This window comes from Thamnophis sirtalis, unplaced genomic scaffold, assembly GCF_051295495.1.
Source record: "Thamnophis sirtalis isolate CommonGarterSnake01/CBP01778 unplaced genomic scaffold, rThaSir2_p1.2 scaffold_3, whole genome shotgun sequence".
Classification (NCBI taxonomy): Eukaryota; Metazoa; Chordata; class Lepidosauria; order Squamata; family Natricidae; genus Thamnophis; species Thamnophis sirtalis.
Window position 1 is genome coordinate 94,772,388 of NW_028261383.1, and position 72,089 is coordinate 94,844,476.

General features: G+C 39.4%; 2 protein-coding genes across 2 annotated transcripts; both read left to right on the top strand.

Moving 5' to 3' along the window:
- Window positions 1-11,804: 11,804 nt before the first annotated feature.
- On the top strand, window positions 11,805-36,138 carry VDAC1 (voltage dependent anion channel 1). The gene is made up of 9 exons (XM_014058437.2): window positions 11,805-12,083; window positions 23,221-23,290; window positions 26,231-26,280; window positions 26,701-26,853; window positions 26,949-27,001; window positions 29,782-30,009; window positions 32,730-32,880; window positions 34,671-34,728; window positions 35,214-36,138. Exons 1-9 carry the CDS (start codon window positions 11,961-11,963, stop codon window positions 35,303-35,305), a joined length of 978 nt encoding a protein of 325 aa, XP_013913912.2. The 5' UTR covers window positions 11,805-11,960; the 3' UTR covers window positions 35,306-36,138.
- Window positions 36,139-37,851: 1,713 nt separating this feature from the next.
- On the top strand, window positions 37,852-44,097 carry CUNH5orf15 (chromosome unknown C5orf15 homolog). Its single transcript, XM_014058447.2, has 3 exons — window positions 37,852-38,031; window positions 40,786-41,360; window positions 42,517-44,097. Exons 1-3 carry the CDS (start codon window positions 37,893-37,895, stop codon window positions 42,646-42,648), a joined length of 846 nt encoding a protein of 281 aa, XP_013913922.2. The 5' UTR covers window positions 37,852-37,892; the 3' UTR covers window positions 42,649-44,097.
- Window positions 44,098-72,089: the final 27,992 nt, after the last annotated feature.

The following is a 72,089-nucleotide window of genomic DNA, read 5'->3' on the forward strand; positions in this document are numbered from 1 at the left end:
AAGTAAACAAGCACCACAGAAATAAAAGTAAGAAAATAAGACAGGGTCTTATTTTCTTTTGACCCCCGAAATAAACACTTGGCCTTATTTTCGGGGAGGTCTTACTATTTTTGAAGTGCAGGAGGAGGCGAGCGTGCTCACCTCATGGCTGCTGCTGTGTTGCAATATTTTCGGGGAGGGCTTATTTTCGGGGGAAGGCTTATTTTAGCATATGCGCTCAAAAGTCTGATTGGGCTTATTATCTGGGGAGAGCTTATTTTCAGGGAAACAGGGTATATCTGAAAGCTGCTTTACCCACAATCTTGGCCTGCAGAAAGAAAGCGGCATAAGATAATATAGTAATTAAGTTTTTTTAAAAAAACCTTAAAGCAACTAACACAAATAAGAATCGGTTTGTTGTACTAGTTAAGGCACTAGATTAGAAACTGGGAGACTGGGAGGTCCAGTCCCACTTTAGCCACAAAGCTGGGTGACCTCAGGGCAGTTATTGTCTCTTAGTCATAGGAAGGAATCAATAGCAAAACCACTTCTGAAATCTTGCCTGCAAAACTGCAGGGACGACCTTGAAGCTCTCCCCCATCACTGCAACCTTAACAAACCAGTGGTGAATCAGACAGTAAAAGAAAGAAGCTACCAAAGAGAACTGAAGCAGTACACTATGAGTATGTGAGACTGTAACAGGGAATGACATCTGCTGTTTGTTTATATTATTTACAGATCATCAGATTTATAAGGACTCCCAGTTCTTTCTTTACACTGTATTCATAAAATCATAAAATAGAGAAAGACACAAAAATGTCAGCTCTGCCTCAGCATCCAAGTTCCAGCAACTTCACAGACTAAGCTTTAGAACATAATTCTGTTTTCACTACTTTCCTAAGACTGTCAGGAAGGGGTTTATAAGGACCTCCAATAGTAAGCTTTCAAACTGTTCCCCGGGGAATGCAGGTGGAACTGAAAAACATTGTTCTCCTCCTTTCCTACATCTCAAATGGGGGGTGCGGGTGGGGAGATCCTCAACATCACAATTTGGGACTCAGACACCAAATGGATGGATAAGCTTGAAGCAGGTAATTGGCAGGTTCTTAAATTCAAAACAAGGTAAGGCTTGATAGATAACAACAAGGACTTTGCACTGTATTTGGATAACCAGTGAGTCTATGATCCTGCCAGCTCTCATTCAGCAATGGACAGACTGTTGCATTCTGTTCTCATTTTACTTTATTTCCATATGCCAGTAAATGCAAAACAAACGCCAGAGCAAATATAAGGTGGACAGTGGTATGATTTGGTATATCATTGGCTGGGAATTGGGGGAGTAATTGGGCAGAGATTACTTGAGACCTGCCTTGAAACTTGAGGGAGCAATCAACAATCAATTATCAGGAGCAAGGAGAGGTAGAGATATGAGTATTTCTTGTAACACTCCAGTTTTCTGGTGTCAGAGAATTCTATGAGTTGCTTCTGATGGATCACAAGGAGTTTGTGAGCAACAGGAATGCATATCCAGAGTTAGATAGTTAACTCTAATAGCTGGAAAAGGACCTGGGGGCTGCTCTTATCTATAGTCTCAGATACTGCTCCCTTTCCTCTCAGATATGTGTTTTACCTTTGTTTTGCCATCTGTAGTGCTGGCATGCTCTTGGGCTAGGCCTCTTTATCTCAACTGGCCCCCATTTGCAGAAGCTCATTATCTCCAAGAGCTGCTTCAGGGGATTTGGTTGCCTGCCAGGTCTTCAGGCTGACAGTTTGGAAGGTCTGCCTTCTTCTGCCTCTGACTCAGACAAGTCCGCAACACTTCTGGGTAGTCTTCGGGAATTACTTCTGCTCTGCTCTATTCTAGCATCCAAAGAAAGTAACATCCCCACTAAAAATGTTATTAAGTTATTGGCCATCATGAATGAAATACATGGGATTCAATTTTTTTACTACTGGTTCTGTGGGCGTGGCTTGGTGGGCATGGCAGGGGAAGGATACTGTAAAATCTGATTGATTGATTTGATTTATTACATTTATATGCCGCCCTTTTCCCCAAAGGGGACTCAGTAAATCTCCATTCCCTCCCCACTCCAGGGGAAGGTTACTGCAAAATCCCCATTTCCTCCCAATCAGCTGGGACTTGGGAGGCGGAGAATAGATGGGGGTGGGGGCAGTCAGAGGTGTTCTCCAAACTACTCAAAATTTCGGCTACCGGTTCTCCAGAACTGGTCAGAATCTGCTGAATACCACCTCTGAAATACACCAATGATAGCATCTAAGCTGACTTTGGTTGATCTTGAGAAAATTAAGCAGAGTTGAATCTACTTATAATCTGAATAAGAGATCGAGACGGTAACTGGGACATTTAAAAAATCTTATTACAAGGCAATGTAAATCCATTTCCATACTATTACCAAATATATCCATGGGACTGCAAGGAATAAATCCTGACTCAAGAGAAAATTGGCATTATGTATCTTGTCAGAGTTGATGGCATGCCATGTGCTGAATTGCATTGTCTGCACAGCCACATTATTTAATCCGATGACATGAATGAAACGAGTCTGAGAAGAAGCACTACCTCTACACAGAAATTATCAAAGGCCATTATTCTCAAAGAAATAGATTATTAACTTCCCAAAGTAATAGATTATTGGCCTATAATGCAAATAGCCAGGGGGAAAGAAATTCAAAAGCTTCAAAGATGAAGATGCTAATAAAAGAAGGCTGCCTTAGTTGTCACAAGCCTGGACTCCCATCCATAATTCTTGGCATTAAAACTAATGTAAGAAGCTCATGTGCATTTTGCTTCCTTACTGCTCTTTGGTTACCAATTTTGACAGGTACTGAAGGTTTTATAATCAAGCCTCAGAGAGAATATAGTATGAATATGAATATAATATGAAGTCTTAAAACCTAAAGGGAAGCCATTGAGTTGCATCAGAAGGTGCATCAAAGTCACAAAAACTGAAGTAGAGCAATAATTGTAATTGGCCCTGAGAACGTTACAAGTTCTTCATCATCTGAGTGCAGCAAGTTGGTTTAGGCAGCTCAAGGCAGGTTAAATTGTTATTCGTGCCCTAATCACTTCTAGGATAACTCCCATGGATTGATGTATCTTGTGGGAGCTTTCTGGGGCCACTTGGAAGGAGATTTGCTAAAAGGGGTGTGCCCCTATTGTATCTTTTATGGGTGGCAACCTGATTGTTAGTTGGTCTGGCATGGGTCCTAGCAGCGTTTTTGTTTCTGGCACCAATGTGAAACTTTCCCAATTATGATTTGCAACATCATCTAGTCACTGCTTTGCAATGTCATTTAGTGATGACATTTATAGGTGCTTTTTTTTTTTTTGAGAACTCAGTGTGATGAATCAATCTGTCCCAGGGAGAGAAGGCAGCATGTCACAAGGCTTCATGGCCTTTGGATTAAGAAGCTATATACAGAATTCTGCAAATGACTCAGAAGACTATCTGGTTCTCCCTTTTGGAGGAACTGGAAGGTTGTGACCAGCTGAGTTTTGAGGGTCAGTCACAGCAGAAAGCAGATGCCTCAGTACTGTCATGTATCATATGTAGCAAAAGCTATTTTATTTCTGGCTTTCAAGAGAAGGGAAAACTAGATTGCCCCTGGAGATCAATGAAAGGTGAATTCGACTGAACGTGGGTAATAGTTAACATTTAAGATTTATCTTATTGTAGTAAGAACAGTAGTGAGAATGCATCTCTGCCTTATTGTATCTACAGATTGCCATTCAGTGGTCTTGTTTCAGGTGTCCTGATCTTTCTGGGCAAAGGCAACCCAGAAAATACTTGAAGGGCTCTCACAGAGAAGGGGGTGAGTCAATGCAGGGAGATAGGACTTATCTGGAGACCTAAGGGCAGGGCAAGAAGCAGTAGAGGGAATCTTGTCAGAGGAAGATACAACCTGGAACTAAGGAGAAATTTCCTGACAGTAAGAACAATTAGTCAATAGAACAGCTTGCCTCCCTAAGTTGTGTGACATCCATTGCTGAAGGTTTTCAAGAAAAGTCTGGACAACCATTTATTCAGGATAGAATAAGAATTTTTGCCCTGTACTGGAGGTTGGACTAGAAGATCTCCAAGGTCCCTTCCAGCCTTATGATTCTATGATTCATCTGCAAGATTGAGCAGAAGAATTTTCACAGCAACTGTTGGACAAAATCACTTAAAATTTGTTCCCAGTTGGAGGCTAGCCTTAGTATAGATCCAGTGAGGTACTGCTGGGTTTGAAGAATTGGATAAGATCATTGGACCATGGGCACAGCTATCTGCTCCTTAGACCCATGTTCCTGCAGGATGACTAAGGCTGGATCCCATGATATTGGACAATTTCCAGTCATTGTCCAACCTTCCTTTTCTAATGATCATGCAGCAGTGTTGTGGCCTATTGGCCACAGGCCCCTCCAGCAGCCAAATCAGAGGAGGAGGCAGCATGGGAGTCAGGGTCAGCATCAAGCCAATCTGAGAGCTCCAAGGGGGAAGAAGGAATGGTGTTGGCAGAGAAAGACACAGATGCAGAGCCTGGGCCATCCGTCAGCCCTCAGATGGAGATTCAACAGTCCCCAGGTTTGGAGCTGGCTGATGAGGAAGAGGAGGAACAGCTGGGTCCAGTACCTGATGCACAGATACACAGAAGGCAGAGAAGAGGAGAGCAGTGGAAATCTGTGGGCCGGTCCTTGGGAAAGCAGAACCACCTAGCAAAGCCCCACCCTAGCTCTGGAGATAAAAGACAGGGGGTGGAGATGAATAGATGTAGCAGTCAACTATTCATCTTCTGTCCAGCCGGACTTGTTCTCCTGCACTGAGAGATAAACTTTTTGCCAGGGCTTCTGGCACTCCTAATAATGAACCTTTGAGTTCAGAAGGTTTGTCATATTTGGGAAGCTGGGTCAGAACAAGTAGCTTCAGTGGATCCTGGATGAAGCAGATTATCTGGACTATTTTCTGTCAGGATCCAGGCTTGGCTTGAAATGAACATGGTATTGATCATGCTTTTGGGTGATTTCTGGTGGGTGTGAGATGAGGTACGCATCCATATGAGAGAGTCTCCTTGTGCGAGACCCGGATGGCTGCCTGGCTTCTCGTTCCATAGAAGCCGGTGCTAAATTTTAAAGATTTCCAGAGCCTCCGGAGTCCACCAACAATATCAGCAAAGCCCCCTGGAAGGGCTTGGTCCCAGGAATTCTGTAAGGGCCAGCATTTCGTCGGCAGCTGCCTGTGGCTGTCCCTTGGAGCAGCGGAACCACGGCGGCTCGGATCAGCGATTTACGGCGTGAGAAGAAGATGGCGGCGCCGCGCTGCCGATCTCAGCGTTTTGCAACTTTGTAACTTCTCGCCGCTCTCTCTTTCTCTCCGCCGGCTTTGACGGACTCGGAGTGGTGTGGTGAGCTCGGGGGGCTCAGTTCTTTGTCATCTGAACAGCGGGGTTTTTTTAGAACTGCCGGAAATCGTTGGGAGCTGTGGGATGGGCGGCTGGCTGTATTTGCCACCGCTGTAGCCCCCCCCCTTCGGACTTCCCCCCCCGTCCTACTCTGTCCGTCCTACGCTGTTGTTCTACTGCCAGCTGCCTGCTTATCCTGTGGTCCTGCGATCCTCTGGGACGCTATCTGTTCGGCTGGGGATTGAATGGAGGATGGAAAACGGAGCCTTGAGTGGTTCTATTATTATTCTACGTTTGATCTGAAGAGAAAAGAGGCCTGGGCACTCCTCCTCCCCCCCCATCCTTTAGACCTTGCCGGTGAGCGCAGCGGCCGTAGCGGCAGCGGCCACATGGACATGGTGGAAGCGGAGGCGACGGAGGGCGTCCCGCGGCGGCTTCGGCGGCCTCGGCAGCGGCTGGGCACCCTTGGCGGCGAGTACAGCGGTCTCACGGTGGCACAGGGAGCGGAGACAGTTGAAGGTGTTTCGCGGCGGCTTCAGCAACGGTGGGGCTTTTCGGCCCCTTTTTTACAAGCTCTGAAGCCTGACGAACAGCTTGGCGGACAGTTTGGAGAGTTTGGGGAATTTATGGTGATTCTGACTGGGCTGACTATTTATCATCGTTGTTTAGAGTTGGGGAATTCAAACGGAGGCCTGGTCCGGCCTTGGCGAAGCGGGCGGCTGATTGGGTGTGCCGCAGCTGGAGCCTTTTCCGGATGCCTCCCCCCCTCCCCCATACTGATCTCAGCCTTACAGCGACACCATTGCTTTCAACAACATTGCTCCCCTTACCAATACTGTCCCTTCTACCAATGCTGTTACTGGTACTGTTACTACTCTTTCCAGCAATATAACCCCTTGTTCCAGCATTGCTCCCTTTACCAACGCTGCCTTATCTTTTTGACGCTGCTCTTTCCATCAACGCTGCCTTTTTACCAACATTGGTTCCCTGCCGCCTCGGACTCTGCTTACCAGATTTTCCTCACTTATAGACCTAGGCCCTATGTGCCTGCCTGCCTTAGCCCTGACTATTACCATCATTACTACTGGTGCCTATCCCCAGAAGGAAACTTTGGTCTGGGCTGTGGATGGATAGTCGATGGCAACAAACTGAACTCGCACTTAAAAACTTTTTAATCAATTGCGCAACTATTTTAACTCTCACTCTCTCTTTGCTCTCATCTTTTTCTTCTTTCTTTGTATGGGCTATGCATCTGGTACGTATGAGATGAATGAATGTCCCACTTTTATGATTATATTGTTGTAAATTTTTGTGTTTTAACTATTACGTGGGGTCTGTTCGGGGGAGTGTATGAGTATGTGTGATTCGGAGGACCTGCCGGGAGCTGCGGGGGCTATGGGGGTGGTTGAGGGGACCAGAGACACGGGAGAGGGTCGGGGTATTGCAGTCGTAACAGGGAGGGGCAGATACGGCGGGGACTTCAGGGCAGGCCATTACCGGGGAAGGAGGGTTCGCTACATTACAGAGATCCCTCCTTCCGGCCCTGGGAGTCCCACTCCGAGACCAGATGGCGTAAGTAGTCAGGACCCTGGTCTCAGGCTGTTGTTGCTAAATGCCAGGTCTGTTGTCCATAAAGCTCCTCTCGTCCGGGACTTAATTTTAGACGAGAGGGCAGACCTGGCATGTATTACTGAAACCTGGCTGGGCCCAGAGGGAGGAGTCCCCCTTGTAGAGCTGTGCCCAGAAGGATTTCAGGTGCTGCATCAGCCGAGAGCCCAGGGAAGGGGTGGAGGTGTGGCCGCCGTTATCCGGGAGTCGCTAGTTCCTCGTAGGGTCCCTGCTCCGGAGATTGTCGGGTGTGAGTCTTTGCTGTTAAAGTTGGACCTCAAGGGTCAAGTGGGGTTGCTGCTAACGTACCTGCCTCCCAACAGCGTTGCAGCAGCCCTCCCCTCGCTCCTCGAGTCGGTAGCCGAGCTGGCAGTTGAATTCCCTAGGCTGATGGTCCTGGGGGACTTTAACTTGCCATCGCTCGGTGAAAACTCTGATGGGGCGCAGGAGTTCATGGCTTCCATGACAGCCATGGGCTTGACCCAAGTAATTCGAGGCCCAACCCACTCAGCGGGACACATGCTTGACCTTGTATTTCTCTCGGAGCAGTGGATTTATGATCTTGGTCTGAGGGGGAGCGACATCATACCCCTGTCGTGGTCAGACCATTGCCTACTGAGGCTCGACTTCCGGAGGCCAAACCCCCACTGTAGGGAGGAGGAACCGACCAGGTGGTTCCGCCCCAGGCGTCTTATGGAGCCATCAAGGTTCCAGACAGAGCTTGGGGTTATTCCTGACACTTTCGCCCACAGTCCGGTGGAGACTCTGGCTGCTGCGTGGCACTTGGCAGCGTCAGAGGCCCTCGACCGGATTGCGCCACTGCGGCTCCTCCGAGGCGGCGGATCCCGGAGACCTCCTTGGTTTACCGAGGAGCTCCGGGAGATGAAGCGCCGGAGGAGATGCCTAGAGCACCGTTGGAGGTCCGATAAGTCCGAATCGAACCGAGCAATGGTAACCACCTGCACCAGGGAATATACTAGGGCACTTAGGGCTGCAAAAAGATCGCACATAGCCACCCTGGTCGCATCCGCTGAGTCCCGCCCAGCCGCCCTGTTCAGGATAACCCGCTCCCTACTGAACAAAAGGGAGACGGGGGAACCCCTGCAGGGCAGAGCTGAAGAATATGCCCAATTCTTAGCGGACAAAATTGCTCGGTTTCGGTCGGACTTGGACTCCACACCTGCAGTTCCAGCCGAGGCACAGGGGGATCAAGGAGAACAGCTCTGGGTTGAGTTTCAGGACGTTACCCCCAGGGATGTGGACAAGGCCATGAGAGCTGTAAGCTCCTCCACCTGTGTTCTGGATCCGTGTCCCTCATGGCTGGTTGTTAACTGCAGTGAGGTGACACGAGGCTGGATCCAGGCGGTTGTAACCGCCTCCCTTCGGGAGGGGAACTTCCCCGCCGCACTGAAAGCGGCGGTGGTGAGACCCCTCCTGAAGAAACCATCCTTGGATCCAGCTGTCCTCAACAGTTATCGTCCGGTCTCCAACCTTCCCTTTCTGGGGAAGGTTGTTGAGAAGGTGGTGGCCTTCCAGCTCCAACGGTCCTTGGAGGAAGCAAACTATCTAGACCCCTTCCAGTCAGGCTTCAGACCCGGTTACAGCACAGAAACCGCTTTGGTCGCATTGATGGATGATCTTTGGAGAGCCAGAGATGAAGGACATTCCTCCATCCTGGTCCTTCTTGACCTCTCAGCGGCTTTCGATACCATCGACCATGGTATCCTTCTGCGACGACTGCGGGAGGTGGGAGTGGGAGGCACCGTGCTACGGTGGTTCTCCTCCTACCTCTCGGACAGGTCGCAGTCGGTGTTAGTGGGTGGGGAGAGATCGTCCCCAAGGCCCCTAAATTATGGGGTGCCGCAGGGCTCGGTCTTATCCCCCCTACTATTTAACATCTACATGAAACCGCTGGGAGAGATCATCCGCAGGCACGGGATTAGATACCATCAATATGCGGACGATACTCAACTGTATCTGTCCGCCCCGTGCCAAATCAATGAAGCGGTTGACGTGATGGGCCGGGGTCTTGAAGCCGTTATGGACTGGATGAGGGTTAACAAGCTTGTGCTCAACCCAGAAAAGACCGAGTGGCTGTTGTGTTTCCCTCCCAAAGATTTGGCCAATATTCCAACACTCAGGCTGGGGGGTCAAATTTTACACCCCTCAGAGAGGGTCCGCAACTTGGGAGTCCTCCTGGATCCACAGCTGTCATTTGACCACCATTTAACGGCTGTGACCAGGGGGGCATTCGCCCAGGTACGCCTGGTGCGCCAGTTGCGACCCTACCTGAACCGGGAGGCACTCACAACAGTCACTCGGGCCCTTGTCCTCTCTAGGCTGGAATACTGCAATGTGCTCTACATGGGGCTGCCCTTGAGGAGCATCCGGCGACTTCAGTTAGTGCAGAACGCGGCCGCGCGAGTGATCGCGGGTGCACCCCGATTCACCCGCATAACACCTATCCTCCGCGAGCTGCGCTGGCTACCTGTCGATCTCCGGATGCCCTTCAAGGTGCTTTTACTCACCCATAAAGCCCTACATGGCAGTGGATCTGGATACTTGAGAGACCGCCTTCTGCCGATTACCTCCCTACGACCTATAAGATCGCATAGACTGGGCCTCCTCCGCATTCCATCGGCCAGCCAGTGTCGGCTGGCAACTACAAGGAGGAGGGCCTTTTCAGCAGTCGCCCCGACCCTTTGGAACGAGCTCCCCGTGGAGATTCGTACCCTCTCCACCGTCCAAGCCTTCCGCACAGCCTTGAAGAACTGGCTCGCCCGTCAGGCCTGGGGATAAGGACCGTTACCCCGCCCGAATATTGAATGCATGGTGTTGATTTTATTATATGTTGTCGTCTTAATGTTGTATTCCCCCTCCCTTGGTTTTCTGTGAGCCGCCCTGAGTCCCCTCAGGGAAAAGGGCGGCCTACAAATGTCAATAAAACCTAAACCTAAACCTAAACCATATAACATTCTCCTGCTTGTGGTTTTTTAAACCTTTACTTAGTTTAGTAAAAAAAATAATTTGCTTTAATTACTTGTAATTACTTGTAATCAATTTTGAACATATTTTTTTTTAAAAAAATAGGTATCATTGTATGCTGCTCAGAGTCACTTTCTGTGAGATGGCAGTCATATGTAAAGGTGACAAATACATAAATGAGAATATTTGTAGCTCAGGGTTGAATAAAGAGGTGCTTGGTGCTATCTAAGCTTGGCTGTTTTCTTGGAGACATTTTCTTATCAAAATGAGGTATTTTTTTTGCTTTATACCAGCATTATACATGACTTAATGTTTTTATGACTTCAAATGCCCACACCGTGATCTTGGTAATTGTAACCTGAAGAACAGTTGCAACATATTTCTAAATTTCAGCAAAGTATTACTCCAGAGTTTCACCATAAGAAATATTTCTTTAAAAGCCAAATCAAAGTAAAAGGGAAGAAAGAGGAGGCAGAAAATAAGAGTTCTAGAATGGCCAATTGACATATAAATAAGAATTTTGTCTATGGAAATGAGCATCTGTTTTAAAGTGTTATTTACCAATATATATATATTTACAAAAGTATGCCTTTAAAAATATGTATATATTCCACATTGTTTTCACATAATGCTCAGTGCAGTCAGGAAAACAAACCAAGGGATCATCAAACAAATCAACCCAGAATTCTTACTTGAGACATTAATGACCAGGCTCAAATTATCCTACTTTGGACAAATTATGCAAAGACTAAGCTCCCTAGAGAAGGATCTAAGGGAAAAGTAGAAGGAAAGAGGACCAGCAACATTGGTGGGGGGGGTAGATTTAGTTACAGAGGGAATGAATACACTATTGGAAGACCTGAAATACCTGGTTAAGAACAAATTACCATGGAGAAAATTTATCAATATTATCACTAAGTCCACAAATAATTGATGGCACACAGTCAGTCAGTCATAACTCAAAGGATATTTTACATTTTTCCTGCAAAATTAGCATTTGCAAATAAAGATGTTTGGAAAGGAACATTAGTAGTGTAAGTTGAACTGAAGTTCTTGAAAGAATACAAATGTACCTATAGTGATATCTAATTGACAAGTAAAGTCTGTAAAAGTTGTACATGTATAATGTACATGTTACTTTTAGGAATTCAGAGTCATAAAGAATTTAACAAATTCCTTTGCATGCTGACCTCAAAAGTTATTTTTGAGCAGGAAGCTATCCCACATATGGCTTAGCTTTATGTGAGAACATAAGCCATGAACACAGTTAAAGCAAACAATGAGAGCACCTGGACCTGTCCATCACATTATGCCACAATTGGATCAGTAAGGCTTAGCAAGTGAATCCATATCTTGTGATTCAGAATCTATGCTGCTTGAATCTTGCCAATTGTGTCTTCTTCAATAAACCCTGGTTAAATATATTCTGGCTTAGGGCACGTAGCAATAGCATCTCATTGCTAGCTCCCATCTCTTTCCCCTTCAATGTGCTTAACGGAGTTTGCTCACTTCTTCATGGAGCTAAACCAACAGGTCCAGAATTAGGATGAACTGCTCATCCTAATTCAGTTCATCTCCTCCCCCAAGATGTTGACCTGCACGGATTTGGGTGAGGGCTAACCAGGCCCTTCCCCCCTTCTTTTCACCACCTCTGTAGATACAGTACCAAAGGCAACGGCGGATCCCGCGCCTTGCAGCTAAGAGCCGCCGCCACCCCCGCCTCCTCCGGACATCTGGCATCTTGGCGCACTCCCGGATGCGTAAAAGACGCAAGAGACGACGCCCTTGGATTGGCGGAGTCGCTGCCTTGGCACGGAAAGTCCTGCCTCGCTTTTCGCTACCCCTCCAGCTCTCAGCCTATCCGCAGCCTGGGGGCAGGCGAGCGTGTGCGACGCCGGGGCAGGCACGTCCTTCTGCGAGCCGGGTGGTTCCATCTGTTCGCTTGCCAGAGCCACTAACGCTGCGTGCCGGGTTTCCTCGTTTTAGCAATGCTGGGCTCAGCGCAGGGGAAGCCCGCCCCGTTCCATTCCTCCTCCGTCGCCGCTTCTGTCTCGCCAGCTGTCTCGCCTCCGAAGCCTTGCTGCAGTCACGAAAAGGAGCGGGAGCACGCGGTAAGGCAGGCGAGGCCGCTTTGGGCATACGGCGTCATGGTGGACCAGCCGCGGGAATCGGGAAGAAGAAACGGAACAGTGGGAGCTTGGGGGGGGGGGGAATTCGCTGGAGGCGGAAGGCGAGCTAGCGCGGCTTTGCTTCTGCCGCCATTCGCAGCGGTAGAAAAAGATGCAGGGAGAAGGAGGAGGGAGGGAAAGGCTGCGAGTCACGACGGGCCTCCGGAGACCTTCATTCGGAACGTTCGGGGACAACTTTCTCGCCTTCCAGCGGTGATCCGTGATTGCCCTACCTACAGCATTTCAAGGCCGAGGGCGCCCCCCGAAGCCCCGCATCTCACGCCGGTTTTTTTGGCGCGTTGCAGACGAAAGGGGCATCCGTTCCAATTCCCTTAAGGCTAAGTTCGGGCCCGGCTGCTTCGGGAAGTTTTGCAATTCCGTCCCCGCCAACCTCTCTTTTTCTCGCCCGTCGTTCCTGCTTCTCCTCCCATCTCAATCCCCAGACGGCGGCTCGGCTGTCTCCCCTTCTCAGAAGAGTCTTTTTTGCCTATTCGCTCCTATTTTAAGCAGCGGCGGAGGATGCGTTTGCCTGCCTGGCCTTGAGTTTAACAGCTCTGGGAACGAGGAGGAGGGACAGAGAGAAAGAAAGAAAGGGTCGTAGGGGGGAATTGTGGTCGCTTTTCTTCGCTCTTTATGCGCGCGCCGAGTTTCTGGGTGACCTTCCCGAAGCGTTTCCTTTCCTTCGGCGCTCGTCATTTGACTCCATGTGCGCGCCTTCTCTCTCGGGCACTCTAGAGGCCTCGGGCGGAATGCGAACTGCGCTCGTTGGTAAAAAAAAAAAAAAAAGTGGCGGACGGCACTGAAAGGAGGAGGAGATCAAGGTCGGGCAGCCATGTCGTTGGCCACAGGCAGCAGCTCCTTCGCAAGGACTCGATTCCAAGGGATCCCTTCCTTAGCAGCCCTTGCTGATTACTTTTCAGCCTCTTTCCTCTGGCCAGCTCCCTTCGCTTCAGCGCCTCAAGTGCCCTCCAAGTGCCCTTCGTGTCCTTCCCTGACCTTACCCCTGTAGGAAGAAAGCGAGTGATGATGAAGTGAATTCCCGAGGTTTTGTTGAGGATAGTTATTTGTCTTTTTGACTGAATTTCCCACCCTTTTCCAGTACAATGGAAGGCATAGAATGAATGAATGAATGGCATGTCTTCAAGGGTGTCTGGAGGCAGAGAGCAACCAGATTTGCAAATAATATCTATCTATCTATCTATCTATCTATCTATCTATCTATCTATCTATCTATCTATCTATCTATCTATCTATCATCTATCTACCTACCTACCTACCTACCTACCTACCTACCTACCTACCTACCTACCTATCTTGTTCTGATTTTATCTTCCCTCTTCCCCCACCCAAGAAAGCCAAACTGAACCAGATGCTTAAAAATAATTTCATTGATTAGAATAATGTAATCCAACCGCATTTTGCTTTTCCAGTGGATACCAGTTTAATATACAGTAAAAAGGATCACATCTGAAATCCCTTGATAATGAATTATGTCTAGATTTTTGGAAGGCTACCAGTGTTGCAGTGGTAATAATTGATAGATAACATTTATGGCTGGATGGGTATCACTGGGTGGTAGCTCCTCAGGGAACTTGCATGGGCTCTGAAATAATATGGGTAAAGCCTGGTTGATTTTTGGATGAGAGAAATATCAGGAAAAACCAGAGCTGGCATTAAGTATGCCTTCATTTCCAAAAATTCCTACGGATCCCATAAGCTTCTTTAGAACATCAAAATAATGGGGGCTGCTACCGGATAGTTTCTTTTGCAGTATGTTTACCTGCCTAGGAGAAGGAGTGCCATCTATGGGAGAGAGACCAGAGTATCTTTGTAACTAGATATGCCTCCTCAGCAACTGAACTAGCCCTTTTAGCAAAACTTAAAACAGTGTTCAACATATGCATGCCACCTTTTCAAAGCCTTGCCTTATTCAGTCAAACAGGTATTCCTTTTATGTTTGTTTAAAGATAAGGGCAAAAGACTCTGATTCAGTACTTTATTTAACAGACTCTTAAAAATACAGATATGGGTAGTAAATTGCCCAAAACTTCATTCAAATCACAGCTATTATTTTTGGGAGTGTATGTACTTTAAGAATACAAGCTTTATTTATTTGCTAAATAAGTTGCAGAAATCTACCCACTGTTTATTTGATAAATAACATTTCAATGATTTCTATCCATTCCATATCTTCATCTTCTTTGCCAACTTGGCAATGTGCTTACAATGTTTCATCCCGAGTTTGTCAATATGTATCAGTATGGTAGATGAGTTTCACAGTGATTACACTAGCATGAACAACAAGTTTCAATATGGAAACAGAAGATGAACAACCTACTTTTACTTGTTTTATCAGCTACAGAAAAGTGCAAATTAATCTTTATGGTTGATCTATGGTTGAATGTTGGACGAGAGTCAAGCATAATTAAACCCAATAAAATGCAATAAATATCTTTGGCAAAAGATATTTATTGGCAAAAGGGTTTTCTATTTCCTCATACAAAGTAGCAATATAATTCATGCAATTGTGTAACCTCTAAAGGCTAGTTGTGCAGAAATGGAGGTACTTATGATACAGGAAGTCAGGGCAAAAATTAATCTCCCAATTTCCCCATTTTCAAAAATAGACCTGTGCATTTTGACATGCAGGCTGATCACATAACTGTCTGCTAAAGTTCTAACTTCCACTGCCTTCTTTATATTTTCAAATAATATAACAGGGCAGAATAAGGAATGTGTTGCAGCATGGAGCATTTTCTAATGAAAACTTGAAATAAAGTTAGGAGTAGCATTGGTGTTGCTTAGAGAGAAAATTACTTGATTGAGAGTTATGCTGACCCTGTTCTACATTGCCATAAACCTCTACAGAAGCAGGGTGCGCACATTTTTGCTGTACTGATAAGGAACAACAAAAATATAGAGGAATTTTTTTGGGAGGATGTGTGGTTTTGCTTGCTCATACCTTAATATAATGAAATAGCTCAGGAAGACTTCCTTTCTTCTTTCCTTCTTGTCTGTGTTCTGCAAGCAGTCTTCAGAAAGCACAAAATATTGCACTTTAAAATAAAAGATATTTGATCCATCTTTTAAAGCTACTTTTAAAAAAGAAGGAAAAAGAGGCCAGCATTTGCACTTCTTTCCAACAAGAAAACATCACTGAATTTCTCCTGTCATTTTTCTAGGGCTGTTTCTTTTGACCTTTCCTACGTCTATGGCTAAAAATAATTTCTAGTCAGGGCACTGCTTGTGGCAGCTGCAATTCATTACATTCTCTCTGCTGTTAACCAAAAGAAAAGCTAAACTCTGTAAAATCTTAACATGATTTAGCAAACACCTGCAATACTAATTTGTTGCCTTCACAGCATTTTGCTTGCCATATTTGGATTGCTTGATCAACATCAGTATCAGTATCAACCTTTTTATTTTGTGGTTGCTGGTTAGCTAGAATTCTGTATCAGCTATCAGACACTGGAAAAAAATATTATGTTACTTAAACGTTTCATTAGGTATATAATGTAGAGCTGGGGTGGGGAAACTGGTTCATTACCAAGATGACTTTTCTGGCTGCTTTGTTGCCCTTTTTTATTATCAGATGCAACTTTGAAAGCTTTTGCTTTTCCACTTTTATTTTTTGTGAAAACATGGAAAAGTGCAGAAGGGATGCAGGGATTTCCTTGGAGAAGGAACAATGCAGTCTTGCAGCACTCTACATTGTGCCTACCATTGGAAATAGCTTTGACCACCATTTAGTCTAGATATGTAATTATGTAATTCTCCATAATTTATTCTCCATCAAACTAATAGATATTTCCCATGGGTAATGACCCTTTATGTGCAAAAAAAAGTTTGTGATGGATTATTCTCATCTTGTTACATGTGTGACAATTTTATACATATTTTCCCTGAAGAAAGTGAGAGAAATAATGTCTACTAGTGTTTCAGTCCTTGCCGTTGTATAAGCTAAGTCAAAACATTAGAAAATATTTAAATTGTGAAAGGTTGCTGCATGCTCACAAGGATCAAAAGTGAAACATTTTTTTAAAGGGAGTGAAATCACTTTTCTGAAAATATGATTCAGGTACACAGGCATTTCGGGAATTTCAACTTTAACTTTTCATTCATCAGTGCCAAGATAGGTAAGAATGGACTGTGATTGAGCAAGCTCTGAGCCAATCCTTCTATAATTTATGAAGCAAGCAGTGTAATAAAATAATAGTTCAGGTGGTGGAAAACAATAGCTATAAACATTTATCTGGATGTAGGTTTGTTAAGAAGCAGAATTCTACTAAAAGCAAAGACCTGAGTTTTAGTTTGAACTGCTAATAATATATTTTATATATTCAGCTTTGGCACTTGCTTTCATACATTATATTATATTTTCCTATGGTGTTTTGGTTTGGTTTTGGCTTAGCCAAAGAGTGAACTGAGCTTTGGTGGCTTAGGATGGTAGGAGTTTTGATGTTTGAAAGACTTCCAGGAAAAACCATTCTGGTAGTTTTACTCATAGTTTAAACCAGGGGTTTCCAAACTACTATGTAATTTTAAAGATTTGTGAACTACAACTCCCAGAATTCTTCAACAGTCATGAATGGTTGAGGCATGAGGAATTCTGTAAGTTAAAGTCCACAAGTCTTAAAAGTTGCCACGTTTGGACGCCGCCTAGTTTAAACTGTTTTTTTTTCCAAACAAGAAGAGCCTCCTAAGATTATCAAGACTATTTTTCATACATTGTGTGGTTTCAAATCTAGGTTTCATAACAATTGCAGGCTCTGATGAAATTTGTAGCACCTATAATAAACTGCAATGTAGGAAGATGCTGGAGGCAGATGTCATTTTAGTGACAATGGCAAAGCATTAATTCATACAGTGCAGGAGAAAGCAGTGGTAAATCACTTCTGTATTTTTACCAGGAAAGCTATATGGATTGAAAAAATAAAATGATTGATGATATTATGCTGAATAAAGGACCTTTCAGCTTGGATAGCACTCAACATACTACTGAAAGAAAATGATAATCCTTCTAAATACTAATCAAGTTTATGACATGGTTGGATTAAAGTCTTCATCTAGTTGCTAATGTTGTCATATAGGTGAAAAAAGTCCTGAGCCTTGAAGGACAGTATTACAGTAGGAGCATGAAGATGTGAAATCTTAACACAGTGAAAATATTAAATGAAACAGCTATAAATTGACATCTTAGACAAAATGAGATGGACTGGGATTGGACATTTTCAGTCATAAGATCACAGTTTTTGTTCCTCAGGCCATGAAAAACAAAAGGAATGGTTCTATTTTATAGTTATGAAAGGTATAGCAAGACTGGTAGAGTCATTGGCTATAGTGTAGTCAATGGCTGAATAATATTGATTGGACAATCCTTTAAATATGAGTTTATGCTTTGCTTAACTACTGCTGCAGAAGAAGAGTAAATTAATAAGTTTTATGACCAAGTTGTATTTGAAATCAACAGAACATGCATGCAAGTTTGTTGTGAATCACTGAGAGTTCTTTAAGATGAGCAGCTATATATATATATAAATAAATAGTGTGCTGTTTGTAATTGGAGACTGAAATACCAAAGCTGAAACCATGAAAGAGGAAAATGTAGTCAGACTTATGGCTTAGGAAACAGGAGACTGATTATAGGTAATCCTCAACTTACAACAGCTTATTTAGTGATTGTTCAAAGTTACAACGGCATTGAAAAAATTGACTTACGACTATTTTTTATCAGCATGGCTACATGATCAAAATTCAGATGCTTGGCAACTGGCTCATATTTATGGCAGAAGCAATGTCATGTGATCAGCTTTTGCGACGACCTCACAAGCAAAGTCAATGGAGAAGCCAGATTAACTTAACAACGATGTTTCTGACTTAACAAATGCAATGATTCAGTTAATAACCATGGCTAGAAAAGTCATAAAATGGGGCAAACTCACTTAACAAATGTTTCACTTAGCAACATAAATTTTGGGCTCAATTGTGGTCGTAACTTGAGGACTATCTGTAATAAATTTCTGCCACTCTAATATCTTCATAGCTAAAACCATTCAAAGCACTAAAAAGACAACTCTGCATGTGGACATCACCAAATAGAATATTGGAGGAGAAACTCAATTACAGAAAGATGTGCAAGTTTCAAGTTATGTTAAAGAAGAAGAAAGCCAATTAGTTTTATTCTAATCATTAACAAGTTGGAAGGCTACAGAAACTGTTAGAATACCCACTGAAATATGGCAAACAGCAGCAAAAAAAATAGCAAAGTTTCTAACTGAGCTATACCAATTAACCTGAAGAATAACATAGTGGCCAACAGATTGGAAGATTGGAATCATTACAGTATAAAAAAAGGAGAGTTAACAAAGTGTGCAAACTATTAATACAATAGCCTTAATTTCATATCATAGCAAAATAATCCATAGGATCTTTCAATACAGATTGGAGACATATATGGAAGAAAAAATGGCAGATATTCAAGACGGCTTTAGAAAAGGCCAAGGGACATAAGACATTATTGCTTATGTATTCTAAGGAACAAGACATTATTGCTGATGTATAATAGAGAAAGCCAATTATAGACTTTAATATCTGTTTTTCTGGTGGGTAGTAGAATAGAATAGAATAACAGAGTTGGAAGGGACCTTGGAGGTCTTCTAGTCCAAACCCTTGCTCAGGCGGGAAACCTACACCATTTCAGACAAATGGTTGTCCAATCTCTTCTTTAAAACTTCCAGTATTGGAGCACTCACAACTTCTGGAGGCAAGATATTCCACTAATTACGGTAATTGTTCTGTCAGGAAACGTCTTAGTTCTGGGTTGCTTTTCATCTTGATTAGTTTCCATCCATTGTTTCTTGTCCTGCCCTTGGGTGCTTTGGAGAATAGCTTGACTCCCTCTTTGTGACAATTCCTGACATATTGGAACATTGCTATCATGTCATCCTAGTCCTTCTTTTCATTAAACTAGACATACCCAATATAAAGTATTCTTATAGCACTTATATTAAAGACTCTTAGTATAATTTGTGGGGATCAGAGGTGGGTTTCAGATCCTGTTCCAACCGGTATGGTTGGAATGGGCCCAGTGGCGTCCACATGGACGTGCACAATGTGCGCATCCATCTTATCGCCTCCACGAGCCTCTGCGGCGCTCCAGCTGCTCAGTGGAGTGTCGTGCAGGTGGTGTACGGGCCATGCTCGGAAGCGCCGAAGACTTAAAAGACCGGTAAGAAGCTTGGGTGGGTGGGACGTCTGGAGCACCATACTGAAACGGTATCCGGTGCTCCAGGCAGGCTCCGGTACACCCGTACTGAGGCGTACTGCCTGCAAACCACCATTGGTGGGGATGTAAAAGTTAATGATATTTAGTAGATAAATGGCAGATTGGAAAAAAGATGCAATGTTTAAAATTCATTTCATTATATTATACATTATTTTCCAAAATGGCTGAGCCACCAAATGAGAGAATAATGATTCAAGTTGATTATTACATTTCCAACAATTTAAAGAACTTAAAAGATGTATATAACTTCTGCCCTTGATACTCATTAATATTTGCCCAAGCCTATCCTGCCACACTTTAAGGAGGATGGATGGTGGTGATTTTCTCTGTTATCTAATGATATTGTTTGGGAGAAAAAACAAAATTGTTCTGCAGATGTCCCTCCTTAAATGTCTTAACAATAAATATGCATAGACAGGAGACTAACTTTGCCACCGAGGAAGATTAGGGCTTGGCCTTAGTGTATGCCAGTGCAAAGTATCCTGGTATATTTTACATAAAAGGTTTGGATGGCCCTGACCCCGTTAGCTTTTCCCAAGGCACTGAACAGCTGGCTGTTTCCTCAGTAGGTTGGATCAGCTTTGCTTTTGATGATGTGCTTTCTTTTTCTTTAGCACTACGGTTAAATATAATGGGTATTTTTCCATGTTTTAAACCTTCTACATCTAGAGCAGCGATGGCGAACCTTTTCAGCACTAAGTGCCCAAGCTGGAATGCACGTGCAGATGCATGCACAGGAGCACCAGAAATCTGAAGACCAGCTGGGGGGGGCATTTTCAAGCTGTTTGGGGGGCATTTTTCAGGCTGTTTTCAGGCCATTTTTTGGGTTGTTTTCTGGCACCTGCAAAGAAAAGCTGGTGATGGCATGCATGTCCACAGAGAGGGCTCTGTGTGCTACCTCTGGCATGTGTGCCATAGGTTTGCCATCAGGGACCTAGAGTCACTCTGAAATGTCATATCAATCCATATCAATCAGTCAATCAATCAATCAATTTCAGCAACTTCCATTGTTCTTACATATTTATATAAATCTGAATTTTGAATAGATATGCTAACTTTTTGAGGAGGAGAGACACTGCAACTGGAAGCATCATTTGTGAACTCATAATTTACTTCTGTTTGTTTAAACGGTATCCTAGGTTTACTGCTAGGTTTACTGAAGAAGGGGAGAAGATGGGAAGAACATCAATGGGGATTGGAAGATGTGCTCCCAAAATAGAGCTACCACATATCCAAAAAGGCAAAGGATGACACAACCAATTGAAAAGAAATGGGAGGGGAAGGGAGAGAACACACTAAATGTTTAGCTTTCTTGACACTTGGAACAAAAATTACAAAAAAGTATTTAGGCCTACATGTATATATTGCATCAGGAAGACCCTTTCTTCATGGCAGAAATGTACTAAACTGAGTTTAGTACAATAGCTTGTAACTGATTTAAGGTCTTGTCAATTTCAGGCAGCAGCTGCAAAGGGAGGGAGAGTACTAATCAACTAATTGAGTCACAGAGCTAAGCTTGTTAACTTGCAGTTACCACTAATTAGGAAAGTGCTACATTGTGCAAAAACCTATTTAGGAAGATGTAGTTTGTTAGATCCTGAAAAAGACAGACAATATTTGATTTCAAAGCTATGCCTGCTAGATAGAGAGTGTGAAGACAAAAAAAAAGAGGAGGACATGTCCTCTTTTTGCCCCAACTTCTGCTAACCCCACCCAAAGTACTCAGTTGCTCCCTTATTTAGCTAGGCATCTTTACAACAAACCTCCTAGGTATAGTTAGGATAGTAATTCCACTGAGCTCAAATTGGCAAAGAAAATTTCTTAACTTATCCAGCAACAATATTCTGTTCTGGCACTTAATGCTTCATGCTGGAAGTAGCTATTAAAATACTTAGGAAGCATCACTGCATTTGTAATACTCTTATAACATAAATTGGTTCTCCCAGGGAGCCAAAATGAGCAATAATTCAAACCCTGATGTTTCTAACTAAGTGATTTAGGGACCCATGCCAATTGAGAATGCTTACCATCTATATCTATTGCAGATTCTTAGTTTTAATTTATTTTCTGCTTGAACAAAATTAAGATAATGCAAACTGTAAATGACAAAATATTTGCCAAACAGTAGGCTTCCTTAGCTGCTGCTTAGGAAGGCCAAGAGGTAGTGGTGAGTGCAAAATAAATTAACCTATGCAGTTTAAAGTCTCATGAATCTTCTGCTTCATTAAAGAACTGAGAGTGAAACCTTTACAATGAACCATTTTACATTATGCATAAGTGAGATAACGTGGTTCTTTTTCACAGATAAGTTAAATCACCAGGGTCTCATGTATTGAATCCTTCTTGGCTATGCCATTGAAGCTTATATTATGGCTTTTGTAAGGGGAAGATTAAACAACTTAAATTAGACAGTGTTTTTCTTTGGTGGGAATATTTGAAAAAAAAAAGGTAATGTAAAACATGAACTTTTAACTGGAAGAAGAGAGGTACTGTTATAGTGCAATGGAATGTGTGAATGATCTGAAGGGAAAAGATGCTGCCTAGGAAACATTCAGCCAAGAGAGGCAAGAACCTCCAGATGCTTAACATCTAGGGAAAGAAAGGATGTCCTTTAGAAAGGACCTGCCCTAATGAGTCAAGTAATTAAAAGTGATGATGGAAAGTTTGTACCTTCAGATTTGCAAGATTCTGTTAATGTAGCCCAGGGGTGTCAAACTTGATTTCATTGAGGGCGGCATCGGGGTTGTGTTTGATCCCTGCAGGCCAGAGTGGGTGTGGCCATCTTAATGTCATTTCTCTTGGTGCCTGAGGTGGCCCAAGTGCTCTGCCTGTGAAAAGGGGTTCCCGAGCTCCGTTGTTGGCTGCGACGGCCTCCCGCATCCCTTCCGAGTTCCATTTTCACTGGCAGAGGTTTGCAGGAGGCCGTTGCAGTCGACAATGGAGCTCGGGAGTCCATTTTCACTGATAGAGGCACTGCGGGCTGCTCCTTCACCATTTCTAGGACAGTCCTGCGAGCCCCCCATGGGCTTTCAATTTGACACCCCTGATGTAGCCTGACAGTAAAGTAGATTTAGTTCATCTAGTGATGTTTCCTGTCTGGTTTACCTGAGACAGCTGACAAATATCCAAAACATTTTCTGGGTAATATAATAAGCTAAGCTAGAGTTTGTTGTCCAGGCAAGTCAGGTTTGCATATTGCAAAATTAATAGTTACTTGAAAATTTCTAGTTTGTTTCACCTCTGTTTTTAGTTGCTTTTATCTTGTCCATGGTTAGGAGCTTGGGCAGGGCCCAAGTACAAATGAAGAACTAGGAAAGTATAAATCATGGTTTTTCAATGCTGGCTAGGCAACTTTGGGAGTTCACAAAGTTGCCAAGTTTGAAAAACACTGTTATAAATCAACCATGTATTTCTACCAGCTCTCTATGAATTCAAAGCCTGAGTGTGAATCAGCCATAGGGAATTCTTGCAGTATATCACATGGACTCAAAGCTTAGTTTTTGGTAGCACCTGGTACAGAGAACTTTGCATGAATCAAAATAGCTAAAGCAATTAAATATTTAATCTTGTTTTAACTTTTTTTTATAACAAAAACTGATCAAGTGTGTTCAAGTCCTCTGAATTCCTCACAGAGCTAAAGTCTGGAATTTGGGATGCAAAAGGAAACTTATTTGCTATAGGTAACTTCAGCTTGTTTCTTTTACCAAGATTCTAAAATTATAATTTTAGAATCATAAATACAGTGCAGATCTTTGGGCTGATAGAAACATAATTGTGACATCTTTATTTTAACAGAAAATGGCGGTGCCTCCTCCATATGCTGATTTAGGGAAAGCTGCTCGAGACATCTTCACCAAGGGATATGGTAAATATTGCCAAGTGAAACTTTTACTTTCTATCACTTTCATCCAAATGAAATTACAACATTTTAACATTTTCCACTTATAATTGGCACACAATGTGGGGAATCAAATTTACTATACTAAATGGCATTTTGGTGGTCAACGTTAGGCTCAAAGAAGAATTTATATTGCACTGTCATTATATAGCTAATTAATCTGCTGAGCCATGGCTTGTTTTATAAACTATATATCTTGGTGTATTAAAAACAAGTAAACCACAGTATGGCTTAGTCCAGTGTATGAATTCATATTGCTATTATATTCTGTATTTTAAATTAATGTTATTTTGTTAAACTTTAGGATATTATATTGTATGTAGTGAATTAACTTCTCTATGATTTCCTGAGTGATAGGGAAGCTATATAACAATAAGATTGATAGATAAATAATAAATGAATATAATTCGAATATTGAATTTATTGCACTTATATGCCGCCCTTTTCCCCGGAGGGGACTCATATCCAAATATTCTTTTGTATATACTCTATTGCTTTCAATTGGTTTAAAAACAAAATGAACTTGTGGTATTGTCAGTTAGCAAATCAATGTGTTCTCATTCTCATTTTTATCCAGATTTAATAGCCTGTTTGACAGCTTATGTAATCATGTATGTGCTTTACTTCTTATCTGAGATCTAGCAACATTTGATTTTTGAGTCTGAGAGTTTTATATTGCATTTGGGTTTATTCTAGAAAGTGGCAGCTCTAGTTGTCTTTATATAATTCTGGGGGGAAAAACATGTTTGGTTAGTACTTACAGGTAGATGGAAGAAAACAAAAAATCCCAAGGATGTGGCTTAGAAAAGCATCCCAGAAGGCTATGGCAAATTTGTTGTCAAGGCTTGTCCTTGTAGTTACCAGAAACTAAGCTTATAATATTTTCCTTAGCAATGCATTTCCTACTCTTATCAATGTATAACTATATACTAGGCTATTTGAACCCAATTGCATTATTGATCCAGAATCCAGTTGTTATTTATGGATGGCCTGTAACTTAACCTAGTTATGTCTTTATTATGCAATCAGAATACATAATGCCTCTCCTTAACATTCATTGTTTTCATTCTCCAATAAATAAGTAGAAAATTGCAAATCTAACTGTTAAAGGACAAGCTGGTGGAACAAGTAATTTAACAATTTTTATATGATAGAAGTTTCCAGCCTTCTTTTCTCTTTCCTCTAATTTTCTTAGTTCAAGAAAATGGGTTATTAGTTCAAGCAATGGGTTATTCCAGGGGTGTCAAACTCGTGTTGTCAAATGACAACAGTTTGTCACACACTGGGTTACTCCCTGAGTAAAGAAGGGCCAATGTCATTTTGAAAGTTCAAGTCATACAAACTAAAACCTAGTTTTTAATTGAAGGGGCTTTGGAGCCTTAGTGTTGAAAAATCCAGTTCACTTAATAATTAAGTGGCTGTATCTTTTCTGCTACTGAAGAAAGAACCTATTATGGAGTCTTTTCTATTCTATTTTAGATTGAGCACATACAGGCCAGCTTGATTTACAAATGGTGAATGATGAATAGCAAGGAGCCAAATGCAAAGGTAGATAGCGCATGTGTGTAGCAAGTACACAAATTATATATAGCAGAATAGGCGGCTGTTTCAGAACCAGGCAATTAGTTTAGTCTAAAACCAAATCTTGATGTAGAGCCACAAGTGTGGTCCCAGACAGTCCAGGGGTCCAAATGCCAAATACTTGAGTCAACTGATCTGGTTCGAAGAGCCGAGATGTAGGAAACAGAGCAGGAAACAAGGACACAAGGCTGAACATGCGAGGATGGCATTTATTCTCAGCCAAGAGGCCAGCCCCTAGTGGTTTCCCTGAAATAAATGCAGGCATGACTCAGTTATGGGTATTTGAGCCTTTATTTCTAAAATAACTGAGCAGAACAGTTCTGCTTATTCCTGAAAAGTTACTGAGGGCATTCCTTAGACTTGATACTCTGCCGAGATGGGGCCTACCAGCCTCAGGATCACTTGAGTCTCCTGCCCACCCATTGGATCAGCCTTTAGCACCCTGAGACCTTAACAGAGCCTCAGGGACTGTTCTGCAGTTTGTTTTTCACAGGCTGAAGCTTGAATGACTTTGTCCAAGCTGTCCTTTGGTTGTCCTTGACTTACAACCATTTTTTTACTGACCATTCAAAGTTACAGCGGCACTGAAAAAAGTGGATTATAACTGTTTTTCACACTTAAGACCATTGCAGCATCGTCATGGTCACAGGATAAAAATTTGGATGCTTGGCGACCAACTCATATTTATGACCTTTGCTGGGTCATGTGTTCACCTTTTGCAACCTTCTCTGACAAGCAAAGCCAATGGGGAAGCCAGATTAACTTAGCGACCATGCTATTAACTTAACAATTGATTCACTAAATGAACGTGGCAAGAAAGGTCGTAAAATGGGACAAAATTCACTCCTCTGTTTTAGCAAGAAGCAGGAGGAAATTCTGGGTTAAGTTGTGGTCATAAGTCGAAGACTATTTATGCTTCAATTTACTTTTCAGCACTGCAAAAAGCAGGGGGTGCTGAAACTGCCAGGGCATAGTTTAAATATATTTTTTTCTTTTTCTTTAGAAAGGGCTTTATTTTAAATATTTTTTCAAAGTATTGAAAAAATAATGGGAAAATAAGTTCCAAAGAGATGATGCATTCCCGGTAAAATTCCATAAATAGGGCTGACTAGATTGCAAAGCATTATTTGGAAACACCCGAAATATTTTCAGTAGTCTTATGGGCAATATTCAGTGTGACTAAAAGAAGCCAAACAAAACAAAATAAACTTGATTTCTTAAATGTTCTTCTTCCTGCATAGGAAGCTCAAATTTTATAATGAGATATATTGTGTATTTTCTCTGGACCTGTGTGTTATTAATACTTGCCTACTTGTACTTGTTTAGGATTTGGTTTAATAAAACTGGATTTGAAAACAAAATCTGGAAATGGACTGGTGAGTAGGAAAAGCTGAGCATTCATTTTGTTATTTAAATATAAGCTTGAATTTTATCTCTTGACCATTTTGGATTTTAACTTGCATTTCACCTTGTTACAACATTTTGGGTTGTTTTTTTTTTTGTAATTATTCAACTGCCACAGAAACATGAATCGGGATTATTCGAGATTTTGCCCTTTACGTCATTATTGTACATGTTGCAGTACATGGGTTTGGTAGGTGAGGGATATTGATCATTACTTACCTCAAATGACAAATGCTTATCATTTCCAGTGGTGTCCGAATTAGCGCAACTGACATAAAAATGAAAATGAGAATTTTTTTCCCAATGGATTATAACATGCTTCATAGCAGAGAACATGAATATCTCATCTAAGGTATCTTTGTGAATAAAAAAATATTATATTTTGATCTCAGGAATTTACAAGTTCGGGTTCTGCAAATACAGAAACAAGCAAAGTTACTGGAAGTTTGGAAACTAAGTACAGATGGAAAGAATATGGCTTGACATTTACAGAGAAGTGGAACACAGACAATACATTAGGAACAGAAATAACTTTAGAAGACCAGGTGAGTGACCATTCACTTGCAAAACACCTTAATTGATCAAATATTTAAACAAACTTCTTTCAAACTATATATTCAACTACTGGATTTCTTTTCAGCTGGCACATGGACTGAAATTGACTTTTGACTCCTCATTCTCACCTAACACTGGGTAAGTAATAAGTACATTTCAACAATATTATATCATTTAATATTGATTACCTAGCTTGTGGAAAATCTGGATTACCACATCTGTGTGTGTGTTTGCCTTCAAGACAATGTTGATTTCTGACAACTGCCTGGAAAAATCCCTGAATTTTTCTTGGGAATATTTCAGAAATGATCTGCAATTGCTTCCTTAGGGCTGAGAGATTGTGATACGCCAAAGGTCATCCATCTGGCTTTGTGCCTAAGGCAGAAGTAGAACTCACAATCTCCTAATTTCTGGCCTGTGTCTTAACCATTACTTCAAACTGGTACATATCTTTACTTGTTGTTCTTTTATTAAATACTGTAAACATTGTTTTGAAGGGAGCCAGGCGCATTGCTAGTAATACAAAACTTTATGAGGTGTACAGTCTTTTTTTTGAGAATTCTTAAGTAGGAATTTCTGCAAAATGACCAGTTTTGACCAGGAAACCTCATACAGTTTGGAAGTGTTCTGAATATAAAAGCAGAGTGTTAGAAAAGCAGTTCTGCAAGCTTGACACGTTTCCAAAATTCTTAGTATTGTGCATTTTGCATTTGAGGTGGGATATTCCATGAAGTTTATTGCTAAAAACTTGAATGAAATGTTTTGCATACCTACACTACCTATATATAGCTATAACATAGCAGATTAGAATCATGTAGGATGAACACATTTGGGAATGGGTGTTATGTAAATGTCTTTTATTTACAAAGTAAAAATTGTACTATTTCAGACAAGAACTGACTCCGTCCATCTTCTTCTAACACAAAACATATTCAAGCTCTGAATTGTTATGATATTTAAAAATATTTAATATTTGAGCTTATTGCCCTAATTATTGCTAATTTCTGCCTATAATAAATAGATGTGTCAGAAGTTGGCAGTGCAAGATTTCATTGGTGCTATTGAGCTGTTAGCTGACTCCTTTCTGTATTATCAGCCATACTATTTTGGAGGCTTATTTTCTTCAGGCTGGATTTTTTTTCCTATTGTTTTTGCCTTTTTAAAGAAAGTGTATGGCTTTTCATAAAGTTTGTTAGCCATACAAGCTTCTACTGGCCCGCTGTTGTGTTTTTTTTTGTTTTTTTTTGGTTAGGAAATTTCTGTCACTTCCTTTTTGGGTTTTTTGGACCTCTATTAAGAGTTTGGAAGTGGGAAGAATGAATTAGAATAGGGCACAGAGAAGTGACCAAATGCTGTGGCCTGCCGGCAGCCAGCAGAGCTGGCAACAGAGTTGTGAGGAAGTTGAGGAGGAACATGGGCCAGTCCTGGGGACTGAGGAAAGCTCAGATGAGAGCTCTGTGTCAGAGGCAGAGAGGGAGCTAGACAGCAGTGAGTCAGAGGAACAGCTGGAGCCTGTTCCCAGTGTGCGCATGCGCAGAGCTGTCAAAAGGCAAGAACAACTAAGAAAGCAGGTTGACTTGGGAGTAAAGTCATACCTTGGAGGTGATTAGCCCCTCCCTAAGGAAACAAAAGAGGAGTGAACAGGGAGTGGGCTTTTGCAGGAAACAGTTTGTTCCTTTGGTCATTTCAAGAGTGGAAAGTTCTGTTTGTGACTATAAGAGACTCCGTGCCAAGTGTTGCCTTGCCCTGTATTTGGAAACCAGTTATCTGGCAGATCACCAAGTGAGATAAGCTTCGTGTTGATAAATATTCTTCTGAAAGACTGTTTGCCAAGCCTTGCTGACTGTGAATGAAATGAATTCAGTCGTGTAAATAAAAGTGGTTTTGCCAGGACCAAAACCCTGCTTCATGCTTTTTAAGGAGGCCTAAGTCAGAACATCAAATAGCTAGTAGCAGGAATCGTAGGGAGGAGAAGAGTGACAAGTAGCTGTCCTTAACCTTTTTTCTCTACCAGTGCAATATCACTCTGCTTTTAGAGCAGGAAGAGTCTCTCAGTGACACACTCTAGCATGCAAAAGTATTCCATCCCAGCTTCTGCCCAATATTCTGAAGGAATGTCCAGATTTTGTAGTACCTCAAGGACAGGAACCTGAAACCTTTGAATTGTTTTGGATCATAAGAACTCCCTCTACAGTGCTGATGGCATCCTCTCTCAACCTGCCATTTTCCCCTCATTATTCTGCCTTTACCAATTCATCTGCTCTGCTCAGTTCTCAGGTTCATCTACTACTTGCCTGGCCCCTTGGTTTCTTTTCCTCCACTTCTTTCTTCATTTCTATCCATGATTACACAATGCTTTGTTTTATGCTAAACTGTTTGAAGATCCACTATATCAAACACTTATCAAACCATCCCAGCCTCAGATTAACCACTACTCTGCCTTCTTACTCTCTGTGGTTCATTAGTATAGCTCTCTCATCTAAATTAGAGTAATAAGTCAATTGGGTTACACAATAATGTGCTACTTTATTGCTAGTAGTGGCATATATATTCAGCTGGAGGGCACAGACTTTCCTGAAACCCCAGTATAGTTAAATAAAGATGTTGTGGGTTGACCATTCATATCTTGCCTTACTAAGCCAAAATATGCAAAACATGTGAAAGCCAAGAATGGGTTATAAAAAATTCCCTGGTATTATGGAAAGCAAAGTCTGTCAGTCAGTGAACTTTATAGCATGTTGATGCCAGCTGGTAAGTAGATTACTATACATTTTTAAATGGTTTATTTCATATGCTTTTTGTTTGCTATGTTCTTGAGAGCAGAATCAAAATGTGTGTCTCCTCCTCCTTTGCAGCTAATAAGAGATTCCCCGAACATTTAAAAAAGCAGCAATATAAAACTTTGTTTTCCCATCTAGAAAGAAGAATGCTAAGATCAAGTCTGGATACAAGCGGGAAAATATCAATCTGGGCTGTGATATGGATTTTGATATTGCGGGTTCTTCAGTACATGGTGCCTTTGTTTTTGGCTATGAAGGCTGGCTGGCTGGCTACCAAATGACGTTTGAGACAGCTAAAACCAGAGTAACTCAGAGTAACTTTGCTGTTGGCTATAAGACTGATGAGTTTCAGCTTCATACTAATGTGTAAGTACTGATGATATTATGCTGGGTGAAAATTTATAATCAAAAGGAAAAAAAACTGGGTGAAAATGAAGAAACTATTTTCAGTATTTTTTCCATTAAAAAAAAAATTCTGAGAAAAAGCGAAATGTATTTTGGGTACCCTAAATACAAGCTTTGAAAGGATGAATTTTGCATATGTGTGTGCGCTTGTAGAATTTTCCTTATGAGGAACAGTTTTGGAGATGGGGATGGAAAACCCTCCCCCCCAACCAATATTGCTGAATTATAACTTCCAGAGTCCCATACTATTGTCTTGGTAGAACTATCGGTATCTGAACTTTAGGTAACAGCTAGAGGGTCACATTCTGTGCCCCCTGCTTTATGATCTTACTTTGCCTTTTTGAATTAGTACTAGTACCTTCTGAATGCATCGTAATAGTATATACAATCTAATATCCATATATGATAGACTAGGAATAAACAATATTTTAGACCATAATGTGGTCCCTTGCCACTGGATATATGCCTCCTGGGTTTTATAGAAAACAAAATCTAAAAGATTTGGGGGATGTACTGTAGGTTCCTGTCTCAGGCAGTAGAGCAGTAGTTTTAAAACATTTTGTGGTTGAAGGTAACCTGAACATTGTTTTCAGTCTCAGTAAGACATTGAGTTAAGAAACCGCTTTTGATTCAATGTTAACATTCTTATCAAAACCAAAACCATGTTGTGAAAATCATCCCAAAAAAGGTCTTGCTGACATAATTAGAACTCTGCTAATGGATTTCTATTGTCAGGAAATTCATGTAAGGTAAAGTACAGATAATTCTTTGCTGTCCCACAGCTCTCTATCAGAATGAAGCTGTACTATATGAATAAAGTCATACTATAGCACAGATGGAAGGAGAAGATCTAAAAATAAAGCTCATTGGCAATGAGTGTAATATTGTTGTTCTACTCTTTCACTTTAGGAACAAGAATCTGACTACCATAAAATAATGTATAGTATCAGAGTAACCATTAAAAAGTACCCGATCACTGCAGCTGATGCATGAGATAGGTGCTTCATGAAGGGATAACAGTACATACATTTTGTATTTATCTGTATTAAGATTTTTTTAAATCCCTAAAATCATCTGGAGTTCATAAGCATGGGACTGTAAGCTGATCAGCTGTTTTATTTTTAAAAATAATAGCTCAAATGATTTTCTTCTTTAAGAAGCTTTCAGGCTATTAGGTAAGGATTTTCAATAGTTTTGCTGAATTTTGATGATTTTATGAATTGTTTGCTACCTTACTGACCAACAACCTGACCAACTAAAAGTAAGCAGAGTCAGGCCATTTCGTATTTTATTAAGAAATGCCATGGTTTTAAGGTTCATATGGGAAATCAACAAAATGTCTGGGAAAAAAGGCAAGTTGTTGCCAAGAAAACATAGACATAATCCTATGAAATCACCAGGAGTCAAGCTGAACTGATGGTGGAGAAATTATTAGGCTAAATGTACAGTTTTTTTGTTTATGGTTTAACCTAAACGTGTATTGCATTGCGAAAGTAGAATCTACTTTTTAGAATAAACAGAAAACCAAATAATTAAACAAAATGAAATAGAGTTAAGTTTGGATCATGATCCATTTAAATTGATCCACAAAGGCCAGTAATCCCTGGAAAGGTATAAAATAAACAAACTTGGGAGAACATCAAATCTTATCAGATTTTGGCTTTCTTATCCATAGCCTGCAAGGTTTGATAGGAACGTATCCTGAGATTTTGGTAATCAATTAAATGAATTTCATTTGGTGTTTGGCACTTGCTATGGAATCTTTAGGCAATTATGTGCCACATGTGGTCATGGTAAAAAATCTGGTGTAGTGACCTGCATAAGCAAAAAGGTTGAAAAAGAATTGATAGAAAAGCAGGATGGATGATATCCAGGGAGATTTAGTTCTACATCAGTTTTCTGTACCCAGATCACTTTTATTTCTAGAGTTAGCACCCTAAATGTACTTAAAAAAGTAATAATGTGAAAGCCACTGAAGAACATGAATATGTTCCATTCTCCATGGAAAGCTAATAGATTCCAAAATATACAAGCAAAGGAATTAATCCAAATGATATTATTTTTGCTTTACAAGTAGTTCTCAACTTAGTACCACAATTGAGCACAAAATTTATGTTGCTAAGCAAGACAGTTAATGGATTTTTGTCCCATTTTATGACCTTTCTTACCACAGCTGTTAAATTAACCATTGCAGTTGTTAAGTTCCCCACTGACTTTGCTAGTCAGAAGGTCACGATCACATGACCCCGATATACCACAACAGTCATAAATACATGCCAGTTGCCAAGAGTCTGAATTTTGATCACAAGACCATGAGTTGCAACAGTCATATGTGTGAAAAATGATCATGTCAAATTTTCAGTGCTGTTGTAACTTCGAATGGTCAATAAACGTATGGTTGTAAGTCGAGGACTACCTGTACTCATATTGAAGCACTCATCTGCTTTTACTCACATGTTGGCATTAGCTATAAACATGCAGAAAATACATATAATTGTTACTGCATTGGGGATGTGAGTTGGTTGGGCCCTAGGGATATTTTTCTTTACATTGGGAAGGATTGTGTAAATCTTTCTGTAACTTGAAGTAAGTTTTACAAGTGTTTTAAAATATCTTTCAAAACTAATCTATATTTTCATGAATAAGATTCTCATGGCATATAACATTTGAATGTATTATAGAAATGATGGCACGGAATTTGGAGGCTCCATTTATCAGAAGGTGAATGATAAATTAGAAACTGCTGTCAATCTTGCTTGGACAGCTGGGAACAGCAACACTCGCTTTGGAATAGCAGCTAAATATCAGATGGATTCAGATGCATCTTTTTCTGTAAGTAGAATTTGATTCCATGACAATAATGGACTAGAGCAGTGTTTTTCAACCACTGTGCCGCGGCACACTAGTGTGCCGTGACATAGTGTAAGGTGTGCCGTGGGAAAAACACTTTATATATAGTCAATATAGGCACAGAGTTAAAATTTTTTAAACATTTTCTAATGGTGGTGTGCCTCGTGATTTTTTTCATGAAAAAAGTGTGCCTTTGCACAAAAAAGGTTGAAAAACACTGGACTAGAGAGCCTTCCATTCCAAAGGCAATTGTTGTTTGAACAAATGGTTTCACTACAATATTTAGTCAATACTCCCTTTTCTTGTTTCACAGAATTGTTTCTTTATCAAATGAGGTACAAGCAAGTAAAGAAGCATTGGGAGAAAAGAGAAACTTGTACTATATGCTTTGTCATAAATTCAGGTTCTTAAAATGCTGCTTTCCACTCAGTGGCATGGTCTTAAAATCATTTCACCTTTTTCTGGTTACCTTTAGATAAGTTTGGTGTATGCAACTTATCTCTCACTGAATTTCCCATATCAGTATATTAACACTGCCTGATTGTGTACTTTGAGTAACTGACACTTCTGGATTATCACATGCACCCTGATAATAATTGGGTGGAAGTATGTATGAACTACCATATTTTTGTTCTGTTAACAATAAGCCACATGCAAATTGTTATTATTTTTCTAAATCTCAAGATTATAACAGGAAAGTTTCAAAAGAAGTATCTGGTTTTCTTGTTTTTAAATAGAGGCTGCAGTGAGTGCTTCTTATTTAATGGATTCATTAATAGATTATGATTTAGTTTTGATGTAAAAAGGAGAAAACCTATTCAGGTTTCAATTATTTATTACATTATTTACTGGAAGACAGGGTTTTTTTGGCTGTTCACTAAATCTAACTTAATTTGTGCCATTTGAAAGTCAATGAAATATTCTACTCAGATAATCTTTTTGGTTTAGCATTCAAATCAATTTGTCCAAATTGTCATAAATACTGTCACCAATTTTTTTGAGGATTGATTCTACAGAGTTGGGAATCAATGGCTTATAGGAGACAGAACCCTTCTGCAAATATGTAGCACATGTCCATTATTGGCTGAGAAAAAAAAATCTCAGTTCCTTCCTTCCCTCCCTCCCCTTTTTAACAAGTTAAAAGGTACTAATATTATAAAGGACTATAGAAAGCTGTGTACATCTGGTCTGAAAGAAAGGCTGTGTTTAATATTTATACTTGCTGTCTTCTGCATATAGATACAATCCTCACTACATATTTTTTCGTACTCTGCTTTAAATCTATAGTTATGTGCTCTTTTGAATTAAACATATTTGAATGCAAAAAATCAGTTTTGCAACAGTAATAAATGTCATAAACATAACTCTCAGTGTATTATTATTCATTTCTATATAATTGAAAAACTTAGCTACAAATTTCATCTCATTCTTATTAAAACAAAAATGTTATAGAGGCTTCTGTTTTTTCCCCATCCTAAAATAGAGTCAATATGCAATGCAAATTGTAGACAGATGTAGGTATCAAATCATACTGAACTATTTTAGTTGAACAGTTTTAGTTGAACAACTTCAAACTAAAATATGATCTCTGCACATCTCTAGTTGTTATAAAGTTTACACATGAACTTAGTTGAACTTTCACTGAATTTAGTAAAATAATAAAATATTATTTGACATACTCACTTTCTTGTATCTGATCTGATGGATTGTTTATGAGCTATGTAGCAAACACTTTGAAATAATACTGTTACATGATTGACTTTGTTTTGCAGGCTAAAGTGAACAATTCCAGTCTGATTGGTTTAGGATATACTCAGATTCTGAAGCCAGGTATGTAAAGATAAAATGTGTTTGATATGACTGACATTTTTTTTAATGTATTTTTTTTGCCAATAATTAAATTGTTGTGTGTCATTTATATGAATCCTAATCATATAAATGTAATGAAAACTAATCAGTTCTTTCAGGCTCTGAATATTCATTTAATTGAAGAAATATTATCTGCTACTACTTTTGCCAAAGAAAAGCCAGCAAATGCTTTCCTTCTGTGAATTCATAAAACTAAGTCCTGATGTATCTATGGTTTATCATCAAACTAAATCTAAATAGATAAGAATCATAGATATTATTCTGATCAATCATTTACTATTTGGTAATGCAGCAATTGAGTTGGATTGCATATCAGGAAAGGTAAATGTGTCTCCATAAGTTCCTTTTTATAGAACTTCCAACATTTTTCCTAATTAGGTTCTTTGAAATATCCTTGCAATGCTAACAAATAAATTCTAATAACTTTTCTCTTATTTCCTGCCTAGGTATCAAATTGACATTGTCTGCTTTACTGGATGGGAAGAATATTAATGCAGGTGGCCACAAGCTGGGTCTAGGACTGGAATTCGAAGCATAAAAGAAAGGATTTTACCATCACTAATTCTGAAACACTATACAGCATAGCTACCTTCTGGATTTAGTGTACTTTTCAATGTTTTACGTCTGGGATGCAATTATTGCTGTGTGTCAGTCATATTAAATCTGGTTAAAGGCTAAACCTCAGAGCATGTATTTTCAGAGAAAGATGGAATTACTTTCTCCAGTTCCGGGCATTTGGGGTATATTGTTGGTTGGAGCTACGTGCTTATCAACTCTTGTATGAAGGAATGATGATGATTGTAGTGGAAGACACATCTGAAATTCATGCTGTGAAAATGCTTGTTCATCACAGGGTGCAGAAAACACAATCTCTGCTATCTAAGTCATCAGGCTTTCATTCTCTAATGGAGCATTCATGTTTATTTAAGAGGCTGTCAAGGCAGGTACATCACACCCATTTAATTCCCACTTTTCCCTCCTACAGCTCTCTTTTACACCCAACAGCTTTAGAGTGCTTTAGAATGTTCACATTGTACTATTTTGGTGTGTAGAAAGTTTGATGTAAATCAGCCAATCCAACTTAAAATTTCACATCTTTTCCCTTGCGCTGATTATTGAAAAGCTTGTACAATGGAGCAATGAACCGAAAAAAACCTGTTGTTATTGTAACCCCTTAGTGGCACTGCATTAAAGAAAATGGACTTTTTGTTTTATCACTTTTTTTAAAGCAGTTTTAATGGATACATCTTCAGTCTTCCATTTTTGTGTGTGTGGAACTAGACCCTAAATGCTGTACTGGACACCACTTAAAATTAAAGATAAACAAAGTACATCTTCCTTCCAACATAAATAAAACACCTTCACCTCTAATTGTGTCTGTCTTATTAAATAGTTTTAACATTTCTATCTGGAGTTTATGAAACACTCTTAGCTTTTTTGTTTATAACTAGTGAAACAGCATTATGACCTCTGTGAAACAGTTCTGCTCATTATGATAGAACAAACAGTTCTGGTTATTTTGATAGAATATCTTTTCAAAAACCATTGCTTTCCCATGTGCATTTCAACATCCTTAATTAGCAATGGAATTGCACAAAAAAGCAATATGTGAGGATTTTTATCTTCTCATAGATATAGCTGTGCATGCGCACTTCTGTTTCTAGAATCAAAGCAAGTGAGGATATAGTGTGAAGTGCAAACTGAGTTTTTGGGTTATTTCGGTCAGATCACTGTGAATCTGCAATAATTGTCTCAGGTGGACATGAAGTAACATGATATTCTTGATCTTGCCTTTATCTCTAAATTAATAAATTGTAGATTTTTCTTCACCACTGTAGACTGCTATAAATCTTTCTAATCCTTCCTTCCAAACAGTGAATCCCTAGTTCTAATATGTGAGATACGGCACTAGGTATTTTTCTCAACAAAGAAAAACAAGCATTGAGCAAAATGGGCTTACCTGTCCCTTTGTAACATTCCGTGAATAATACAAGTTGATATAAGCACCTTGGCAGGAAATAATTTCAGTCTAAGCCAGTGGAAAAATATTAGAGAATAATTGAGTAAAGGATTTGAATGTAGTAGGCTTTTTAGAAATATAGCATAATAAAAGAAAGTTGTGACAGGCCAGTTAAAAACAGTCATTGTCAAGTCAAAGATATGATCCTTTGGGCTTGTCAATATGGTAATTAAGAAATATGCTTAGAGAAACTATTACTTCATCCTGAACATAGGATAAGATCCACGAATCAAATGCTAAGTTATAGCTATACCTTTGAATATTCTGTGAAAGAATATAATCACGTGTTTTGCATATGTACAAAAGGAAAAGCTGTAGGTGCCATATCTCCATGATAAGAGTACTATCCACCTTGCTAGTAGCAAATGGAATTTCTTTTTTTGTAGTGTAGATATTAGATTATGCTACAGAATAAATGTGAATTATAGTCCTGCCTTAGGCATGTAAGCCTGGGTGACTGGACTGGTGACTCTCAGCCCAAACCCACTTCACAGGGTGGTGGTTGTGGGTAAAACGTGAGGCCAGGATTACAGGTAATCCTCGCTTAACAACTGTTACCGCAGATTTCAAGAAAACAAGTTAAGTTACAGTAAACAGCCGAAACAAAAACAAAAAGACCATTGGGCAAGGCAATGGTCTGAGCAAACCCCATTCCTTACTACCACTGATGATGTTACCTAGTTTGGGTAATGAAGTTTCTGCAAGAAAACAAGCCCAGGGAACCTCACATTTTATTTTCCAATACAAATTACATAAGAATTCGTACAGTATTATACCATCAAAGCCGGAAAAAAATATGCCTGGCGCCTTTTAGGTGATTTCGCATTTTTATTAGACTCCGTGAGAGATGGAAACGTGAAGAGTGACATACACAGAGCATATATAGGAAACCCGGAAGTGTCGAATTCAGACGAAGCGCCCCTCTACAAATGATATCGCACATATATCTTCGTAGGAAGTTATATTCCTGAGCTGGTCAGGAAGCCTGACCAGCTCAGGGGAGGAGAGGCTCGTTTCGTCAGAGGCTTCCCCCCTCCTGCCGAACGCAGTTGCCTAGCAGCGCGGGTGGGCGGGTCTGGACGAAGCCACCTCCCCCAGCGAAGGTATGGCGGCAGCCATGGCGGCCACCGAGCAGAGTCCGAAGTGTATCGCCATGGGGGAGGCGCCGTCGCTGGCGTCCTTGGCGCGGACGTCGCTCTTCCTTCTGCTCTTGGCCTTGCCGCTTCGCGGCCAGCTTACAGACGGTAAGGCGGGAAAGGTGCCTAAGCGGCGTGCGCCAAGTGGCGGCGGAGAAAGCGGCGAGTCCGGGGTCGGCTGGAGGAGGAAAGTCACGCAGCCGGCGCCGCTGTCCCATCTGCTCCCCCACCCCTTTTACCAGTCTTGGGCGACCTGCTTCTTTCTGCCCTCTGCGTAGACGGCGTAGACCACGCACCTATTGTCCACAGCCGGGCAGAGTGGCCGTTCTGGTTAGGGACGATGGGGTTTGTTGCCTCAATACATCGGGACGGTTTCCACCTTTTTTGTTCCGCCTCACCCGGTGAATCTCGGCAATGCCGAGAAAGGAAGGGAGCCTCTCGGGCATAGGAAGGGGTTCCTGGGGAGGAAAGTGGCGCTTTCTTTCTTTTTGTTGGTTCGGTCGGGTCTGCCTGGGTTGCCCCTAAACCTGGTTCCCGCCTAATTAACAAGTTCTCTATCAATATTAATATTATAAAGGGATGTACAGAACTGTATACGATGGCTCTAAAAGAAAGGCAGTTTTTAACCTTTCTGTCTTTCTCAAACACACTACGTAGCTACACACTTTCTGCTTCCTCTTTTGGTTCAATTGCTCCTAGTTGTGCAATGGAGGGAATTGCATGACTAACCGTTCTTTTGAGAGGTGTGTTTGTGTGTGTATACATACATACATACATACATACATACATACATACACACACACACACACACACACACACACACCTAAAATACTGTTTAGTTTTGAGGCAAGTTAAAGCATAGAGTAAAGAGTAGTTCATAGAATAATTATACAATTTATGAATAGTTCTTGGATTGATTTATGCATTTTTGGGCATTGGGAACTTGGTTAGTGAAAGAACCCATTTCAAGTAAAAGGCTTGACAATCCTGTTTGATAACTTCATTCATTTCTTAGCTACCTTTCAAGAAGAGGCACTTCTCAAAGCAATTTATAGAGTAACATGAAAAAGAAACATAATATTATTAAATATAAGAACAGATTGCAGTACAATTTAAGTACCCATTAAGAAAAAAATCTTTTAAACTACAAATCGGAAAATAGAATAGCTAATTTCTAAAAGCAGTCATCATGTTGTCCTTAGGCAATTTAGTAGAGTAATGCCATCACTAGAAAAACTCTTATTCCTAATGCATTTGTACTGATCATAGTGGTAGCCTCATGAGCCGTCTATATTCATAATTGATGTTAAACTCAAACAGGCTCATGAATGTAAGCAATTTTTCAAATAGTTTTATAAAAATAAATAAATCCCATCTTTATTATTCTTATAAATAACTCAAGGCAGTGACTGTACCTAATACTGTACTTCCTGCTATCTTCCCCAAAACATCAATTCTGATATGAGTTGATCGGAGAGTGAATGACGGGCTCAAAATCATGCAGCCTGTTTTCATGCTTGAGGCAGGACTAGAACTCACAGTTTCCTGGCTTCTAGCTTGATGCTTTAACTACTAGCCCAACCTTTTGGGCTTGTCAAAAATTATTAAATTAAATTCCAGTTTGCATTCTATCATTGATGTAAAAACCATATCCAAACATCTGTTCAAGACTTTCACAGTCTCTCTGATGCTAATAGATTAAAAAATATTTGTATATATTTGAGATGCTACATACTTGAATTCCAGTAGTCATAAAGCATTCATGTCTATACACAAGGCAGATCAGATCTGTTCATTTTTCCTCTTGTAGTGTGCACTTGTACTGTATTTTAACAAAATTTAATAAAAGTATCCCCCGAAATTGTTTAATTTATATTGATGTAGCCCAACATAGTGTGAAGGAAGACTCATTTTTAAGATACTGTATAATGCATATTTTTAGATTAATAATCTGTAGGAACAGTTTTCTTCTAGTCTTCATATGTGCCATTTAAATGCCTTCTTTTCTGATACATTATTCTAATACTTATCTCAGTTCTTAACTAGAATCTTCTAAGTGCGTAGTTATATAAAATGTTAGGGGTTCACCAAGAGTTACAACCTCAACATTTCATGGTAAATGGAAAGCAAGTTCATTGGTTTTGGAGCTTATTTCTTAATTTCTTTTTCACAAAGCTTTTCTTCTTAGATGACCATGTCGAAACAACGAAAAGATGGTATTTTGTTTCCCATTTATCATGAAATGTATGCAAATAAATTTGTTCATTTTAATTAAATATGAATCAAATAGCTTCTGATCCCATTGATTTCTGTGGTTCTATTTTAAATACAGTTCTGGAGCCAATTCATTATCTAACATAAATCATAATAGGTGGGGTCATATACCAAGCTAAGCAAAAAACAAACCAATGAATTACGTGTGGATCAGGGTTTAATCAATTTAACTAGAAGCAATGTTAATAGTAATATAGATCCAACCTATGTCATATGAATCATGAGATAGTGTTGATATGGAAAATGCCTTGTGCAGCTGTATCTCGTTTTCACAAATTTCTATGTTGCTTGATTGTTATACATGTGTATATTTCTGCTTAAAACAGGCACAACTCTGTTTTGCTAAAGACTTCAATACTTAAAATAGTAACTATTTTAAGCAAATTTTTCAAAAAAAATTCAGTTTTTTGTTTTTGATATGCTAATACTAGTTTTTACTCTTCTGTGTTTTATTTGCTATAAATTTTTTATGTATGTTTGTCAGCTGAGATATGGCTAATCCTCAAACCATATCAATTTGTGTATCCTTGTGCACTGTAAAGTTATTTGTTAAAAATTTCAAATTATTCTTATCTTTCCCTCTTCAAGACACTACACCTAATGCAGAAATAACTCAGAACTTTAACTCAATTCATAAGGATGAAAAAGATAATTTATCCTCAATTATTTCTGCAACCAATGAGAACAGTATGAGGAATAAAACAAATGAAGATATGATCCCAACTTCTTTGAAAGTTGATGCTTCTGTTGTACATGCACCCATTCTAGCAGAAGAGAAAGTAGTCCAACCTCCTGTATCACCTTCAGAAACTGTTAGCATTAATCAACAAAATATTGATGTTTCAGAAGATGCAGATAGTAAAGAATATGACATGACGGACAGAAATATATTTACTAGTTCCCTACCAACAGCAAAAGAACCTAAATATTATGTCATCTATGATCTAGCTTCTAACTCTCAAAATAATCAAGATGATCAAGATGTATCAGAATTTGCAGAAGAGTCAAGTATGAGGAACTTCGAGACTAAGAAGTCATTTGCTCATAACGTGAAGGATGCTACAGTCTCGGGATTGGAAGATGACAGCCATTTCTTTTTTCATCTCGTTATTTTTGCCTTTTTGGTTGCAGTAGTTTATATCACATATCACAATAAAAGAAAGGTAAGATGGGCTTTTTAACAATTTTCAGTTTGATATTAATATTAGAATATTGTTATTTTGAAATAAATTTAGAGGCAGTTAATTAGTTTATTGGTAAATTTTATAAACTGAAAATCTTAATACTCCAATATCAAATCTTTTTTTAATTTTCTTGATTATTCTGGAAAATAAGAGCTAAGCAAAGTTGAATACTATAAATTATAAAATGCAAAGTTGCAAACTTCAGAAAATATCAGAAAATCATAAATTTTAAATTTGTTTTTCTGAGACATACATTTGTTTAAGTATCATTGGTATTCATGGCTTCTTTCATTTATTGTGGATTTCTAATCAAACATGATGAATTGATGACAAAAGTACTTATTCAAAGTGGCAGAGTAGACTTTGTCCATAAACCTATTTAAATCTGAGATTTGTCTTCTTAGTCAGTAGTTATATTTTCTATAATATCTGATATAGAAAGCTTCTTTGTTACAAGCTTTTAAGGACAGACAATTTTTCCATTGAAGCTTTTTTAAAATTTTAATCCAAAACATTGATTTTTATAGTTTAAAGACTTGCTATTGGTAATGTATTTTAACTGAGTTTTAGATTCACAAATGCAACCTAGACTAGGGCAAATTAAAAAATACATCCAACATCCATGGAAGTAAAAATCCTTTCTCTTAAATCTTCACTCAGTTTCACTAATAGGACATTGGGTTTTCTATTGCAGTTTATCCATTGTTATAATCTAAGTATAACTGGGGTCTTGTTGAATGGCATAAGGATGTGTATCAGAGTTTATCATTCATTTCAGCTTTTTCTTTAATTGCAGCATATCAGGTTTGTCCTAGTGTAAAGCTGGCATTGATTTATAAGAAAAATGTTTGATAGTAAATCATTTTTAGCTCAGTCATAAATAACAAAAATCAACCAAAATGTATTTTATGTAATTAATGCTATGAAACCTATCAGTCAAGGATAAGGTAGGCAGTTTGCTTATTAAACACAAATAATCTTGTTATTACAAACCTAAAAGATTTGACATGAATATGAAGATTTCATGAAAAGTATATAAAATTTGCAAAAAAATAATCTGAAAATATTGTTGTAAATCTTTTTAAACATGCAGAGATTTAATTTAATATGATCTAATTAGTTCTTTTCTTTTCAGATAATTTTATTGGTTCAGAATAGAAGATGGCGAGATGGCTTATGTTCCAGAACAGTTGGATATCAACGTTTAGATCAAAATGTGAATGAAGCTATGCCTTCATTAAAAATTACCAACGAATATATTTTTTAAAAGTAGCGTGACTCAAATTTGCAGAATTAGGAATTTTCATTGCCTCTCAAAATATAATATGAATGATTGCCATAAGCAGTGATGTGTGTGCTCTCTTTTTACTTTGAAGGTTTTAGCCTTATATGAGGGTATGCAAAATGTTTATTTTGGTGAAAGTTGGACTTTATTATTTTTATACATACAGCTTATTGTTTATCAGTTGATTTATTTTTCTTTCATTCTCTGCCTGGAGCAGTTAATAGTCCTAGCCACAACCTTTCCAATTGATCAATATTCAGTATATTAAAGAATGTACCAGATTCCCTATTTGGATAATTGACCTTATTTCTCTCTTAATTCAAGCTGCTAAATAATACATAGAGTGTATTAATTTAATTCTAGCCAAATGATTTCTTAGAAGATCATGCTAATATTCCTTCTCTGGAACATTTGCATAAACACATTTTTAAAAAGAATATGATTTCTTTTTCACAAATTGCCTATTCATTGATCTTACACAATGTAGAAATAGGATGTCTGATGATTCTGATCTTAGTTTTTTTTAGCAAGAAGAAGAACAGAAGAAGGCACCATTCAGAATGAAGACAACATTTTTTCTGGCTAGAAAGTGCCAAAAACCATTTACTCATTTGCTTTTTCCATGTTAAATAAGGTTTATGAAGGCACATCTTTGTAGTAGGTAAATCTGAATGTTGAAGAGAGGTAAATCTGAAAAACAAATATTACATCCAATGGTGGCATTCTGCCGACAAGTGCAAGATGAACATAGATGGCAGAACTGATTCCTTTTTCCTCTTTATTCCATCTCTATGCCTCCCCAAAGTTCTGGAGAAAATTTAATATAGTGCAATGTATGGATATAAAAAGAATAGAAAATTCCCCTGTATTAGTTGACTATTATGGATGTTGATGTGAACAATTTAAATTGTTTAGGTATAAATACAGTATAATATTAATTGCATGTAGTTAAAAAAAAACTCCAGGATTTGAAGCTAGGATTTGATGCCCATTTGATGCATCATTTTCTTTATCTTTGAAAATTTCTTCTACTTGAAAAGGGTGACAAATTACTGGTATGATTGCAATTTTTTTGAATGCATATTTTGCTATTTATATTAATTGACATAAATTATAAAATATTTGCTAGCAGTTTTACTTACTGTACAAATACTGTTTGTGAACTGTAATCACCATAGGGCTGAAAAACATGTAAATACTAATGACCTTATTTTCAAGTGATGCAATGTTATGAAAACTTTGATCTGAGAAAAATTTACAATGAGCATGGTATTCTTTCTTTTAGTAAATTAAGCTTTTTAATTTACTTTTCTTAAATGTGAATAAGTGAAATACAGAAATACATGTAGGACTGTTTCCTTTCAGAATTCTTATGAACTTGAATCATTTTTAATAGAATCTTTCAAATAAACTCTATAATGTTGTAACTAGCTTGATTTGTATATCCTTGCAAAAATACTTTTTTGGCCCTGACATGCATATGACATTTAACAGTACAGTTTCAATCAGGTGAAGGCCAGCTATTTGTCACTTTTTATTTTTGAAATATATGGCTTATTTTGTCCCAAAGTTCACCGAGATTAAAAAAAAAATCATTCCTTCTTTGATGGAATCTGGAAAAACTTTAAAGTGTTGTACCATTTTTGGAGGATAAAACTCTCAAATTACAAAATAATATTTGGAAGACTTTTATGTGAAACCACTTCAATTTGAAGGAATACTTAAAAAGATTTGATAATTTTTAAGAGAAATAAGTGTGTGTGTATACATATTTGTATAAATAAATAAATAGCTACCATGTAGAGACATGGGTTAATTTCAGGTTGATACAAAGTTGTATCTTTTTTAACTAGTCAGGAAACCATAGCTCTGTAAATAACATGGATTAATGTACTACTTGGCATTAATTATTCCTTAGATATGGATCTAATAGTTCATAACATAGCAAGAAAATCCTTATATTTTTAGATGTCCCTAGTTTTTATATACAAATAGTGATCTTTATTTGGATTGTCATATAGATACTGTCTACAGATCAAGATCTAGAAGCTGTCATATAATTAAACCAAGATTTGCATATTATCTAATTAAAGATGCCTGTCTTTGCATATCACCAGGATCACCACTGATTAGCAAATATCTACTAATAATAGATGGATATACATCTCCTTTCAATCTCATGGCTCACTAAGTTCTTGTCTGAGCAAATAGTGTACAAGACCCATGTTTTAATAATTACAGAATTGTTAAAACTAGGCTTCTAGGCTGAATGCTGTTAGGGGTACTCAAAAGTTGTGACATGCCTTGGGGACTGTAAAGATATTTTGGTTACTTTAATATAATTTAGATATGATAGTTAAATAACTACATAAATATCACTTTTTAATGTTTGTTTCATTTCACAAGTTCAGCTGTCTTTCTCTTTGTTAATGTTCTTTTGTCTTGAGTTTTAATACTTCTGGCTTTGTTTCCTGTGAGTTTGATAACTGATCTGTAATGGCTTCTAAAAAAGTGTTCCCAAGACTGGGAAAATTCACTCATATGAACAACCTAATTGGGACTGGCAGAGATTTGTTGCTGTCTGAACTCCCAACACTGAGAGACACTGTCAGGTATGGCCTACTGCTAAGAGAGCAAAGTAGTGATGATGCTAATAACTATCCAGCAGCCAGTCGTGCAAGAGACCATGGGAGCGGTGAGTGCCTTCACCTGTATACTGGACCCGTGCCCCTCCTGGCTGGTCTCGACCAGCAGAGAGGTGACACGTGGCTGGATCCAGAGGATAGTCAACACCTCTCTTTGGGAGGGATCCTTCCCGCTCCTCCTAAAGGATGCGGTGGTGAGACCCCTCCTGAAGAAGCCTTCTCTGGACCCAGCCATTTTAAGTAACTATCATCCAGTCTCCAACCTCCACTTTGTAGGGAAGGTTGTTGAGAAAGTGGTGGCCTTTCAACTCCGGCGGTCCTTGGATGAAACCGATTATCTGGATTCCTTTCAGTCCGGTTTCAGGCCTGGTTACAGCACGGAAACTGCTTTGGTTGCGCTGATCGATGATCTCTGGTGAGTCAGGGATAGGGGTCACTCCTCTATCCTAGTGCTCCTTGACCTCTCAGCGGCCTTCGATACCATCGACCAGGTATCCTTCTGCGACGGTTACAGGAGGTGGGAGTGGGAGGCACCGTTCTTCGGTGGTTCTCCTCCTACCTCTCGGACAGGTCGCAGTCGGTGTTGGTCGGAGGGCAGAGGTCGACCCCTAGGCCCCTCAATTATGGGGTGCCACAGGGTTCGGTCCTGTCCCCCCTCCTATTTAACATCTACATGAAGCCCCTGGGTGAGATCATACGACGGCACGGGATTAAATACCACCGATATGCGGACGACACGCAACTATATGTGTCTGCCCCGTGCCAACTCAGTGAAGCGGTAGAAGTGATATGCCAGTGCCTGGAGGCTGTTAGGGTCTGGATGGGAACGAACAAGCTTGCACTCAATCCTGACAAGACCGAGTGGCTATTGATGCTGCCTCCCACAAATGGTCCAGCTATTCCATCCCTTAGCCTGGGGGGTGAAATCATACGCCCCTCAGAGAGGGTTCGCAATTTGGGAGTCCTTCTGGATCCACAGCTGACGTTAGAACATCACTTGTCGGCTGTGACTGGGGGGGCCTTTGCCCAGGTTCGCCTGGTGCACCAATTGCGACCCTACCTGGACCGGGAGGCCCTTCAGATAGTCACCCACGCCCTCGTCACCTCAAGACTGGATTACTGTAACACGCTCTACATGGGGCTGCCCTTGAAGAGTGTTTGAAGACTTCAGTTAGTCCAGAATGCAGCCGCGCGAGCGATTGTGGGTGTCCCTCGGTACACCCACGTTACACCTATCCTCTGCGAGCTGCATTGGCTGCCTATTGGACTCCGGACGCGCTTCAAGGTGCTAGTCATTACTTTTAAAGCCCTACATGGTATCGGACCTGGGTACTTGAGAGACCGTCTTCTGCCTCCCAAAGACCGATTCGATCGCACAGACTAGGCCTTCTCCAGATACCATCTGCCACCCAATGTCAGCTGGCGACCCCCTGGGGGAGGGCCTTCTCTGTTGCAGCCCCGGCCCTCTGGAACGACCTCCCCGTCAAGATCCGGACCCTTACCACCCTCCCGGCCTTCCGTAAAGCTACTAAGTCCTGGCTGTTCCGGCAGGCCTGGGGCTGTTGAAGTAATCCAGCCCCACTTTAACTATGAATGTTGTTGTAATTTTAAATTGTTGTATTGTCTTACATACCCCCTCCCTTTTTTATTGTAAGTCCTTCAGGAGTGGGCAGCATACAAAACCAATAAATGAAATGAAATGAAGAGACATATATCCAAAAGTGCTTGAAAAGTGGGAATGAGCAAACATATCTTTTGTGACTCCTGTTGTAAGTTCATGAGTGGCAATCTTGAACAAGATCCAAGAGAGCTGGAAACAAGCCAAAAACATACCTTGGTAGAGAAAAGCTAGATGTCAAAGAGACTTTCACTGTGAAACTTGACAAACTGTTTGACATCCTCATCTCCAAGTATCAAATTGTGTGTGCCGAATTCGGTTTCCCTGCTGGCTGCAAAAAAGCTCACATTAAGTCTATGTGCCCTAAGGGGAGGAAGATACCATTGAAGGAACTTACTTTTGTTAAAGCTCAGAGGGACAAGATTGGTTCTTTTGGATCACACTAGATTGGTTTGCCAGGTGTGCCCAAGCAGAAATGCCATTGTCAAAAGGCAAAAGTGGCAAGATGTTGGAAGTCAAAGGCTCACTAAATATAAACAGAAGTATTCCAGACATTTTGATACTGACAAATGAAATAATTATGCTGAAGATGAAGAATAGATGACTGATGAAAATGTTATGGAAGTTATGAAGAGACTTTAGACCAAACACGTGCCCCGCTATTTCAAAGAAAAGACAGAATACAATAGATTAGAAATAACAAATGTCACTACGCAGAGCATAAGATGTGGTGTTAATGCTGCTATTACCACAGCTGCCTTCATGGATGCTGACGTGATCATCAAAGAAGACTAGAAACTTGTAATTGACTACAATAAAGTCAAGGGAGCCCAGGAATATGAAGTCCCTATATCAAGAATTTGATGAGCTTTGTAAAAGAAGGGGAAAATAGAACACATCTTGTTTGACGGTCGTATAAATGCAACTAAAGTTATGCTGAAAGCAAACAATCCAGACCAGCAATTCATCAGTACCATCAAAGAAGAACATTATTCTCTGTGCAGTGAGCCGGGTGGACGATATCTTTATCATTTCACTCCAGATAAAGGCTGAAAAACAGGAAGACCTGCTCAAGTGATTGCAGATAATTTGGTGTATATGATGAAGAAGAATGGCGTTGACAAAAGTTTGAAGGCCATTGGAGGAGATTCTACAAATTAATACTGGCTGTGAAGGTGGTACCATGCACTGGATAGAAGTCAAGCTTGACTGGAAGTTGAACTGGTTGGTGTGTGCGCTCCACATAAACGAGTTACTCCTATGACACATAATCACAAAATTGGATGGGAAGTCCTTGTCTAACAACAAATAGGCCGGTAAAATTGGCTACGTTCTAGACACTATAACAGAACTTGACATTGATTCTTCATTCCCCAGAGTTTCAGTTGGTCAGCCTCTCATTTCACTAAGCGACAGTGTTGTAAAGGATCTCTCTACCGAGCAAGTGTATGGATATAGGATCACACAGGCAATAAGGACAGTAGAACGTCCCACAGATCTGCCTCTTCTGGAAATTCACCCCGTAAGCCATTTACACTGGTTGACAACTGCAAATAGGCTTTGTTGAATATGGGTTTCAAAATATGGGTTTAAAGGCAAAAGTCTCCAAAACTTAAGAATGATAATGGAATACATTGTTAGTGTGTATTACCCTTGCTGGTTTAACATCAAAGCAAAACATTCCTGAATTGTAGGCACGTGTTGTGTTCCAGCTGCAGCAAGTCAGACTGCAAAATAAATCTGTAGTAGATGTTGTTTTGCCAGCTATTCAGTGAGCAACATGGTATGCTTTCAGTTAAATGATAATCCAGACACTCTTGTGTTCAGATGGTATTCAAGAGAGGAGAGCTGGTATGCAAAAGATCATTGACTTGAGGGGTGCAGACGTGCTGGGAAATTTTTCTGTATGTGCAAGAAAAACATATTTAACACCAGAGCACCCACTCTACTGGTCTCAAGGTGTATATGAGCCACCTGCAAACTGACTATAGCGGAAATAAAGAAGTTGGCCCTGTCATGACTAATCAATAGAGAGACTTGTGAAACAGGTCACAGGCAGCAAGCACAGAGTGCATACACATGAGAAATGTGAGGGTTATATCAGAGGCAAAGAAGGAAGTTGGTAGCTGATGTCAAATAACAAATCAAAACAACTTGATGAAACTGACTTAAATGCTTTTGTAACTCAGCTAATTGCTTTCTGATGTTTGTTTATGATTACAGTGATTTTTTGCTTACCTAGATAAAATTCATAACACTAATTTTTGTAGCACAGTGCAATTTTGAGAGGATGAACTTAACAGTATTTGGGTTACAAGAGACTTGTGGGCTATATGATCAGATGTGGATTTACCATACCAAGCTAAACGTGCAAATGCACAAATAACAGCAAATTTAAATTCTTGATGTAAAGACACATTTTTAGAATCCTTCACTGAACAAAATGGCAAAGATTAATTTTCAGCCCATTGATTGACACACCCTAAATTATATATGCGTGTGTAATTAATTTATAGTATAAAATACAAAAGCAAATAGGAAATATAGGGAAGGGAAAAAGAAAGAAAAGGCATTGATTTCTGACTCCCTTTGGTGCAGTAGAATAAGATAATATCAAACCTCAGCTTTTCACTTTTAAATAACAATATAATCTAGCCATTTCTATAAGAACAAATGTAATTGGTAAACCCTAAAACCAAAACTTCATTTTTTCCACCTCAAATACAAAGTTCAGAAGCCGTTTCCAAATAGAACTAAATGGATGAATTTTTAAAATGACTCTTATAAAAGGTGAATTGTTAATTGGTTAATTTGTAATGAGGTAAGCAGAATTGTGATTTTTAGCAACATTTTAGCTCATAAGTTTCAAAAAGAAAAATGGTGACTAGGAAAATCAATTGATACCCATATCTTCACCCTCCAAAGCTAAATGTTAATGCTTTGCCAAGCATTTGAGAAGGCGCTTTTCAAAAGTATGGACATGCACATTAGATATGTTGCTTGAAGCATCGAGGGAGTTGCAGTTCTGAAAGGCACAATCTTGGTAGAACCTTTACATTGGTAGGAATCCTGGTAGATATGGTTCTTTTGTCTGCTTCTAAAGGCCAGAACAGGGTTCAGAGTAGCTATTCTAAACTTAGAGACAATACTATTATCATAATGTTATTGTAAATGTAAGCTAATTTAAATTTATGTAAATTTGAGGCAATTTGGGATGACTTTATGATGCACCATCCACTGGCAAAGCTTTTCTGCCCTGCCTTCTGAGAAGATGCCCTTTGCTGGTAATTACTCATGGTATCTTAAGTATACTCCCATGCCTACCTAATGTATACTGTTTACGGCTTGTACACTCTTGGCTGGGAACCCTATAATCAATGCAGTCTTCACATATTTAATAAAGAGACTTGTGGCAGATCTCCATTTGGTTTGGTTACTTATAAAAGTAGTCCAAATTTTCCACAATGGTTTGTAAACAAAGGTTTATAATATAGCATGAAGTGTGATAAACCAGTTTAGTCAGCAACCCATGGCTGCACTAACAATGCTATTCTGTTATGGGTAAAGATCAGTGGTGGGTTGCAGGCGGTTAGCCCCGGTATGGGCATACCGGTGCCTGCCAGGAGCACTGGGTTCCGGTACGGTGCTCCAGGGGGGCCACCCGCCCGCCATCCTTAACCTGTATTTGAGCTCTTTGGCGCTTCCACACACGGAGCGTACGGCCCCTGCGTGATGCTCTGCTGAGCAGCTGGAGTGTCGCAGAGGCATCACGGAATGTCGCAGCTGGTAAGGAAACATGAGTTGCAACGGGATCTGGAACCCACCACTGGTAGAGATGTAAAATTTCTGGAAATTTTGAAGCCATGAGGGGAAAAAATGCCCTTCCCTGTTTTTTTCTGTGAAAAATAGAAATTTTGGAAAAATAGAATTGTGTGGAGTAGTTTTAACAGTTTTGTAAAATGCAGTATATATAAAAGTATTATGCTTGCAATAAAACATGTAACCCCTCCTTTCCTCAAAACCAACAAAAACAAGAAACCAACGTAATCAGACTTGTCCTTTAGCACCAATAGCAAATAAAGTTAAAATTCACGTCAATATTTAAGCTCCATGGAAGCTTTATCTTTTGAGTGAAAAAAAGAACAACACATACATGCAGTTTTTTCTATTTCATTTTCTGAACTCTCATTTTCCATTTCTTCTTCCTCTTTCATTTTTCTCATGAACTTCTAAAAACTAGGTTTGCATAGGTTGAAATAAGATTTTCTACCATTTCACAGGTCAGTTAGTTTATTGATTTGGTATGAATGTTACCAAACAGACCAGATTCTTCCACGTGCAGCAGAAGATGCAGGAATCTGCAGTAAGCGAGACGCAAGGGGTGTCAGAGATTGTGTGGTGCAGAGACCTTGCCACCACGCTACAAGAGGGGTATGTTTTGAAGAATCCCAGAATGCATTCCTGGCCCAAATCCCTGAAGATGTTCTATATTCCGAAACATTTGAAAGTACTTTTCCAACATCAAGTCCTAAGGGCATAGCTTGTTTTGTAATCCAGTAAAATGCAGCAGCTGTAGTTCAGATGCAGGATTGCTGAAACAAAAATGGTGTTAAAATCTGTTGGGAGTTCTGCAGCTGAACCCAAAACACCTCATCAAGGACATCCTTATAATTATCCTCAATTATTTCTGTTGCTTGAAGAGCTTTGTTTTTTAAAGTAAACTTTCAAAGGAGATCACCATTCCACCCCAAACGTGTTTTACTACTGGGGTTCCGTGACCCGACAAAAGCGTGAATGTCATAAGCGCGCCGACAACACCGCAGCGCTAAAACCGCGATGTCAAAAGCGCGCCGACAACAGCGCGCCGACAACAGCACGCCGACAGAAGCGCGATTTAATTTAAGGTAAGGTTTAGGGTTAGGTTTAGGGTTAGGTTTAGGGTTAGGTTTAGGGTTAGGTTTAGGGTTAGGTTTAGGGTTAGGTTTAGGGTTAGGTTTAGGGTTAGGTTTAGGGTTAGGTTTAGGGTTAGGTTTAGGGTAAGGTTTAGGGTTAGGTTTAGGATTCCGTTACAGCACGCTTCTGTCGGCGCGCTTTTGTCGGCACGCTTTAGGGCTAATTAGTCGCTCATTCGTCGCGCGGTTTTGTCACCGCGCTTTAGTCACCGCAGTTTAGTCAGGCGCGCTTTTGTTGTGCGCGCATTTGTGGTGGAACCCTGGGGTTCAGTATCACTATTTTATTCTGTGCATTTTTTTTCTTGCTTGTTGAAGACTGGTGACAACATGAGTAGCTTTTACAGATTTGATAACTTCTTTAGCTCTTCTACAAATCCTTTGAAGGGTGTCCAGTTTCATTAAGTCACTAAGAAGTAAGTTTAGGCCCTGAGATGCACATCCTATGTGGATATTTGTCCATTATGATTTCCCATGCAGCTTTCATATTATTTGTACTGTCGGTCAGCAAAGAAAGTACTTTACCACTCTCAATTTTCTCTAAAACCACACATATTTCATTGCTGATATACTCTGCAGTATGTCTGTTCTCTCCAGTTTTGATGCTCCTATAAAAGACTGGTTGAGGTGTTATCACAAAGTTGATTCTTTCTCCCCAAACATTTGTTTGTCCTTCTGTAAGACATAGTGCTTCACTGATTTTTCCTTGTATAAATTCCATCACACTCATATTATGAATCCCAAAGAGGCTTGCTGAAGGAATGTCTGCTTGGCAAATGGTACGGTGGTCATAATAATTTAAAAGCTTCCTGCCACTACGCATTTTCAGTTATCGACAATACTGATCCAGAAGCATATATTGCTCTTGCAAGATCAATGTGATCAATTTTCTCCTGATTTTCAGGTGCCATTTAAACTATAACAAAGGTATTGTGTATTTTTGTGAGGCATTGGTTTGCAACATTTCCATGCTTGAAGATGCCGCTAGTGAAGAAATACTTGTGATGATCCAGAAGCAGCAAAAAGAGTGTTTCTGGAATTAGAACTCTGGAAGGAAAAGCTACTTGCACTTTCATTCTGGTCCTCATCGTTTAATTCCACAAAGGATTTTTTTTAACGCCATTAGGGCACCTCTGGCATGCAAGGATGTGTTTTATCATCCTTGTAGCATTTGGAAAAGAAAATTTCTTCTTACAATATTTGCAAATTGCAGCTTTGCAAAAGCAGCAGAAATTGCACCGTGGAAATGTTTCTAAACTCTAGATGTTGGAGTTTGGATTTTACTGAGAGGAGGAAAAGAAAAAAAAAACAATTTACTGACCAGACTATAGGTAAACATTACACTGTGATGGTGGTGAACAATAATATGAACCATTTAAGGTTTATAAAAGATAAACTAATTTGTCAGTTAAATTTACCCTCTTACCTGTCAATTAAAGTCTGGGAGGAGGACAGAAACTGTCATCTACCATATAACAACAATTACTCAATTGTAGGAGATTGGAGGTACAAAAGCAAACTAAACTGGAGTCTTTTTCCTGCAGTGCCCCCTAGTGACAAAAATGCATATTTCTCTTGTTTGAGAACTGTATTGAGAAGTATAGAAGTAAAAAAAATACTTGAATTGTATTCCAGGATTTGCTTGTCTTCAGCTGAGAGAACTTGCAATAATTTAAGACTTTACAAAACATCTCAGAAATCTTTCATTAATCTTTCATGTTATATAGGTTGTCATAGATATATTATTTATCATGGAAAAAAAACATATCCCATACCCTTTTTTTTTTCCAATTTTTCCAGACAAAAAAAATGGCTTTGGAAAAAAAAATGGAAAAAAGCCTGTTTTTTCTTAAATTTTTCTGTTCCCCCCCCCCCCAGGCCTCCCCATCTTTAGTTGTGGGTGAGTCAGTGAACAGTGCAGGATCCCGAGATGCATATATTTTGCCTTCATCAATGAATAGTGTTTAATTTTGCTCTTTTTTGTCTTTAGGTAAAATTGGTGTAGGTATCTGTGTTAAATGAAACACCCACTTATTTCTTTACATCAAAAGAGATCTGCTGACTATGCAGCAGAGGGCAGTGTGACTATATATTATAACTTTTAAAACCTGAAAAAAACCTGTTAAATCTGAAAAGAGGAATTAAGTTTCCAAAGAGACACTGAAAGGTGTTCTTGTTTTATGTTTGTCTAGGTAAGATGGAACAATTCTGGCAAGCAAGATGAAAAGTTTTGAATGCCTCTTCTCATTGGCATTGATCACTTTCCCCACTGAACTCCCCTGTTTTGCATGATTTTCATCTGTCATCTCCAATTAACTACGATCAGCTGGAAACATTGTATTACCACTAGAACTCAATCTTACTATGTGACACAATATTCACAGTTAAGAAAGAAAGAAAAGTCAGTTTTCTTCTTCTCATGAAATAAGAGCAAAACACTTTGCCAAGGTTAAGAATTGTATTTGAAGGATGAAGGACATAATTAAATCCAAGAGTAAATTGGAACTTTCTTATTGGACTTACAATCCATATGTGTATTTTTGGTTTCAACTCTTGCTTGATTGCTGCAATACATTTCTTGTGATATCTTTCTGTAACCTGAAAATGAATGTTAGTTTAAAATTAGTTTTTAATTTGAACTTGTTAAACAATTGTATGAATTCTGATATGATCCCATGAGATTAGCAACTTACTACTATTATCAGATATTTGTAAATATTATTTAAAATAGACTTTATAGTACTGAGCCTACTAAATAAAGATTTTGATGGTCTAAAACATTTGGAAGGTACCAGATTGCCAATTGTGGTAGAAACAATGATATCAGAGCAATCCATATATCAGCAGACAAAGGGATGGTCTGTGACTGACCTTTACCTATTTTTCATAGTTTCAGCTGACCGTGAAAACTTTTGCTATGATTTTCATAATGAATGTTGGGTATCCTTTTTAAAGTTTATTCTTAAAATGCAATCATCATTGTTTTATATTTGATCCCTTGTAAGATTTCTGCTAGACTGGCTCAAGGCATTCTGCTGTCAGTACCTTTCCTACTCTGTCTACAGAAGCTGACTGGGCTGCCATCCTTCATCAAACTCATGAAAGAAAACTAGTATAAAGGGCCATAGATAGATTAGCATATTTAGGGGAAAATCTTGAGGGGACCTCAAGAATCTGCCATTACTGTGCCTCAGCTTCTGCCACCAGCAATAAACTCTTGGCTGCCTGATGGTTGTCTCCTTTTGCTGATCTAAGCATGGAAAGAAGGTCACCCAAATTAAGAGGAGAACAAACACTGTGGAGGCTGCATAACCTTCTTACAAATAACAGATTTGAATTTTGAAAGATGATTCAGTACTATTTAGAGAATTAAGCTGATCCTCTTCCCTTTCTATTTTTGGTTTGCAAGCTTCATTCTTGTAGGAGGCCACCTGTTCTCCAAGCCAATTTTAGCTGCCCATATTTGTATTCACTAGTGAGGTAACATTACTTCAGTCAATCTTCTGTCAAATTCTCGATTACCTCATATGACAGATCTAAAATCAATTGAGGATAGGATATTGTGTGAAATGAGATTATAGTAAGATGAATCTTGTGCAATAACACTCAACATATTCCGGAGCAACACTTTATTTATCTAATAAAAGGCTGAGTTTTTTTTCCCCTTGAGGTAATTATCCAGAAGTACTGATTGTTATGGTGAGGAGATGGTCTTGTTTGATGCAATAAGAATAGAAGATTCCCTTGAAGATAAATGGATGGCAGATGAAACATGCTACTGAAAAGTGTGATGACTCTGATTGTCACCACTCTGTGGAAAGATCGTTGCCCTGGCTGTCTAACTTTGGCATCTTTAAGACTTGTGGACTTCAAGTCCCAGAATTCTGGGATTTGAAGTTCACAAACTTTAAAATTGCCAAGGTTGGACACCCCTGTCTTACTCCTTATTGGAAGCCTGCTTCCCTGTGATTTTTAACTCTTCCTGTGTGATGCCTCAACGTGACTTCCCTTCCCTTCGCTTCTTTCTATCCCATTTTTTCATTCATTGTCTCTTCACCTCTTCTTTTTCATGGGGATATCTATTCATCTGACCCATCTCCACCCTGTTTTCTTCCTCTTGTGGTTTCTACTTAAAGGAGGCAGGGGAATGTATGACCCCGGGTCCCTATAAACTTTGCATGGAAATAGTTCATAAATAGAACAATAACTAGTTATGATATGCATTTACAATCATGAATTATCAATTCAATTTCTTTTTCCCCCAAATCTTTGCTCTATCTTTAGTTTTGATTGTAACTTCCAGGAGGCAGGCAAATGTATTTATAAACAAATAGGCACACATACATAAATGTACATCAAACATATTTGTATTTCAAACACAAACTTATCTTTCTTTTCAATAAATACTATATACTGTATGGGTAATCATTGGATCCTGTAACAAATACAGGTTTAGGAAGACTTTGCTAAAATGACTGGCTAAATAATTCTGATCAAATCATTTGAATAGCTTTATTGAACCACTGCTTAACAATTCCATGTTTGACAAGCGATGGTTCGTTAAGGAGAGATCTGTAGAATTTATGAAGCAGTATGCAGTTTCTGCACATTTATATTGATCAACAGTGAGATCAAAGCAACCAAATTCAGGCCATGTATACTTCCAACTTTGGTCTCTGTGTGAAACCGAAATCGCCTGTTGGAGTCTAAAGATCTTATTCACTGTAATCTAGATTGCTGAGGGGGTAAAAATGCACCAGGCTGACTTAGTTAGCTCTGGAATTAATTATTTGACTCTTCATTCATATAAAATCATAATTCAAAGAGCTGTGAAGGAATACACTCTAAAATGTAGACTCAAAATAGTGGTTTAATTGTTTTAATATTTTCAATGTGGCAAACTGAGAATTAACTATTCAGTTGCAGCATAAATTGCTATATAATTGTATTCTATAGTTGATGTGTGGAAATATATATTCCCCCCTCCTTTATAACAGAGGGTAGCCAGGAACTTCTGACCTCTGCCAGTAGCCACCTTGTCAGCCTGTTAAAAGAGGGAGCTGTTGGCCTGCTCCTTGCTATTCTTAGGAAGTAAGCTATTTTAAAGATAGTTTACCTCTGTCATCAAGTAGATCAAATAGAAAATATTAAAACAGACAATGGAACATAGAAAAGCACTAAAAACCATGAAAGTTTTAAAAAATGAAATATATTGTGCAGTTAAAAGGGACTCTTAACAATGTTTTGCAATAGCTTATTTTCCTAGAACATAGGTTAGTCTGTAAACAAGGACAAAATCTATATAATTAGATATAATTAGAAAGGTAAGGTATTCCAAGCCAAAAAATTAAGTGTTACATAATTTTTAGAGTGAAGACATAGTGATGCAAGTTTAGAGGGTGGAGGCATAGTGATGCATCTAGTACAGAGGTGTGGCATTTATGACCCCTTTATGACTTGTGGACTTCAACCCCCAGAATTCCTGAGCTAGTCATGCTGGTTTAGCATTCTGGGAGTTGCAGTTTGTAGGTTGTAATAGGGGCATAGTTACTACCACCAATCTAGTGATTATTCTGGTTTTTATGCTTTGGCAGTTGATTGCTGATAATGGACCAGCCAAGATCTTAATCAGATGGATTCACACATTAAGGCATGGATTACTTACTAATGGTTTGTATGAACTTCTATTATTTGGGTTCATACTAAACCATAAACCATGATTAATAAATCTAGGTCTATCAGCTCTAGATACTAAAACTCGGGATAGCAGCTAAGAGCGAGAGTTTCCTGAATTGCAACCTGGATCTGGCAGTTCTAATAAATCAAAATAGCTGAAAGCATGGAATATGCCGAGCCAAAACTGAACAGAGCATGTTATAGCTTAATGTAATAAGTCATAATCTAGCTATAGTGACAAATGGTATGCTATACTGTATGCATTTCCAAAATGATTAGGAAGGAGTGATTGCATTATATGTGTCAGTGACTCCGATGTGAGAGTTAGATGTTATGTCAGCTTCTGTTCTTGTAGGCTTTTCAGCAGGTCATTTGTAGTATATGTAGATGTGTTTGCCCGTATCCCAATCTGTTCTCTTTGAGGTTTTGCATGATGCTGCATCCAACTGTGAGTATTGCTACGGCAGCATTTACTGTTGGCACATTACGCAGGGTTGACTTGCGCAATGTCAAAATTTATGACAGTGATTTGTGCAAAAACAGCAATCAAGAAAAAGTTGAATTCCTTATGCAAAGTTTTTTAGTTCAGATACTTCTTCTATGCTTCTACTTCTTCCATGGACTTTTTCAATTTCTGTCCTGTATTATTATGTAAATATGTAGTTGTCAATAGAATACATTCTTTATAACGTGCCCTTGGAATGCATATTCTTTATTCTTCTGCCAGAAGGCAAAAGTTCAAGTACTATATTAATGTTACTGATTTCAGGACTTGCATATCCGTTCTCCCTGATGTCAAATGTTTTCTGATGCATGAGCTTCCTTAAGGCATTACGATGCTACACTGAATCTGTTTCAAGCACGCAGCAGAAGATCTTCCTGCTGTATGGAATTATTCCATGAGAAAGCTAGTTCACAATACAAGAGGTTTTTAGATCAGGACTGAATTGTGTAATCCTTTGTGCCCCCTGAGCACCAAAGTTGGAGTTCACCAAGGACTTCAAAGTTAGGTCTTTAGCTGAGTGCTGCTTATTTTAAGGTATATTTGGGCTTCTTTTCGATAAGGTGCCACTTAAGATTCTTTAAATTGCTTGGATCGAAAAACAAGCATTCTCAGAAGCATTACTCATGTACCGCCATCAAACTGTAGAAAAAAAATATTCATGTACACATGGGTGGATTCAAGTTATTTTAATTGTATATAAAATAAATACAGAGAGATATCTTCTGATGGATGCCCACTAGATGTCAGTATAGGGCTTCGTGTCAATATAAGCCTGACTCTCTTTCTTATCTAAAAAGGAAAGAGAATGGAGGCTAAATCGCCTTCTAAGTAATGACAATTCATATCTCAATTCTTCTCTTGGGGATTATTAAATCTGTCTGTCCTGTGGAAGGGGAAAAAGAACTTGAATCTGGACTGTTCCACAGATGTACCTTTGTCATCAGAGCGGTAACTCTGCTCCTGCAATAATTTGTACAAAGCAGAGGTGGTATCAGCAGGTTATGACCGGTTCTGGAGAACCGGTAGCAGAAATTTTGAATAGTTCGGAGAACCAGTAAATACCACCTCTGACTGGTATTGACTCCACCCCCATCTATTCGCTGCCTCCCAAATCCCAAATGATCGGGAGGGAATGGGGATTTTGCAGTAACCTTCCCCTGGAGTGTGGAGGAATGGAGGTTTTACAATATCCTTCCCCTGCCATGCCCACCAAGCCACGCCTACCAAGCCACACCATGCACACCAAACCATGCCCACAGAACCAGTAGTAAAAATGTTTGAATCCCACCACTGGTACAAAGATACAAATTTTAATCCTGGGCATTTCCGGGGAGACCTGGGTAAGGTTCTGATTTGAAACCCAGATGAGCATCCAGTCAGATTAGCCTCAGGTTTGAAGCCTCCCAAGAGCCTCTAAAATCTGCTAGTTATAATTTTTAATGGCATTTAATTAAAATAACAGTGATTAAATCAAATAGAGGGGTGGGTGGTGGTCTTGGCTTCCCCAATTAATTTACAACGGCTAGCTCAGTGCACCATTTAAATGCCAAACGTGGGTCTTGACTTTGAAAAAAAATGTGGGCAATGCTGTCCTAGATAGACAGAAGGATTTTCAAATTCCAAGGAGGGCATTTCAATAGTGCCTGCCTTGCTTCAGGACTGTAATAATTGCAATAACTGGGGCCAATATGTTGGATCAGAAAGGTTTGTTCTGCAGATGCTCTTTTGCTGGTCTTTCTAATTTTCCTAATATGGAAAATTTCCTATTATCATATCCCTGTAAAGTATCCCACCCCAACCCCCTTTCATAGATGAGGAAGAGAAGATTAATTTCAATTTGAGAGGTGGCTTCAAACCTTGCTCGCTGTTATCTAGAAGGGCAAGTTCTGATTGGCTATTACTATTTTATGAGCATTGAATATACCTATGAAGTAAAGATTTTCTTATTGTAAGTATCCTGGTAACTTGAAATGCACAAGTGTCCTGATCAAATTCTGCTTCATTTATAGATAAGAAATCTGAAGATTTGGATAATCAAAATACTGGCACAACAATGAGAGAATATCCCTTTACAATCCTTCTTGAGTTGTGATAGATGATAAAGATACAGATATAACACTGGACAATTATGGAATAGGGGAATTCCCTTTCATAAATACAGATCTTCCAGTTGTTGAGTTTTATTTTACAGTTTCTTTCATGGCAATATGAAGGTCAAAGTCTTAGCAATGATACGATGCAAGCTACTGAAACACTAAAAATGGAGCCCTAGAAATACTAAACTGGTTCAGCCTATATGTTCTACTTCTAAATAAGCATTAATATGTGACAGAATTGAGGCAAGAAGAGACTAATCTGAAATGGGGACATAGGATTGACGCTAAAGCTTTATCAATCCTAAAGAAAATCAACCCTGACTCTTATTTGGTAGGACAGAAACTGAAGCTCAAGTACTTTGACTGCCTAATGAGAAGATAGGATTCATTGGAAAAGACTCTGAAGTTGGGAAGGATTGATGGCAAAAGGAGAAGGGGATGGCAGAGGATGAGATGGTTAGTGTCATTGACACAATGAACATGAATTTGGGCAAACTCTGGGAGACAGTGGCGGACAAGGGGACTTATCAAGCTATGGTCCAAGGGATTGCGAAGAATCAGACATGGCTTAATGATTGAGAAACAACAAATAAAGCTTTAACAACTGTATTGTAGATAATATAAATGAAGATTTTAGGAGACTGGTTTGATTTTCCTAATGTCCATCTTCCTTAATTTATAAAAGTAACCAAGGTGACAATGCCAATAATTCTTCAGGGCAGCTGTTTGTTTTCCAGAAGATCACATTAAGGGCCCAGAATGCTTAAAGAGAAAAAGGCCAGCTACATTTGGCTTTTAAAACATAGACAAAGTATTGGGGGGGGGGCATTAGTGCCATTACTATTCCAGGCATGCTGTGGCTAGTTAGCTTTTCTGTTTGGCAAAGCTTATTTCATTCAGCAGAATATTCAGAATTCATGACCTGAATGACTCCAAAGCTCTCCAGAGTAACAATTTTGTGAATTTCATCGGTAAGAAAAAGCAGCAGCAGCAGCAGCAACAACAAAAAAACAGAGCACTCAACAAGGTGAAATGTGGAGTACAGAGAGATCCTTTCATATTATGCACAGATGAAGTCATAAGAGCTATTCAAAAGATATGCAGACAGTTATTGCTGCTGAGACATTTTTTTCATCAATTAATTCAATAGGATTCAGTGTAGTTACTGTGGAAAAAAGATAGATTTTCCTAAAGTTCTCCAAAGGACAGAGTATAATTTTTAGCTTATGATAGTTATGGTTGGCCAGCAAGCTCTAAAGTAATCTTCAATGAGATTCTGAATCAATCATCAAAGTAATGAACAGAAAGAAAAAAAACCATCACAGAGAACTTGAATAACAGATTGTAGCGTGGTTCACATCAGTTGCACAGCGGCTAGAGGGCAGTACTGCAGACTACTTCTGCTGATCACCAGCTGCCAGCAACTTGGCAGTTCAAGTCTTGCCGGGTCAAGGTTGACTCAGCCTTCCATCCTTCCGAGATGGGTAAAATTGTTGGGGCCAATATGCTGACTCTGTAAACCACTTAGAGTGGGCTGTAAAGCACTGTGAAGTGGTATATAAGTCTAAGTGCTATTGCTATCTACTGGTGAGACAGTTGTTTAAGATGTTAAGCACTATGCAGAATTTTGTAGGAAATTTGTGTGGACAAAAATTATAATGGCTGTTTTTAAGAACACCACCAACAGTATGATGTATTAATCTTCTTTTTTGTTAAGAACTGAGAGAATGTAATGAAAACCTGGTATTTATTGCAGGGTTAAATAATCTACACTGAACACAGGATTTTGCAAAGCTCTGCATAATTACTAGTTTCTGGAACAACAAAATAGCATTGTTGAAAATTTAAACAGGGAGGTTTTTAGTCTTCTTCAACCTGCTGCTCTTTTGATGTGTTGGACTATGATTTTCATTGTTTCTGGCCACCAGGGCTAATGAGATTTGAGGATTAACATGATATTAGGAAGTAGGACAAACAAGACACTGAACATGAGTCTCATTTGAACCACCCGTAAACAATTTTTACCGTATGATCACAAAAGAAGCTCTATTTTTTTTTGCAATTATCAAAATCACGATCACACATTTTTCTTGTTCATGCCAAAGCTCTATAAGGGATTCCCAGTTGACCAAAAATGTAGATACTGTTTTTTCTCTAAACCAAAGAGATTAATTTAGTCATCTGTGCAAGCTTTGTCATCTTTACCAATTATTCCTCCATTGTAGATGGTGTTGAACCGTTCCATTTTAAGCATATAATAGCTTCTAGAGTCCTTGATACTTGGTTGTTTACTTGCACATGTTTTGTTATCAGGCTAGGTAACATCTACAGTGTGTTAGTCAAGTAATGAAATCTCTGCAAGAAAACAACCAAACCCAGATAACACCAAAGATTCTACAATATCCCGAGTGACATCTAATCTCTTCTATGCATATAATAGTTTCTCTGCAGTTGCCCTATATAAAAAAGGTCCATTACTTTTTTTTACTTGCCTGTTTATTTGTTCCAAAAGTAAAATCTCTGGTTTTAGTTAAACAGTAATCTTTAATATCTGAATCAATGCATCCTTTTTGTGCCTTTTTTTACATAGCCACCATACTTGAGAAAATATCCCTTCATGTTCATATTTCCAGCAAAGATTCAAAGCACCTTTATAGTTGTAGACAATTTCTCCAATGACAAATACCAATGGTATGCCTTTTTGTAAACATTTTCTTTAAGCCTAGAACATATTGTAAATTTCAATCCTTCCAACAAGATATTTTCCCATTGGTCCATTGTACATTTTAGCTAAAAAATTTAGCCCATTTTATCATACATTCTTTCATTTCTTCTGTCTCATATTTCAACAAAAGTCTATACATTTTAGCAATAGTACAACATTGCTGAATATCATTAGTACATAATTCTGTTTCAAATTCAATCTTGCTTTTTTTAAAACCACAAAATCTATCCACTTTAAATCTTTCTGCTATTTACATATAACAAAATCATTTGCAAGAACATAACATATATTATTAAACCTTCTCTTGATTTCATATTAAGTTCCCTAGAGAAAATTCTTGTACATCTAGTACATCTCAATACGTTAACCATTTATATTTATTTATCATTTCTTGTCCATAGAATGCTTCTTGTGCTGATAGCCATAAAGGTGTTTTGGGGCATATATTTATTCCCATACTCTATAGTCCACCTAACTCAATGTCTATATACTTCTTTATCATACCATAGATATCTACGCCAGCCAAATCTCAAATCATGATCTTCTGAATCCAGTAACCTTCTATTTCTTAACAATACCTGCTCTTTTATCCAAACTAAACAGCATGCAGCAAAATATAGTGTTCTATATATTGAATTTTTTTGCTGATAAACAAATGAAGGGAGACTAGTATAGATCTATTTCAAGCTATTTAGCTCTGATCAACTAGCTAAATGAGGCTTTGAACTTGGGCTATTTTACATGTTAGGCAGTTATAATAACCTCTAAGCACCAAGCTCTCCTCCCTTATCAGCTGAGCCAGGGAATGATTAGATGTTTTTGTAAAGGCACCTGGTATGCCCCAAAGGTGGGAGAGAGCATACTGCTTCCCTTTTGTCTTTCAGCTCCACCCTAGGAGCCTTCCAGGCTGAAGCCATTTTGTATTGAAAATGTAAAGATCTACACTCGTCTCCCTTCATTTATTTATCAGCAAAAAAATTCAATACAAATTGTTTTTGGTCTGGAAGGCTCCTAGGGTGGAGCTGAAAGGCAAAAGGGCAGCAGTATGCTCCCTCCCATATTTGGGGCATACCATGCCTTGATAAAAACATCTTTTCTATATAAAACATCTTTTATATACATATACATCATACACACACACACACACACATACTGTATGTATGTATGTATGTATGTATGTATGTATGTATGTATGTATGTATGTATATGTATCATGCCAAATGTACATAAACTGAAGATTTGAAACAAATAATTTAAGAGTTGGCCTTATTGAAGGGTTGAAGCATTGTCTCTGTGTGTGAGAGGATGAATCACTGTATACTGTGAATCATGAATCACTGAACATGAATCAATACTGTGAGCACGAATCACTGAATACACTGAATACAATTCAAAGTGGACCACATTTCTATTTATTTATTATCTATCTCACCCAATAACTGGAGTTATTTCAAGAGATATTAGGGTTCCCCCCCCCCACTGCTACATAACTGTTTTGTTCTGTGCAATACCATTTTCAGTTCTTTTTCTAACAGTCCCTGTAGCTTTTTTAGTTACATCACCTTCAATCAACTATGTGTAATTAATTGTTAGTGCAATAATGTTAATTACTGTCATCTGTCCAATCAAAGCTAAAATGTGAGTGACATTTTTCAAATACAGATCTTTCAAAGATGCATGAAGTAATAATGATGGCAGATTTTATATATCCCAACTTCTATTGAAGAGAGAAAGCTCTACTAAAACATTTTCTTCCAAAGGAGTTTTTTCCCCCCACTTATCTTATTGAAAAATTTCTTCAGATGAAAGAGAAAAGTATTTGATATGATATTAACCAATTGAGAAAAATTGAGGTAATGTAGAACTAACAGAAATGTTGAGAGAAAACAACCATGCCGTGATGGAGTCCTAATTTTAAAGAAAACTAAAACTATGGGAGAGCCAGTATGGTGCAGTGGTTAAGACATCAGCCTAGAAACTAGGAGACTTAAAATTTCAATATAATAATCAATTGCCATCAGTTGATTTTTATACAGTTATGGATTAAATAGTCTATGAAGTTAGTGGCAATATAATTGTTTGACCATTGTTTTTAATTAATTACAGGAATGGTGATATAAATAATGCAGATATCCCAAGGGTGCTTTTTCAAGAGACAACTGTTCTGTTTTTCTTTGAAGATGTTTTGCTTCTCATCCAAGAAACTTCTTCAGCTCTGACTGGATGGTGGGAAGATCCTTCTTGGATGAGAAGTGAAGCTTCTTGGATGAGAAGCAAAAACATCGTCAAAGAAAAACCAGAAAGTCCAGTTGCCTTTTGAAAAATCACCTTTGGGGCCACCATGACCTGGATGACTGAAAATCTCCATGGATATAATACAGATATCCCTTCAGATTGCTATGCTTCCTTGGTATATGTAAATACCTCTATATGACACTCTCTTCCTGAAATATTTAGTTACTTGAGTCCAGTGACTTGAGTGATTGATCCAGTGAGAAGAGAGACAGGATGCTGGGATATATGCAAGGCACAGCAATGTCTACGTAGGGCACTTTTAAAAGCATGTCAACATCTACAATGCAATGTGTTTTTAAAGATGTCTTTTATTGCTTTTCAGATTATTTCCCCTCTTTTTCTGGCCTTAGAATTTTGCATTCCCAAGGCTTATCACTGCTTATCCTCTTTTCAGTAGTTAAGGGTAACATAAAGAAATGAAAAAAGAAAAGAAAAAAAGAAAAGATTTCAGATTGTGGTTGGACCAGGTTCCTTTCAAAGAATCTGTCCCATTGTAAAGATTCTGTTTAAAGTAGAATTGCAACAGGGTTCCTATAATACAGACAAAGGACAGTCTTTCACTACAGGGCAGTGTAGTTAGTTGCTATAGAAATATCTATTAACCAAACACCTAACAGCCATGGAAAATTCAAGGGTCTGAAAATGGTTGCCTCAGAGGATAGCTTTGTACTGCTTTTAAAAAAAAACACATTGTCTATTTTTGTTGTTTTATTTCATGCATCATTACTCCCCTCCCCTCTCTTATCTGCTACTATCTTATGGGCACTTCGTTGCTATATATAAGAAATTCACAATTTTTGTCCTTCGATGCGTCTTTACTCTTTATTTTCTTTACTTGTTTTACATCATTCATCCAAACTTTGGGATGAAAATATGGTGCTTGGATAGTGATTAGAAGGCATCTCTTCTCCTTATCTTCTACAACACACCATTCCAACTATTCCTAAACAGCTACAGAATAGAATTTGTGCAAAATGGTGGAGGAGAAGAAAGCATATGAAATCCTCTTGGTGGTGTAGTGTTGCAGTGGTTAAAGCATCAAGCTAGAAACTGGGAGACCTTGAGTTCTAGTCCTGCCTTAGGCACAACAAAGTCAACTGGGTGATCTTGGGCCAGTCACTTTCTCTCAGCCCTAGGAAGAAAGCAATGACAAACCACTTCCGAAATACGCCAAGAAAACTGCAGGGACTTGTCCAGGAATTCTCTAAGAACCAGACATGATTGAATGGAAGAAAAAAAGTTATCCCTTCACAGATTATTACCATATAGTAATAAATTATTATTAAATAAAAAGTAATAAATTATTACTTTGAAGAGTGGTCAAGAAAGTTAAACATTCCAATTATGATAGGAGTTTAACTATTGCATAATAGAATAACAGAGTTGGAAAGACCTTGTAGGTAATTCTAGTCCAACCCCTTGTTCAAGCCTATACCATTCCGGACAAATGGTTGTCCAATCTCCTCTTGAAAATCTCCAGTGATGGAGCATCCCCAACTTCTGAAGGCAAGTCATTCCACTGGTTTATTGTTCCCATTGTCAGGAAATTTCTTTTTAGTTCTAGGTTGCTTCTCTCCTTGGTTAGTTTCCATCCATTTCTTGTCCTGCCTTCACTTGCTTTGGAGAATAGGTTGATTCCCTCTTCTTTGTGGCAGCTCCTTAGTCCTGGAAATAGTGCTATCATGTTACCGCATGTCATTTCATTAAACGAGACATATACAATTCCTGCAACCTTTCCTCATATGTTTTAGCCTCCAGTCCCCCTAATCATTTTGTTATTTTGTATTGGCAAAATGCTCTCCCAGAAGAGTCGTCTGTGATTAGAACAGGAGTCAGAGAAAATTCAATGAATTGGAGAAGGGACCGTAAGCCAAGAAAACCAAATAGTCTTTCACCCCTGGAACAATGGCAGCATAATACTGGAGAATGACCCTCCAAGGTTAGAAGGCTTCTAGCATGCTACTAAAGATGAGTGGAGGACAAGTAGTAATAGCCATAGCACTTAGACTTATATACCACTCCACAGTGCTTTTACATCTCCCTTTAAGTGGTTTACAGAGTCAGCATATTGCCCCCAATAATCTGGGCCCTTATTGGTACTTCTATGTAGATGGATTGAAATCAAGCATATATCCAGAGGCTGATGTAGTCAGAAGCAAAAGGGAACTTGGTTTGTGAAATGTCAGAATAGAAATCAAGGCAAACATCATGTCTTCAGAGTTGAAAAGTTTCTGGGAATCAACAACCTGGAGTAGATTATAAAAACATTTCATATCAGACAAGCATCAGATCTTCTCTAGACAACAAAAATATATAAGAAATGGAACACTGGGCATTATTAATAAAAAAAGTGTCAACTTGAACGTTTATTTACCATTTCCAAAATGGAATGATTTCAGTTTGAATTCTAGGAAAGCCAAACAATAAGATATGAACCAAATCTCTGCTCTAACCACAGACGCAGAGGAAGTTGCATTGTCTATAACAGTGTTTCTCAACCATTGCAACTTTCAGAGGTGTGGACTTCTAACTAGAAACAAGGCTGGTTGAGAAATTCTGGGATCTGAAATCCACACCTTTGAGAAACACTGTTCATAGTTACTTGAAATGCCATGTTTGTCAACCCCCCTCCCGCACATTCCATGTGGTAATTATAGGAGAGTTGAATGTGAAAGCTGGAAATAATGTAATGTTTGAAAGGGAAAATTTGGTCTTAAGGAGACAGACAAGTTACATGATGAAAATTCAATATTTATAGCAAATATGTCCTTCTAACAACCTAAAATATAACCCAGAGGTGGACATTGAAATCAAATTGACTATATAGTCTGCAAGCAGATAAGAAGCTCTATATTCAGACAACAAGAAAAAGACCTGGTGCTTATTGAACCTCAATTCACAAACTCATTTTTTCAAAATTACAACTCAAAGCAAACAATAAAAATGTCAGCCAACAACTTACAATTTCAACAATATCCATAGGATTATGTGGCGATGATAGAAAAGATTTATTGGCATATATTTGATAAGTAACTGCCTGAAGAATTCTAGATTGAAATTTGTGACATCATTAAAGATGAGAGCAAGCAAAAATATATTGAAATGCAAAAGTAAAAGAAGGTGAAATGGAGGTCTCTGATATATTGAAAATAGCGGAAAATGGCAGAAAGCAAAAGGCAACACAGAGAGGAAAATCTGCCCAACTAAACACTGAGTTCCAGAGAAAAACAAGAAGAAAGAAAGGCTAATCTCTAAATAAGCAGTGAAAAATAACTATAAATAACATTTCAATGGAAAAGATAAATATATATTTAAGGGGAACCTTTATGCAAAAAAAAAAAAAAAAAGCAAACATGAACTAGAGAGGAATATATAAAGATGAAGTGGCATCTCTGGACAAGGTGTACAAAAATTGTCTCAGAATGATTGATACAAATTAAGGCTTGATAAGTGATTTTGTAAAGTGAAGTTAAATGCATCTGTCAGTCCTCAGGCTGTCATTCAGGGGGGACCTGTCCATCACCATACCCGCTCGGCCATGCTTACACGCCACTAACGCTGCCGCGTTGATGTTGCTCTCTGATGGTGATTGAGCCTGTGGCTGCATGTGGCTTCTTCTTGTACTCGGGTGCAACTGCCTACTCTGATGTAACTCTTTTGCTCGGATGCGGCTGATCAGGAAAGAAGCTATGATGACACTGAATGGAGGTGTGGCTGAGGGTGTGGGTCATGGTGATTGGTGATGGTGGGTGGGTGTCATCTGGGTGGAGTTGTGGGTGGAGCTGGGTGTGGTCATAGTATATATATATATATATATATATATATATATATATATATATATATATATATATATATATATATATATATATATATATATATATATATATATATATATATATATATATATATATATATATATATATATATATATATATATATATATATATGAGTGATGGTGTTAACTTGGTTAGAACTGACTTGGATTTGATTACCTTTGTATCATTGTCATTCGTGACCCGAGAAATGCGTGCCCGACAACAGCACGCCCGACAAAACTACGGTGATAAAACCGCAATGTCGACAGCGTGCCCACAAAGGCGCATCGACAAAAGAGTGCCGACAGAAGCGCGATTACGGTTAAGGTAAGGGTTAGGGTAAAGGTAAAGGTTAGATTTAGGTTTAGATTTAGGTTTAGATTTAGGTTTAGGTTTAGGTTTAGGTTTAGGGTTAGGTTTAGGGTTAGGGTTAGGGTTAGGTTTAGGTTTAGGTTTAGGTTTAGGGTTAGGTTTAGGGTTAGGTTTAGGGTTAGGGTTAGGGTTAGGTTTAGGTTTAGGTTTAGGGTTAGGGTTAGGGTTAGGGTTAGGGTTAGGGTTAGGGTTAGGTTTAGGGTTAGGGTTAGGGTTAGGGTTAGGTTTAGAGTTTGCTTCTGTTGGCGCGCTGTTGTCGGCACGCTTCTGCGCTCATTCGTCGGCGCGATTTCGAACTCGCGGTTTATTCCCAGAGGTTTTGTCAGTGCACTTTTGTCGAGCGCGCATTTGTCGGTGAACCATTGTCATTTACTGCTGGTTATCATGTAGTTTCTTAGATAGAGATAAAAGTTTTTCACCAAACAAACCGAATCTCTGTTTGTATGCAACATGAATGCCAGAACATGGCAGAAAAGAAAGTTCTCCTCCCCCTATCAATACTTCACTTTGTACAGTTCCTGTTTGGTCTGAATGATGTCTGAAGGAGCAGAGGCAGCAGCAGTGGTCCTACCTGAGGTCACTCCTTTTGTCGTTCCAACACAGGAGGAGGAAACAGAGATAGCTGTAAGACGTAAGGAGAGTCCCTTAGTAGACCAGACCTTGCCACTGGGTCTGTTCCTACATATCAGCCAGTGAATGAGTGGTGGAAGCGTACCAGGTTAACAACCAGCTCAGAACTACCTGTGCTTCTCCCCAGGGGAGTCACCTTACTCGGTGAAGAGAAAGGAGGGTGACTGAAGATGAAGAGGGTGATTGGAGCTACTCCATGACCTTGGGTAGGCGGATGATGGATTGTCTGAGGGAGTGGTTTGGGGAGGCTAGCTTCCGTGATAGCAGTTCTGGTTATCAAGAGAACAGAGGGGACAGCCGGTCAGATAGCAGGAATACATCACAGCCCCCTTCCCAGCCTATCCCTCGCTTCTGTCTAGCCAGTCCAAAGTTGAGGTTGGGTGCATCCCAGGAATATACCCAGGCCAGTGGCAGTGGCAGCGCGCCACAGTTGCCTCTGAGGCTTCCACCCAAACAGCAAAGGGAGCCGCTAAATGACAACAGAAGTGAACGTTGGCCTCCACAGGCAGTATCTAGTGGCCATCCAGTCTATACTTGGCCAGCTGGAAGTGGACAAGGCCAGGCTATAGTGGGGGGTCCTTGGGAGCCTCCCTTCTTGAAGGTCTCTTTCGATGGTAACCCAGACAAAGTAGCCATTTTCTTGGGTCACGTGATAGAGCATATGGACTGAGTTGGCCATTTGTACACTTCACAATGGGCCATAGTGATGGCCATTGCAGGGGTCTTGGAGGCAGAGGCTGCGGATTGGGCCACACAGTGAACACAATCCAGAGTTGCGGCATTGTGGTCTCTTTTTGGATACCCTCTGAGAACGGTTTGAGAATCTGACCGGGTACAAAGGGTTCAAGGGGAGTTCATGGCATTATGCCAGAAGGACTGACTGGTTGCTGATTATATACGGGATTTCCGGTGGTTGTTGGGAAAACTAAGAAGCTGGCCAGAGAGACTGTTAGTATATCAGTTTAAGACCGGCTTAGATAGATCAATCCGGCAGGCATGTGTATATCGAAGCCTACAATCCCGCCTGTGGTCCTGGTATCAAGCCACTACAGAACTAGAAGCAGAGTTGAGGGACCTTAGACTCAGAGACGAGGGAAATGCTAGACCACGCCGTTTCCTCGACTGGGATCCTTGATGTCGGCGGCAAAGTCAACGGATAAGACAGTAACAAACAGACCTCCCATTATATGTTTCTGGTGTGGAAAACCCGGGCACAGAGCAGTGTAACACAATGACCCCAGCCGCACAGCCCAAGCCAGTCCAGGCGAGCCCAGTTCCACCTAGTACGGCCTGTAAAACCATGAGGAAAATGCCAGAGAAATCTCGGGGCATTCAGCAAGCTGCCACTGAAAACTCCACAGTGGGGGTTGATGATTCTCGAGATCTAGCATATGCAAGTCCTCCAGCGGAAGGGTGCGAAACTGATGAAGAGGGTGAAAATGGTGAGTAGACCAATAAAACCCTTCTGGGTACTGTTATCTTCACTGCTCAGAGGTGTGGGACATATGACGCCTTAATTGATTCTGGGAGTACTTGTTGCCTCATAAGTCTAAGCATGGTGAGGGAGCTGGGGATAAATGTTTTAAACCTGTCCCGTCCCCTATGGTTTGAACAAGTAGATGGGTCAGTGTTGGGTGGGGCACCAGCTACCCAGATTACAGAGAAAATCAGACTCGAGCTTGGGGACCATTTGGAATTAATCCAGTTTATCATAGTGTCATGGGTGACGGAAACTGTGATACTTGGCCTTGCATGGCTGGATAAGTGGGCGCCCCTCATATGGTGGGGTAGGGTTGTCAGTGTATACGCATTGGGGTAGGCCCTGAACCACCGTCACATGAACAGCTAAGCACAGGAAGTTGGCTCACAGGGAATGGTTAGCAGCAGGAGGTAGAGATGTTAAAGGGTGTGGACCAATTGGTAGGGGTCCCAGAGGAATACATCGATTTAGCTGAGGTTTTTAGTGAAAAAGAGTGCAACGTCCTCCCTCCACACTATTCTACTGACTCTGCTATTGAAATCGTGCCAGGGGCCAAGCTCCCCAAGCCAAGGATGTACTCTATGACACCCAAAGAGTTAGAGGTGATGAGAAAATAT

Coding starts and splice junctions, on each gene's coding strand:
- VDAC1 (XM_014058437.2), top strand. CDS start 11,961: ATGCTGGGCTCAGCGCAGGGGAAGCCCGCCCCGTTCCATTCCTCCTCC. Junction 23,291..26,230: donor CATCTTCACCAAGGGATATG/GTAAATATTGCC, acceptor GTACTTGTTTAG/GATTTGGTTTAATAAAACTG. Junction 26,854..26,948: donor AAATAACTTTAGAAGACCAG/GTGAGTGACCAT, acceptor ATTTCTTTTCAG/CTGGCACATGGACTGAAATT.
- CUNH5orf15 (XM_014058447.2), top strand. CDS start 37,893: ATGGCGGCAGCCATGGCGGCCACCGAGCAGAGTCCGAAGTGTATCGCC. Junction 38,032..40,785: donor TCGCGGCCAGCTTACAGACG/GTAAGGCGGGAA, acceptor TCCCTCTTCAAG/ACACTACACCTAATGCAGAA. Junction 41,361..42,516: donor CATATCACAATAAAAGAAAG/GTAAGATGGGCT, acceptor TTTTCTTTTCAG/ATAATTTTATTGGTTCAGAA.